General features: G+C 41.0%; 3 protein-coding genes across 3 annotated transcripts in view; 1 reads left to right on the top strand and 2 right to left on the bottom strand.

Moving 5' to 3' along the window:
• Nucleotides 1-1,496: 1,496 nt before the first annotated feature.
• On the bottom strand, nt 1,497-34,893 carry EPDR1 (ependymin related 1). The gene is made up of 3 exons (XM_065831571.2): nt 34,593-34,893; nt 6,549-6,757; nt 1,497-3,670 (listed from the first exon to the last, which is right to left on the bottom strand). Exons 1-3 carry the CDS (start codon nt 34,856-34,858, stop codon nt 3,480-3,482), a joined length of 666 nt encoding a protein of 221 aa, XP_065687643.1. The 5' UTR covers nt 34,859-34,893; the 3' UTR covers nt 1,497-3,479.
• A 1,541-nt stretch (nt 34,894-36,434) lies between these two features.
• On the top strand, nt 36,435-46,674 carry SFRP4 (secreted frizzled related protein 4). The gene is made up of 6 exons (XM_071804819.1): nt 36,435-37,026; nt 37,181-37,261; nt 37,351-37,416; nt 40,006-40,204; nt 43,265-43,328; nt 45,803-46,674. The coding sequence occupies exons 1-6, from the start codon at nt 36,585-36,587 to the stop codon at nt 45,989-45,991; spliced, it is 1,041 nt and encodes a 346-aa protein (XP_071660920.1). The 5' UTR covers nt 36,435-36,584; the 3' UTR covers nt 45,992-46,674.
• An 8,907-nt stretch (nt 46,675-55,581) lies between these two features.
• Nucleotides 55,582-66,303, bottom strand: part of NME8 (NME/NM23 family member 8) — a 21,507-nt gene continuing 10,785 nt past the window's right edge. Inside the window, exons 9-15 of the mRNA XM_065832166.2 lie at nt 65,607-65,752; nt 64,460-64,638; nt 63,248-63,392; nt 60,257-60,361; nt 59,185-59,336; nt 58,012-58,156; nt 55,582-57,399 (exon numbers count right to left, since the gene is read on the bottom strand). Of these exons, the coding sequence (XP_065688238.1) occupies nt 57,177-57,399; nt 58,012-58,156; nt 59,185-59,336; nt 60,257-60,361; nt 63,248-63,392; nt 64,460-64,638; nt 65,607-65,752 (1,095 nt within the window). The 3' untranslated portion in view covers nt 55,582-57,176. The remainder of the gene's footprint in view (nt 57,400-58,011; nt 58,157-59,184; nt 59,337-60,256; nt 60,362-63,247; nt 63,393-64,459; nt 64,639-65,606; nt 65,753-66,303) is intronic.

The following is a 66,303-nucleotide window of genomic DNA, read 5'->3' on the forward strand; positions in this document are numbered from 1 at the left end:
CATGTTTGTGGCCAAGGATATAGGAGATGCAGGATGTGATGCAGGAGCCACAAGACCTCTCATCAACTGGGCTTTTGGGGAACTCGCAATTGCACTTGAGCCAACACTGATCTCACCACTGGTCACCTATTTGTAGTTCAGTACACGTTCATATTTGGCTATGGCTCACACTGGTCTTGCACTTGAGATAAGATGGCTGGCAAAATTAAAGAGGTTTGGTCCGGATCAGATCCATCATGTATTTACATGCTGAATTCCTACTGAAATAAATGCAAGTGAGGGTTGTAAACACCTTTTGGAAGTGGACACCACCAACATTAAGAAGTAAAGGGTGGCAGGAAAAGGCAAGGTTGCAAGGAGTGAGTGTGAGCACTAGAATTAAATGAAATTCAAGGTAGAAAACACACTAATTTCATTAGTGTCCCAAAATACAAATATTGTATTGTTTAGAGATTTTCATGACTGGAATTTACTTTGACTATGGATTATTGTATTTCTTCCTACGTTCTTCATGAAAGTTGGCATGTCCTGGTAAATGGCAGCACTTCCATGGAGTGGAGCATGGTTTGAGGCAGCAAAATCTGGCCCTAATACTAGAGTTAAGCAAACTGTTAAAATAGGAATCAAACCAAATGCCCGATCTCCTCCTCAAACTCAAACTAAACCTGTTTTGAGGTTCAGGAATGTTTGGTTAACTTTAAATAAAACAATGTTGTGTTTCTACACATCCTGCTTTCAGCGAAGCCTCCAAGCAGAAATACAAAAATATGGCAGGCAGATCTATGTTTGCACTATTTCTGGTCCAGCTTAAACCAGGAAGCCCTGTAAATCTCACAAAACCAGCTTTGTCTCACAGGATATCCAGTTCCCAGATTCTGTCACCCAATAGAATACAATGTAACTCATGTACATACTGATTTATTATTAATTTTCCACCCAGACAATTGTGATAAACAAATTCCCCAGACATATGAAAGCCTTATTTTTACTTTACCATGGCAGCATACTATACAGCTACTTTAAAGTCCTTTTGTGCTCATTCGTATTGTCATTGGCATAGTCACAGAAAGACAAAAATGCGTCTTGTGATACATGGTAACAAACCCCAGCGAATGATAACAAAGATAACAAATCAGGAAGATGCCATTTTGTGCTTCATATTTGGTTAGTGGCTAATTTAAAACACGTAATCCAAAAGTGTGTTGTTTGACATCTCTTTGACAACTCTCTTTATTGAATTTGCAGAGCATAAATATGAAGACAACAGTATTGTTTTAGAGGTACATATTTAGCCATATAAAACTGCCCTGTATGCCATGGCAACATTTTGAAAGCACTCCTGTGTACGAGACTTTTGCAAATTCATATTTAAAGGAACATTTAATGTTATTGCTAGAAATAAAATCGCTGTCAGCAAAACATAATATAAACACCCTGATTACTCAGCTACGTGCTCTACCACAACAAAATCATCCCAAATGATACAGTACCACAGCTTCATGTTTGCTAGCCAGATTTATTATATCTTCCAGATTCTAACAAGACACATATTAAGAAAGGCATGTTAATCATTGCCCTAATGAGAACAATATGCAGTTAGCATTTAGGTTGTCACAAAAAATACAGAAGGTGAGTACAGACTAAATGCACTTGAAGTGAAAGGAAACCAAATCCTTCTTTCCACTAGCATGTTTCAGTGAAATGGTCATGTCTGTGATAATTTTTTTTAATGAGCTACCTAAATTTTAGCAGGTATGCTTTCATCAGGCACAAGGCAAAGTAAAATGGCCTTTTGACCACAACTGTAAAAGCAAAATAATCACTGTACAACTTGCTTACATACAAAAGGCTATGAGCATATAAAGCTCCAAAAGCCTGCCCAGCATCACAGAATCACAGAATGTTAGGAACTGGAAGCATCTCTCCTCTAGAGACACTAAACTTCCCACTGTTGCACTGTTTTCAGCCAGACAGCTTCTGGAGCAAACAACTACCCAACACACGTAAGAGGACAAGAATCTGGCTTGAAACTTATTTGCAAATAATAAACAAAATGTATACCTAGACTTACAGAATAAGACAATTAATTTCATTTGGTAAAAGCACAAAGCCCATCACCATTCCATATTTCTGAGGGCCTGAAGGTGCATGAAGATTTGGTTTGATCTTTTCTAAGCAAAACATGTGCACTTCCCATGCTTTTTTGGGTTAGTTATTTATCTCCCTGAAGGAAACTTTCACACTGCTCATCAGAAAAAGGACGTGGAAACGATAAGGTTTGAAATGCTGGCTAAACAGCAAATGTGGCAGGCATCAGTGGAGTGAGTACCAAAGAAAGCACTTCTGCTTAGATTGCAGCGCAGTCCCACCAGACAGAAGACACCTAAAACCTCTAACGCTCCTCCTGATCCCACCTGCCCACACCACTCACACAGCTCTGTCACACCATCCACATCGCCAGCCACTGTGTAAATGCTGATTTAGCCTTTACTAATTCTGCACTAAGAACAGCTTTTTTTTTTTTTTTAAACTTCTATGTGGAATTGCAAAGGTGTTTTCATACCTCTTGAGTGGGAAAAGACCTTTGAAAATAGTTACGAAGTATTAAAACTGTTTAAAGTGAAGCAGATCTTAATCTCTTTGCATAGGTTAAAACTAGTATTGCCTTGAAAAGTGGGTGCTTAAAGTAAAATATGATTCAAAAATGTCTCATCTCACCCTATTGGAACACTTCAAAGTGTAGTAAAAGAAAGAAAACTTTGGCTTGCTTTTATTTGGGATGTCCCTCTCCTTCTTTCCCTTCCTTTCGCACCATTTTCTTGAGAAACAGAAAAGGATTTTTTGCATGTCAACTGGCATTACATTAATAGAGCTACTCCAGTTTCTTTTCAGAAGGAAAAAAATCAGCTCAAACATTGGACTACCATCTTCCTGAAGAGCAGAAAGGAAACAAAACAAACCACACAAAGAAAAACAAAACTAAGAGAATTAATTTCCATACTTCTGATGTACATTGTTTAAAATGGGGTATTTTTTGGTGAGGGATGAGGTCTTACCAAGGACATATTTCACCTTCCCTGAAGTCCCCAGAAGTAACAATGACAAAATCTAGCTTTTTCTTCTTGCTGTTGCCATTATTGCAGCCTGCTTACGCTCTGTCTTCTTGAAAAAATAAATAAGGAACCCTTTACAAAAGGAAAATCAGCCACAGTTCAAATAAATAGTATCTATAAATATTATCTTAGTGGTAACTATATAATACTGCAAGTGCATCACTGAACAGATTAACGTGATGAAAGAGATCTTTTGTGTTACACATTTTCCCCATTTAAATGTTTATGTTCTCTTCCAAGTGAAAACTTAAAATTCCCAAAAGAGCAACAATAAGCTTGAAAAATCAGGTTAGACGTCAGCAGCTGACTATTAATAACCATTCTCTTGGCTAATATTTGTTTGCCCGGGGCATCCAGTGTCCATAATCAGCATTTATCCTTCATCATCCTCAGCTGGGCTGTCTGGCAGGTGCTGGGCGGGGTGAACACCGAGGGGTCAGCAATACCCAGCTGTAGATCAAAAAAGCGAGTGGAACTTGTCACGCTGTAGTTCTTCGTATAGGTTTCCTGTACTGGGTAACAGTCTTTAACTGTGTAAACACCAACCCAGGATTCCACTGTAACCAAGCAGAAATAGCACTGCTTTAGAAGACAAGAATGAACGAATGTGTCACAGTGATGTTAGTCAAACAAATCGCCCATTCCTCAAGCAAAGCCTATAAGTCGGACCTGCCCTTAGTTCTGTCCATATGCATGGCAACACCTCAAGAAATGCCACAAAACTAGTATAATTCAGACACTGCAATGATCTTAAAGCTGAACATGTTGGTGCCAAGCCCATTTCAAATCATAATACCATCATAGCATCAGTATGTCACCTTTCAAGTACACTTCTACGAAGGGACTGTCACTTCTGCTTAGCCCCAAATTACTTGTGTTCTGCACAAGTCTGATTTCCCTCATCTCTCATACCATTTTCACGTCAGCACTTATTTCACCTGCAAAGCAATGAAATGCCCTCTTTTCCCAGAAGGTAAATTTTGGTGCCATCAGCTTGGGTAGCACAGAGACACCTTACCTTCTGCTGTGTTCTTGACAAGCTGAAAGGTGTGATTACTGAAAGCCTGTGGTCCATCTCACAATGTTAGCCCTCAACACAGCCTTTGACACTCTAAAACACAATCCCCCCAACTACGTGGCACATCTGATTCCTGTCTGTGCCCCGAAAGTTCTGCACTCACCTACTCAAGGAAGCACTTGTCCTCTGCTGTGCTGGGGACTCCTCTGAACCAGAACCAACAGCTATAGCATCTTGCTTCCATAGCTCTTGCTCCTTTATAATCTTAACTGTCATTTTTACACTTATCATACTTACCACATCTTTAATCCAAATAAACATGACCTTGCTTCATCTTTTTCTATCTTACTGTCTCAAGCATAGAGGGTTCATCTTGTTTGAAGAAGAACATTCCCAAATACTACTCCTGTATCTCCATCTCCTCTTTTAAATTATTCCTTCTGTTTACAACCATCAATTCCTATGATCATTATCATGTTCATTTTTCTAATTCCTATTCCTTTCAGACATTTCTACCAGTGCATTCATTATTTCAAGACTACACTCAATGCTGATCTCCATGTATATGATGTAACAAGTCTGTCCCTTTTCTAAACTTCAGTTTAATTCCACTGTGTGGTTATCTCAGAGGTGTTCTCTCACTCTCTTCCCCCCTTGTCCTCTGCCATCACCTCTACTTTTGCCATGAAACATTTCTGCAGTCAATATCATCGAGCTGGTTTCCTTTGAATACTCTTCACTTTTAAAACCTCACTTATAAATCTCTTTCTTTATCTCATGCATCTCTTCTGTGATCTTTCTTTACCCCTTCCATCATACATCACTTCATCCAGTCGGTTCACGTATTTCAGGTCTCTTGACAGTAGAAACTCATGAGGTTAAAATACGAAATCACCTAATGTGGTCATAAATCAGTTCCTTTGAGTGATGCCTGTACGAATTTTTCCCAGTCCCAGGGAGGCTTATTTTCTCTCACTCGGCAGCTATCAAACATACTTTCTGTCCTTCTAGTACTGTGTGATACGTTGCACCACAATCATATTATTTGAAATAGATAAGCTGTGACATAAATACACATACAGTATCTAAAAAAAAAGGGCGGCAAGCTGAGCAATATCTGAAAATATCTCTCCAGGGCATCCTAATATGCCAAAAACACCCTGACCTCAATGAGTTTGGTTTTTAACATCCAGAAATAAAGGTCTCTTTTCCTCAATAAGACTTTTATTATAATTTTTGAATTAAAAAATTAAAGTAAAATATAACGCTACCAAGGTAGCCTCTATCTCCACTGAAAGTTTAATTTTAACAGAAATATAATTTCTAGAATTCAAGCCATTATTAGCTGAAAGGTGGATAGGTAGGTAACTTTAAGACATTAATTTTCTAAATGATCATACAGAAAAGCACTGGTGATACAAAATCTTACAGGATAAAAATCACACATCATTAACTGAATGTATCTGGATATTAAGTTCCATAAAAGTTCCAAAAATAATGGATGTGAAAAACAAAATTCTTGAAGTTAAATGATAATTTTTCTCTTGTAGAATACCAGAGGATATACTGATCTACTTAGAGAGGTCTAATGATCTTATCTTTCTTTTTCTACTTCATTCTTTCTACTTTTATCCAAGAAAAAAAAAATATTCTCCTGTCTAAATGCTCAGGTTCATAACCAGTCTATATATTAGGTGTCTATAACCGTAAGTATTGCATTAGCTAAATAATGCCATAAATTTCATGGGGGTTTTAAAATTATTTTTATAGTTGTCCAGGTCATTAGTAAACCACAGATGAAACTGAAGCCAACATGCTAATAAACTGCTATGCATCCAAAACTTAACATACTGTACCTTGGAAACTTCAGCGTATTTTCTTTTATGATGCCGGTGTTCAGCTGCCAAATGCAGAGCTAAGCCTTGAGAGCAGATGTTTCTTACTAGTTCAGTGAATAACAAAACTTGGGTGCATATTAACAACGTCTATTGCTGCAGCACCATGTATTGGATGTTTTCTATGACATTATTCAATACTTGTGTGTAGACACACACTGACACCTGCTTTGTTTCTATAATTCACACTCTAGTTTGAGTGTGCACCTAATTTTATTACCAGTTCTTCTCTAAACCAATTTTGGATACATGCTTCAGATGCAAAATGATGCTGTTCCATGCCAAAATCTGTATGATATGACCTAAAATACAATCAAGTCCCTTGAACATATTTGATCCTGCTGAGATATGAAACATTTTCTTAATAAAATGCATTGATAATAAAATTATGTGCTGTGCTTATTTCTTCCAGCAAAATTTATAGAAATATGGAAATCTGGAGTGAAACATGAATAATTTGATTTTTCCCTGGGTAGCAGAGACAATGATTATTATTAAGATTAAACAAAAGCATGCACATACATTTCCTGGCTGGTTTTCTGTCAGACCATTCCTGTACCATAATTTCATCTCCAGGTCCCCCGATGTAATACTGATCTTCATAAGTTGAATTGGCAGGAATATCATATGGATCCCATGGCTCTGTCAAAGCAATCTTCGAGCAAAGCTTTGTAACTTGCTCAATCTGAAACATCACTGCATCTTTGTAGAGCAATATATACTCAAAGAATCTGAAACATTAAAAAAGGCAGTTAATATATATAGTTTTTTTTCTGTAATAAACAAGGAGCATTGCTGATAAGTAAGCTTGCCTTTGACTTCTCAGTATAAGACCTTTTTCACTAGCATTAAACTTTGCCAAACCTTGAGAAAGGCTAACCAGTTGGGCTGAAATTTCCCATGCTGAAAGCTTGTCTCAGCTGACTCCAAAATAAATAAATCAGGCTGAATTGGTTCAGCCATTTCTGAGAACAACAGAACAACTTTTCTGAGAACAACTGAGAGAAAAACATGTTATTATTTCTAGTTTTGATCTGTTTTTTAATAACTGTTTCATTAAAAAGCTCTAATGCCTCCACGTTTTGGAAGAAGGATTTGAAATTTGGCAGGGCAAAAGTTTTTATTAAAAGATGCCCAGGTTTGGCTAAGTTATAAGCCTTTGAAAAAAATCTGCTTGCATATGCTGCACAGATTCAATTCCCCATGAATGTGGTAGAGCCCTTCTCTGTGCTGGTTAGATGTGGTATCTGCCATCCTCACAGATGCTCCTCCACAGCAACCCATGTAGCTTACTGGGACATGCTGGTGAAAGGGGAAGTACATGGTCTCAAGTGCAGAACCGAGAGGTTCTCTCTCCTAATGGAAGTTCCTCTCTGGAAGCCACCAGACTCAAGAAGTAGTGGAAGGAGAGAACAGAGGAGCAAAACAGTAAATCAGAGATAAGGAGAGGCATGTAGATCAATGAGCTTGAGAGGCCAGAAGTCAACAAAAAGGATAGTTAATAAGAATTCACAGAATCACAGAATGTTAGGGATTGGAAGGGACCTCAAAAGATCATCTAGTCCAATCCCCCTGTCAGAGCAGGAACACTTAGATGAGGCTACACAGGAAGGTGTCCAGGTGGGTTTTGAATGTCTCCAGAGAGAAGACTCCACAACCCCCCTGTCAGCCTGTTCCAGTGTTGTTACCCTTACTGAGAAGAAGTCTTTTCTCAAATTTAAGTGTTCCAGTTTGAACCCATTACTTCTTGTCCTACCATTGGTTGTCACCGAGAAGAGCCTGGCTCCATCCTTGTGACACTCACCCTTTATGTATTTGTAAACATCATTAAAGTCACCCCTCAGTCTCCTCTGCTCCAAGCTAAAGAGACCCAGCTCCCTCAGCCTTTCCTCATAAGGGAGATGCTCCACTCCCTTAATTATCTTCGTTGCCCTGCACTGGACTCTCTCCAGCAGTTCCCTGTCCTTCTTGAACTGGAGGGCCCAGAACTGGACACAATATTCCAGATGCGGTCTCACCAGGGCAGAGTAGAGGGGAAGGAGAATCTCTCTGGATCTACTAACCACCCCCTTCTAATACACCGCAAGATGCCATTGGCCTTCCTGGCCACAAGGGCACAGTGCTGGCTCATGGTCATCCTGCTGTCCACCAGGACCCCCAGGCCCCTTTCCCCTACACTGCTCTCTAACAGGTCATTCCCCAACTTATAGCGAAACACACGGTTGTTCCTACCCAGATGCCATACTCTACATTTTCCCTTGTTATATTTCATTACATTTTTCCCCGCCCAACTCTCCAACCTGTCCAGGTCCCACTGGATGGCAGCACAGCCTTCTGGCGTGTCAGCCACTCCTCCCAGCTTGGTGTCATCAGCAGACTTGCTGATAGTACACTCTAGTCCCTCATCCAAATCACTGATGAATATATTGAATAATACCAGCCCCAGCACTGACCCCTGAGGCACTCCACTAGATACAGGCCTCCAACTGGACTCCGCCCCATTGACCGCGACTCTCTGGCTTCTTCCCTTCAGCCAGTTCACAGTCCACCTCACTACCCGATCATCCAGACCACACTTCCTCAGTTTAGCAAAACCGATCTTCTATAAAGTGACCAAGCCCTGCTCTGAAGAGAGATGATAAACATGGATATTTTCATCTAGCTACTAGTTACAGTAGTTGGGTCTACCACAAACACTGTGGCTTTGCTTCCATACCTATAAACAAGAGATGGTATGATCCTTACCTTATAACTCGGGACAGAAACAAGAGAGAAACCAAAATCAAAATTATCAGAAGTACCAGCTGATTTTGAATACACAACCACAAACACCACACGCCTAACTTCTCCAGGGTACTTAGAATTACCAATCAGATGATGAGTTGTTCAAAGCACAACTCAAAGCATCTCCATGCATGCTCTGCACCTTTTGCAAAGGAGAGCCAGAAGTCACTCTCTAAATGCCCCAAAACTGTGCACTCATTATTAGAGGTTTCCTGTGAATATCTTGTCTCAAGTATTTGGCTACAGTTTACTGTTACACAGTGACTCTAGTGAAAAGGAAGGGGTGGTATTAATTCCCTTGAACAGCTTCATCTTGCCTATCTGTAATAGTGTCTCTTTCCCTCTGTAATTCCTTGCTTCATTCATGAGGCTGCCTCCATTTCCTGAAGAAAAAACAAAAGGCTTGGGTGTCCTTTGGCATCTTCCACTTTACAACCCTGATGCTAGCCCCTAACAGTATTCATCCTGTGCCCTCAGCAAGACCGGGAGCTGGTGGAAAACAGCACATAACCCACGTGATTGAAAAGATGAAGCACAAAAGCAAGAGGGGACCTTCTCTGTGGTATTTTCCAACTCCTGCATGTTTCTCTTTGCAGTCTTCACATTCTTTTGGGGAGGATGTAAAGTTTACATAAAATAGGGTTGACAACAAAACAATTTACAGTTTTAATTGTTGCACTATACAGTTGCATCAGACAGGAATCCCTTCACCCACCACTGACACAGAGACATTTAAAGGTTGCACGATGAGTAGTGCCTAAGCACAGTTAAAAGCATCTGAGCAATTTTCCCATTGCTTCTTGGAAGGATCGTTTATCTGGGATGTGTGGAAACACAGGCAGACTAAATAGCATTATCCAAACTGAAGAGTGACAAAGAATGTAACAGTGGACAAGAAGGCAGGTTGGGGCGTACCTCTCACACACAACCTTGCACAACACAGAGGTGGCTTGTCCTGCTTTTCGTGAGGGAGTCAGTCACCAGGAACTTCCCACAGGTTGACAAGACTCACACAGAGAGGTTGACAAGCTGCAAGACTTAGCTTTCCAGTGGTAAATAATTCTCCTGCCCGTACCTTAAAATATTCCTGCTTCTGTGATAACTTGTAGCACCCTAACCTCACCTGCCATTTTTTTAGTCAATGTCTCCACAGTCGTGATACGCCACTGAAGAATTCAGTTTATATAAACTGGTTCCTTAAATAAACCCAAGCCTGTGACCATGTAAAGACATACGTAATTCTCATATCATGCCCAGTCCAGAGAACATACTCACAAGAACACTAAAATACATTTATTTACATGCTTGCAACCAGGCTTAAATGACTCAACTACTGTTCAGCTGGCTGCCCAGCAGCTACCATAAAAACGGCATGAGGAATACCATATAGATGAGTCTATCAATGTGTTTGAAATATCTGAGTGATAAACCAGCCATTTTGTGAAAGAACATAAAAGGAATATATTAGCAAAGCATTACAAACTACTGGGATAAAATCTAAGCAATTACATATCTTTTTCATTTTCAGTCTTTACTTAAAACTTATTTCATGCAGAAATTTCACTTGCATTTTTAATAACAACTTTTTCACATTTTCTTTTTCCTTATGCTTTCCATTACAAATTATTTAATGGGATAAATATCTTTTGTTCTAAATTTTGTAACCTGTGAATTAATGTCACTGGATGAGTGACATGTGCCATGTACTCAAGTGAAACAGTGGGTCAAACTTAAACCTGATATATGCATGCATTTGATTTCCAGCATATGGATAGCCACTGTGACTTCAACAGATGGTCTGAATACTTGCAGAAGGAGGGCCACAACCCAAAAAAGCTTACTTTCTTGACTTTACCGTCTTCCATGCAGACAGCAAAATGTGTGTTTTGAAACAATAATGAAAAGAAGAACTAGAAAAATCCAAACTAACCAAACACATCACCAAGCATCTCTCTAGCACCCATTCTGCAGAGCAAGAGGCTCCACCACCTACATTTTTGGTTCTGGGAGAGGCAGAGCAAACATATGTGGAACAGACACCAGTCATATGCCTTGATGAGTTGCTGCAATGAACTCAGCAGCTTTTACACTGTCATTATTCAACCCAGGTGTACCTCACATCCAAGTTTTAAAGAGAATTGCTACTGTGCGCACCCCGGAAATAACAAGCACAAAACCCTAAGACTACACAGGATCTGAGTTTAACTGCATATGAAAGGTGAATGGTTAAGTTGTTTTATAAAGAGAACTATTTACCAGCCAAAATTAATAACAAAATGTGCACGAATATAAAAATTACAATCTAGGATACTTTAAAGCAAAATATTTTTTTTTTTCTGGTCAACTCTTAAGTGTACTGCCTCTATTTGTTTTAGGTGCCTGAGATTTCATTGGCTGCTTGAGGGGAAGCACAGAGCCCTGAAAATAGGTCTTGGCAAAGAAACAGAAGAGGAAATTATTTTTAATTTGCTTATTTTTTCAGAAAAAGTAACATATTTGCATCCTGTGCCCACCTCTCATAATATTTTTAAAATAATTTCACTCCTTAAACTGTAACTTCAAGAAAGCCCGAACCTGTTCACTGGGCACCTTCAAACAGATTTGGAGAAGTTCCTTGGACAAGCTACCCTGAGATTATTTCCCTTTCTTTCCTATCCTATTCCATCCTGCCCTGTGCTATGCCTCACACTCTTTGTACACTACACCCTTGATGGGACTCTCTCATGGCCCTTAATACTCCCTTTGTCTGTGCCTGAAAATGGAGACATTCCAGCATATAAAGACATGCACATGTTTTTCTTCCTATGCTTTAAAGAATTTCTTAACACTGGACCATATCCTGGGCAAATAATTCCATTGACTTTGCTGGAATTAATCATGTCAGACAGGTGGGATACATGCTGAGTTCAGTACTCTCTTCTCCCGACCCAAGAGAAGTATTTTTACTGAATAAGAGACCAACTGAATTCAATGCAAGGGCAGAATACCGTGCCCACGCAATCATAAGGCAAAGCACTTGCATTGAGGACATACTGTGATGAGTGGGTGTGCATTCAAATGCCATCCTGCCTCTGAGATTCCTCCTAAAATTTGGGGACATTGTTAGAGATGACTACCAGGAGACAGGCCAGATGACTTAGAGACACACTCTCAGACCCTCATAAATGACTGAAACCAATAAACTTATCTAATGACTTGTCTTTTGAATGGGTTATTGTTCTGCATGTTATTAATGCAATTGAAAACAATTAATTATTTTTAAATGTTCGTCAGAAAAAAAAAGTCATTAGACTCGAGACCATCCTACCAGCTCTGTTTCAGGCACTCAGTCTGCACTGATTCCTGCTGAAAAGTGACTTACACTGAGGTCCTTCCCAGCTGTCAGTGCTAAAGTGTGCTAGCCTGCCCATCACCTAACACATCTGTGTGACCCCCAAGGTTTACTTCTGCACTTCCAAAGGTTTCCTTGTCAGTGTGAAACCTAGAAGGAAAGAGACACTTGTCCAGTTGCCTTCATAGTGACTCAGAGGAACACGGGTGCTGCCAGCAGCAAGCCAAGACTCAAGTGATGTACCAAAGCACATTAGACAAGGTCATTTTGCTAGAGTGAAGCAAAATAATGGTGGGAGGCTGAGGCCAGGTAAAAGAAATTCCTTATGTGAGAAATCAGGCTCTGCATCATTTCGTTCTGTGGCTTTGGACAAGTAACTTAAAATACTGGAGTCTTAAAATGCTATTTTCTTTATTTATTTTTTGATTGCTGTAGCATTAAAGACACTCTAACCAGAGATCAAGAACCAGTTGTGTTGGGCATTGTATTAACAAAGAACAAAAACACAATTCCTGCCCCAAACAATAATGAAACAATGGTTCTTGTAAAACGGATGTTCCTTTCCTGAAAAGACATAAGGGATTTCAAGTATCCAGGACTTTAACCTGTTGATTCAGCTTTCCCAGGTGCAGCTATTCTATCTTTAAAACTTGCACTCATGTTAACCATGACTTATATTACTTAGTAATTATTAAAAAGAAATTGAAAAATGAAAGAAAATTTTATGTATAATTTGTATCAGAGATATTGTGTGGATCAGCAGGGAATAGTATTTGATATTTAAGATATAAAGTCAAGGTTGCTGCAATTATTCCAAAGCTAACTTTGCGTTCTCTTTTGAGACCAATGAAAGCTTGAAGCACCTGTCTGCCTTTGTGGCATTATATAACTTTTTGCTGGCTCTGTTTCTAAAAAGGTATTTTTAAACACTGTGAAAGAAGTTAGAAACACTTCTAACTAGAAGAACTTTCACACAAAATATTCCAAACGAATTCTCTGTTCTTGTGTGCACTGACAGGTACATCCAAATATGCAATTCTTCGGTTAACTTGTATCCTCTTGATAATATATCCCACAAAATTTTCATAACAATAACACTATTTTTCACACATTTTTTATTGAAGAAAGATGTACTGTGAGAATGGGAACCTTTACTAGACGGATGACTACAAAACCTCATCTTCTCAGCTCTTCATATTAAGAACACTTTCAAGGGAGTAAAGCTGCCGAGCAGACATGCAGACAGTTGATAAACACTCATCAGGTCAAGAACATTCATCTGCTTTTGGAAAGCTCTGGTGAGCTCATTTCAAAACTCAGAAGCATTAGTTTTTCAGTATATTTCTGGGAACTCCTCTCCTCTTTCCCATGAAGTTTTCGGTAATTTCAGACTTGTGTTTTTCTTCTGGTGTATCAGACCTCAACAACAACAGTAATTTACCATATTTGATCTCACATGTTTGGCAGTAGTGCTGGATGATGGTATATTGTACAAATACAGTATTGTGCAAATACACATGACAGCAAATGTAATCTGATCTGTGTAAAAGCAGTATTCTTTAATCTTACTTAAATCACTCGCAGATTGTAAAGGCCTTACATTATTTTCAAGGCGACCAAGCCCTCTGTATCAGGTATCTAATTAGCAAGGTACATGAGGAACCTTGTTAACACTACTTGTTTCCAAAGCAAAGTGAATTAGGCAGTTTGAATGCTGTTAATCATGAAGTTCATGTAGAAAGAAAACCTTAAATATAGGAATCAAAAGATGGAAAGTCAAAGCTACATCAACTAAAGGATGATACATTTTTGTGACTTTATTTACAAAACTCAATAAAAAATGATGCAATGTCTTATTCCTTTATTTGTTTTGTCATAAATTAGAGGAGTTATTTTGGCAAATGCTAAGGCAAATTAAGTTCTTCAGCAAGAACGCAGTCCCCCTGTTGTCCCTTTTTCGCTATTTGACACTCCATAATAAACAGCTTGGTCCACCAAGTTGTAGCCCTGAGGACAATGCATTCCAATTGAAGTTGAAATTCAAGAAAACAATAAAGTATTGTGTTTAAGGGAGTCCTGTTTTGCAAGGGGCCAAAAGATGCATTACCCTTAATAGAGAGCATCTGTGTGTTTCCCTGAGTAATGGTATATTTGTGAATCGGAGCCCTCAAAGGACAAAAAAGAAAGGAATGGAAGATACAGCCAGAACGCTATAATGCTTTCCAATGAATCCATGGACTCGCCTCCTAGGGACTATGGTATATACTAGTGGAGTCACATCATATCAAAATAGACTTGAGGTCAGAGATTATTTTCCTGTTCTGGGTTTGTAAAAAAACCTAGTACAGTGAGGTCTTGTTGCCCTGAGTAGGTTAATAATAATAAAGGTAACCGGAAAATTACAGCAGGGCTTAGCGGAGACCAAAAAGAATGAGGAAGGCCAGGATTTGCTTCTCAATGTATACTAAAGACCTAAGGAAAGACCGAACAATATGGAGGGAAATTACAGAGGTACATTATAATTTATTTATTACATTTCTCATCCTCTTTGTGTTACATAGAGAAGGAAAGTAAATAAAACAATTGAAAGAGTGGATGTTCAAAACTAAGATGCGGAAATGCTCTTCTGAGCACAGTTATATTAGGGCACTCTACAAACTTTGAAAAATGTAAGAAAAAGGAAGTGGAAATTTAACACGTAGAGATAGCTAGGAAAATTATGGTTACAATGACTGAGAGTATCTCCAGAAGGAAAACAACAAAAGCAAAACCCAATCAATCAATGAACCAACCAAAAAAACCAAAACAAACCAGCAAAAAAAACACAAACAAAAAAAAACCCAAACCAGAACAAAATAAAATAAAAGACATACCTGTGTTCCCATTTTTGATTTTACTTGTAACTGTCAGATATCTCTGGAGTTTTCAGACATTTGTCGGAATCAGGCTCAGAGACAGGATATTAAATTGGACCTTAGCTCTGTTCCAATATGATAATACTTATTTTACACATTAGAAAGGCACAGCGGAATGAGATTCCCTAATAACAGATAACAAAACTTAAACAATCTCTCTTTTCCAGAAATCTAGGAATAAAATAATAATTTTAAAAACCCACCAATTTTTCAGCTATCCTTGAGCACTGCAGTTTCTTACACATCTTAACGTGTATGTATAAACAGAGATGGATGTTCAGGTGCCATGAACTTGAGGAGATCTATATTGGTCTTGATTGAGACTGCAAATCCCATCACACATCTACTTGGCCAGTTAGTTGCTTTCCAGTATGCATTCGGGTATAAAAAGTAATCATGAAGAAGTCTGTGGAACAGATTGCCCTTTGGAACAGATGGGGAGTAGATCTCTGTTCTGACAGAGTAAATTTTTCTTTCACAGTGGAATATTCCCTGGAAAAATTTGTGAGGATATGCACTTGTATCAGATTACTGCCCCAAGATGTAATGATTTCCACCTTCCATCTGCAATGATTTCCTTAAGAGGGATGATTCAGGTCTTTCAGTTATCTGTCCAATGTAAAAAAACATGAGGTCTGTTTTCAAGGGAGTTTAGAAGTCAGGCCAGCTAGGATAATCAGACAACACAGTTTGAAAGCTAAGTACACTTACCCAAAGATCTGAGTATAGCTTATTTTTAAATAAACGTGAAAGACGGAGATTCACTTCACTGGAAATAAATACAACCTGAAGTCCTGGCACTGTGCTTCATTCTCCCTCCCCACCTCCAATGTAAAAATAACATCTTCATTTCATCCAGAGGGCTTTGTGTAGGTCTTTTTCTTCTTCCTTCAGCAGCTATGAGTCCAAAGTAATATTGTTTGCTGAGTGCGTAAGATAGTGACTGGATTCAAACACAAAGAGTTGCTGTGTAAAAAGTCCAGGTGGACCTGACTGAAAGTATGCAAAATAAAATAATTACGTGAAAGAACAGAATGTTTGTGTGAGTGATAATGTACCATTATGGACAAATGTTAATTTTTCCATGGTTATAAAGCAAATGGCTTTTTGAATACATTGATTTGTGGTACAGTACATAAGAATGATTTAGAAAGGCAGCTTTACAGTTTTGGGTCAATTAGGGAGGTCATCTATTCCGTTCTGCATAGCCCCGGTGAGGTCAGAGTGGTAATGCTGTTCCTGGTTTTGGATGCCACCCTTAAGAGATCAAATAAACAGATTGGATACAGTCCAGAGAACAGCAAGAATACTGTGATGTTTAAGAAGCAGGATCTATGAAGAAACTGGGCATGTTTATTCTACAAGAGGAAGACTGAGGTAGGAAGCATCACTTCCTCCAAGCTCAAGACCAACGCATCCCTATGAGGAAGAAATCAAGTAAAGGGAATAAGAGGCCAGCATGGATGAATAAGGAACTCAAGTCAAAACTCAGGTGGAAGAAGGATGTTTGTACAATGTGGAAAAAGGGACGGACCACCTGGGAGGAATACAAGGAGGCTGTTAGGGTACACAGGGATGAGGTGATGAGGGCCAAGCTCCCCTTGGAAGCAAATCTGGCCAGGGATGTCAAAGACAACAAGAAAGGCTTCTTCAAGTATATCAGCAGCAAAAGAAAGGTTAGGGAAAATGTAGATCCACTGCTGAATGAGAAGGGTGCCCTGGTGAAGGATGATAGAAAGCAGAGTTACTGAATGCCTTCTTTGCTTCCATCTTTACTGCTAAAACTGGCCCTCAGGTATCCCAGACCCTAAAGATAGAAGAGAAAGTCTGGCAAAAGGAAGACTTTCCCTTGGTTGAGGACGATCAGGTTAGAGATTGTTTACACAAACTGGACACCCACAAATCCATGGGCCCCAATGGGATGCACTCACAAGTGCTGAGAGAGTTGGCAGATGTTATTGCCAAGCCACTCTCCATCATCTTGGAAAGGTCTTGGAGAACAAGAGAGGTGTCTGAGAACTGCAGGAAAGCCAGTGTTACTCCAGTCTTCAAAAAGGGCAAGAAGGACCACCCAGGAAACTACAGGCCAGTCAGCCTCACCTCCATCTCTCGAAAGGTGATGAAACAGCTCATTCTGGATGTCATCTCCAAGCATGTGGAGGAAAAGAAGGCTATCAGCATGGGTTCACCAAAGGGAAATCATGTTTGACCAGCCTGATGGTCTTCTATCATGGTATAACTGGCTGGGTAGGTGAGGGAAGAGCAGAGGATGTTGTCTACCTTGACTTCAGCAAGGCTTTTATACTGTCTCACAACCTCCACATAGGTAAGCTCAGGAAAGGCAGGCTGGACGAATGCATAGTGAGATGGATCATGAACTGGTTGGATGGTGGAGCTCAGAGGGCTGTGATCAGTGGTGCAGAGTCTCTTTGAAGGCCTGTAGTTAGTGGGGTTCCTCAAGGGTCAGTATTAGGTCCAGTCCTGTTCAACCTTTTCATCAATGACCTGTATGAAGCGACTGAGTGCATCCTCAGCAAGTTTGCTGATCATACCAAACTGGGAGAAAGGGCTGACACACCAGAAGGCTGTGCTGCCATTCAGTGAGACCTGGACAGGCTGGAGGACTGGGCAGAGAAGAACCTAGTGAAGTTTAACAAGGGCAAGTGTAGGGTTCTGCACCTGGGGAGGAATCAATACAGGTTAGGGGCAGACATGCTGGAAAGCAGCACTGTAGAGAAGGACTTGGGAGTTCTGGTTGACAACAGGTTGACCATGAGTCAATAATGTGCCCTTGTGGCCAAAAAGTCCAATGGTATCCTGGGTGCATAAGAAGAGTGTGTCCAGCAGGTTGAGGGAGGTTGTCCTCCCCCTCTACTCTGCCCTGATGAGGCCCCATCTGGAGTACTGTGTCCAGTTCTGGACTCCCCAGTTACTGGAGAGAGTCCAGCAGCGAGCTAAGATGATGACAGGGGTCTGGAGCCTCTTTCTTATGAGGAGAGACTGAGAATGGGGTGTGTTCAGCCTGGAGAAGAGAAGGCTGAGAGGGGATCTTATTTATGCTTATAAATTTCTCAAGGAAGGATGTCAAGAGGAAAGGACCAGACTCCTTTCAGTGGTGCCCAATGACAGGATGAGGGGCAACGGGCACAGACTGAAGCACAGGAGGTTCCATCTGAATATGAGGAAAAACTTCTTTACTTTGAGGGTGCCAGAGTACTGGAACAGAGAGGTGGTGGAGTCTCCTCTGGAAACATTCAAAACCCTCCTGGACACATTCCTGTGCAATCTGCTGGGTGAACCTGCTTTAGCAGGTGGGTTGGACTAGATGATCTTCAGAGGTCCCTTCCAACCCCAATCATTCTGCAATTCTGTAATAAGCCATGCAGATATAAAAAGCTAAGAAATAATAACAATTGTTCTCTATGTTAGCTGAAGGTAGCATTGGAAGAAAACAGCATCACTTTCAGCAAGGAGAGTTTAAGTGATATCCTCTGAAAATGACTGTGTAAGTGCTACAGGTTTCCATGGAATCTTGTTAAGCTCCAGTTTTTACAAGAACAGGCAAGAAAACAAAGGGTCAGAGACATCCCAAATACAGCTTTGCTTTTCTGGGATGGAGGAATGAGTTATACGGCAGCTCAGAGACCTTCCCAGTCTTACACACAGGCGATTAGAGAATATTGATGGCTGCTCATCTCTTCTGCTAACAGAAAGCTTAACCAACTAGCCCTGACATTATCAGTTCTGTAACTTGGATCCTTGACACCTCTACCTGCCTGAAGGTGCTGAACAAGCTTTGGGGATCACTTTCTGAGACTACCCAAAAGCAATGGTGGCAACTGTGCATCCTCTCCGAGGAGTGTCAGCATAAGGCTGAACCTCCATCTTATTTCACTCAGGGAGCCTCGGGATTTGAGAGACAGTGCCATGTCCTGCACACTGATGATCCTCAGCTCTGCTCACTTTTACAGCTTACCCTAATTACACCATCTCATTGTGTCCAGTGTCTGAACATGTTAAAAGCCAAATACCATGTAAAATCAGGACTGGGGAGATAGAATTCAAATGACACAGGCTCAGCATTTAAATGGAATAATTAAAAGCTTAAGCCATCTGTTAAAACTGCTCTTCACAAAACTGGTGTGTGTGTGTGTCTGTGTGTGTGTGTATGATCTATTGAGTTATTGTGATTTTCATTATTACAACTGACAGGAACCTTCAACTTCTTTGGCTTTTGTGGGGGACTTTCAGCAGTCATCACACACAGATACTGCTTGTAGGATCCCTTCGTAAGCAATATCCAGGATGCATCACAAGAAACTGTCAGACCTCAGTGTGTTTGTAAAACTCAGTTAGAATGCAAATATGTAAGCAATTAAAAGATTAACATGAATTTCAAACCCTTTATTTTCAAACTACTGAGTACTTACTTTAGAGCACAAATCGGTGTATTTGATGCAGAACCATTTCACAGATTATCTGTTGGTCCATCACTGAAATAACAGTTGCTGAAGACATAGTAATCAGCTAAAGTAAGCATGGCTAAGAATACATTTCTATTTTTAATAACATTTATAGCCATTTTAATTGTATTAAAAACCTGACACATTTATTTTTAATTCAAGGACAGTTCTAACAAGCAGTAGCAAGGAGGGCAAGACCTGTAAATAATATTGATATAAATATACTGCACTGGCACAGCTGAAAGTTTTCCATTACTCAGGAAAAGGTCACTAGACATATTGAACATGTTTAGACTACCCATGCTGCTTAAAACATGACCGAAATAGCTTTACCATTTAGCATCTGACACAAATACAAAATTAAGTCTTTGGCAAACAGGTATGCCTACCTAATTTGGGGGTGTTTTCCTGACAAAGAGCCCAGTGTCACACATACATTGCCAGGGAGCCACAGTTTTCTTTGAGCTTTTCTTAATTAATATGAGCTCAAAACTTTTGTACATGCCAAAATTACTTTCCTTCACCATTCCTATAACCATAACAAAGATGAAAATAATTTGGTTTTAAAGTACAGATTACTTTATAATTATTTAAAATTTATACAGTGTCTCATATTTGCATATTGACATTTTCTATTGTTTCTAATTGTGTTATTTTATACATTTAATGGGCAAGATTTTCAAAACTGACATGTGGTTTTGCACAGCTCCCTATTTTAGATGTTCAACGTGAACACACTTGAAAAGCACAAATTTTCAGAGGGTCAGTATCCAATCTTTTCTAAAATTCGGTGTGCGAGTGTAACCATTGCAAACTTGAGGTGCCCAACATTACTAGACATTTTTTCTATTCAAAGACTGCACAAGAAACTCCTGAATTCTCTCTCCAGAGAAGTGCATCAGTAGAAATCACTTTTCTCCCCATCAGATTTTTCCTCCCATTTCTCATGTGTCCCCTGGCTGTCAAGACAATTGTTCTTCCCACAGCGTAACAGCAGATCCTCATGTAACTGCTGCTGTTTACAATTTCCACCTACCAGCTGTGTAATTAGAGATAAATCTGCCTGTATAACTCCTTCTCCAAAATTATACATTAACCTGATCCAAAGCCCTGTGAAAGCAGCCTGAGGAGTTGCACTGATTTTTACAGATGTTGGATCAGGCGTTTATTGGCTGTTCCATTTAGAAGAAAAAAGAAGCTGAAAAAAACGTTTAAAGCCGAACACAACCATCGACTTTTCTCAAATAGGCAATCTGAGGAGATGCTGGAAGGCAAACATAACATGTTTTACACACTCTCAACTCCCCAAAATGTATTTCAACAAGTTAAAGCTGATTTATAATATTTTGACTTGTATGATATTTCTTATTCTTTTCCTTATGGTGTTCTGTGCTTTGTTTTTAGGCAAAGTAATTATTAATAATATTTTTCTATCCTTAACTACAAACACATAAAATATTTGAAGCATCTTTTTGTCAGAAAAACCCCTCTTTGGGGCCTTTTTTGCGTAGTAATTTGCTATAGTTAACTTCACAAAAATCCTACAACTCTGAGAGTATGGAAACTCAGAAAAATGAATTCACTTATGGGAAACCTTTGCAGCATTTTTATGTATCCATTTGTTTTCTGGTGTGCTGTGTCTCTTGGGGTACTTGCTCTTCCAAGTTCTCTACATTGTGTTAACCCTGTAGTTGGACTCATTCAGGGAACAGGAGAGTGATTTCTGAGGGAGGGAGCTGGTAAGGAGCAAAAATCATAGAGGAAACTCACTCTGGCCAAGATGGTGATTTGGTTGCTATGCACCTCTTCTTACAAAAAGCATCTGGGTAGAGGTTCATATAAATTCTAAGAGGAGACCAAGCACCCCTGTTGTCACCACTTGTCCCAGCTCTTTATACAGCAGGTGTATTACAAGGGCATTGTAGCTAGAGGCTGCTATGGTCAGCTCTCACAAAGCTTCATTTCTACATACGCTGCTTCAGTATAAACTTTTTGTTCTCCCTCTTTTCATAATATTTTGAGTGACATTTTAAAAAATACAAAAATGTTCTCTGCTTTTTTTACATCCTGAAACTGCATTCAAATATTTGAGGGAGGTGAGTTACGAAGACCAGAATGATTACAAATGGAGTTGAAATTGCGAACAGCAGATAATTGATTAGGTCAACATGGAAGATAATGCTGAACGTTTAAAGAACACTTCCATGGTTAAAAAAAAATCATCCAAAGGACATTTTACACATTGAACAATGTTTATAGTTACTATTGCTACAGTATTTAAGCATCTCATTTACAATACATATCCTGTAGAGACATGATACAAACTTTGTAAGCGAGTTTTTCCATTCTTTCAGAGTAAGGAAATCCAGAGAACCAAACTGTGTTTCAGACATGTGCTAGACTTCCAAAACACCGTAAGAGAGGAGAACCCACTTGACCCATCATGGATCCCTTTGCTGGGCCCCAACTAAGCAGTTGTGGTACCTACAGCTGGTGGTGCCTCAAACACCAGCTCGTACCTACGTGTCAGACTGTACATCACTGTCACCTGGCTTTGACTATAATAGCACAACCGATATGACAGACTGAGTATCTTGAATGTATCAAAATTATACTCAATTCTGCCTCCATCTCTGATGGCCAACTGTTTCGTACTTCAGAAGACTAGATTAATTACATTCAGGATTTAGGAAATTAAAATAACCTGCCTAAGAGGTATGCATGTTATGAAATCACTGACTCCTAAAGTCAATGTAACTAACAAAAAATTAAGATAAATATGCCACTAATCAAAGAATACACATAAATGTACTGAGAATCAATATCCACATGCTTACATTTTGTCTTGGAGACAAGCAAATCAGAAGATAAATTAAAAAAACAGCAACTCTTTCATCAGTCTGACTTTGCAAATCCATGTGTGGTTTTGTGCACAGGTATTTAAAGTGATACAGGGAGGCATCCAAGTCCCCAGATGCCACCACAGATAAGAAAAAAAAAAGATATATTTCTTGGGCAAAAGATGTAGGCAAACAAATCTGGATCTAATTAAGCAGTGATACATTAATTTGGGAACTAATTGTAGTAAGAATTCCTCATGCTGTATGGAATTATGCTTTCCAAATAATAAACATCCTCTGAGAATTACCATAACTGCATAGCATGAGTAAACTTTCCAGTGCTGGCTGCCTAAAAGTATGGCAGAATCATAAGTTTCCTGGCACAAGAAGTATCTGAACATGATAAAATCACAGTTGCAAATGGTATTAGGAGATACTGAAAGAATGAAAAATGAGATCTTTCTTTACTGTGTTCACTGCATTGACTCTGTGCTCCATATTTGTGTTTAAAAGCCTTCAGCACTGCCATGTACAAAACTGTCCTTGGAAAACTTTGCAGAAAATCTGGTCATTCCCTTTCAGAAACATTAATTTCTGAAACAACAGGCATCCATACAAACAGCAGGTTTCAAAACAGACAGACTTCTTAAGGGGAAAATCTTAGGTGTTTAGGGGCTGAACAAGTTTCACACCAGCTTCCTTGTGTAGGGTTTCATCAAAATAACTGTCAAATGCCAAAACCACCACATTTTAAGGAACCCTCTTATCTACTGAGCCATCTGATTTTCAGATGAAGCAGCAACCTCACCATGAATTCCCACAGAGAACTGACAGGAGGACAGCAGGTAAGGCTTGCTAAGTGCAAAGGTACCAAAACTAATAGAGAAACAGATGGACAACATCAAAGACTGAAAGAAACCTCACTGCAAACTCTCATAAGCTGTTGTCTTCATTGCTACTTTACAATATTTTTCTCTCTTCAACTGGTCCCAAGCTCAGAGGAAGAACAGAGCAGAAAAAAGATAGGGATTTTTGTTCTTTATCCTAGTGGTAAGTGATACCATTCTGTGGAAGTATTTCAGGGGGCTTTTTTTTCTTGTCCCATTAAAGCCATAAGAAAAATTAAGTCAGTTCTTAAAAAAAAAAAAAAAAAAAAAGAGAGAGAAAACAGTTTGCTCCCAAGAGACAACCTGGGATATTAGTTACAGATGTCATAAAACTTTTCCTGCTTTGCTGCTAACTCCAGTAAAGCAGTTGGCAATGTGTTTTGAACATACACTTGAAAATATGAAATAATATTTACCAATAGCTATTAAGGAACAGATTCTGAAGAGCATGTTACTGCACAAGAAGTCAATCAACAAGGATCAGGGAAGCCATTTTTGGAAGGAATTACTTGTGACTATTCAACTGACCGAAAGGTAAATATGCAGGGCGTTATTACAATGTTATTTTTTAAATGGAGTAAAGAAGCAAGGTTCATCGTAAGTAACGTTAATATGGGATGTTGCAATACTTGTGGTAATTTTGGTTTCTACATTGTTTTGCTATCAGTCACAATATCACATTTCATTATGAACTGTCCTCAGGATAAATAATACATTTTGAAAATAAGACATCCAGTAAGTATGCGATATCACCTTCCATTTGAAAAAGGCAAATGAGTTTAATGAACTTAAGGATAAGCCCCTGCTTGGATATTTCATTTTAAAAGACAATTTCAACTGCAATGAAGAGGTTGCTTTTGTTTATCATTTAGGGAAGAGCTAGAGTAAAACAGTTTAAGCCTTCTAAGATCCAAAAGAAGACAGCAATCAAGATTTTTACTACTTTTCCAGATTTCTAGAAACCTTATGTGCTTTTATGCCTGTAGATTTCAGACAGCTCTCTGGGGGCATTTGAGTTGAATTTGACACTTATGCAGTTCTACACATACTTCTATTTATTTCTATTAAGTTTTGATTTTTTTTTTTTTTAAATGCAGACAGAGCTCCAGATTTAGAATAATTTGGTATCTATCAATGATACCTGATAATCCAAATCTTCTTAACTGCCCAAATCTTACAGTTTTGTTTTGTTTTGGTTTTTTTTGTCAGACAAGAAATTAATAATGTCCCAAGATCACTCAACCCTGAGTTGTTTTATATGCAAAATAAATTAGCAATACACACACAGTGTGGCATCCGCACATATTACCAATGACTTTTCCATTACTCTTCCAATACAGCACTGCACACCACTGACCCTCATCCACAGGAGTAACTGGGGTAATTTCCAACCTACGCATCCAGCCCTTTTCGCTTCTCCAACATGGACACAGAGGGACCCAACAGCCAGACAATTATTAAAGCAACAAGGAGCTTATTCAGCAGTGAAGGGCAGAAGCCTGGATGGAAGTTTCCTTCAGGCCGAATTTGGCCGACAAAATATAGTCTGGATGATGCCAGAATGAAAAAGTAAATTTCATAAGGAACGAAAGGGATAAAAAATAGGTTTTCATGGAATGAACAGCTATGTAGCTCCTGAGACATACGAAATCTTAGTAGCCAAAGACTGAAAAATTGTAATAACTACAGTGTGAGCACTGTACAAGAAGAAAATGTCTGCCAAATTCATGTTCTGATGCCAGAAATTCTGAAAATCGTGAAAACCTGAAAACAAAATCTGAAAAAGCAAAAATATGGTCATTGCTAAGTTTTGGGAACAGCACTACTGACTGTAGGAAATGTTGCTAATAAAATTATCAGATCAAAAGAAATAACTGCAAAAATTACTCTTACCTTACTCACTTTTTGTGGCACAAGGGAAGTATATTTTAATAATCAAGGGGGACATAAAGCCAAATGTGTGCACATAACCTTCAAAATAATTATTAAACTTATTCTCAAATAAATGTTTGTCAAGGATCAATAGTTACAAAATATGGAAAAAAAAAAAAGTACAAGTTCAGATGAAAACAAATTATTCTTTTTCTTTTTTACTACCATCTGTCATAAATTATGTTTTGGACAAGGATAGTTATGCTGCTGTTGGAAACCACTAATTTACTCCTAGGTGTCAAAGTTTAAAAGGTATCAACTCCAGAAATTAACACACTACTGAAAACAAGGACTGTCTCACACGTTGAGCCTTCTGTACTTTCATGCACGGGAACAAACGCTTGGCAGAAAATCCTGTCCTTGACCTGTGACTCTCAGGTATCAGAGAGTGATAGAGGCAACCAGTTGTCCTCTGAAGCCTTGGGAGGACATGCAGTTTCCCTGTGGAATCTAAGATCTCTTGTCAACATACATGCATTTCCCCAAGGGCCATAAAAGTGAGGCAGTAAACAAAAACAGCTGAAAGAAACAGGTCTGCTTGGCAGAGATGAGGAGAAGTTTCACTGGCCGGTGCTACCTTCAAGTTATGCAATGCCATGCTGGGCATAATGCTCCTTATTTTTGGAGAGCCAAAATATTGCACAAGGTGGCCCTGTTCTACCCAGACATCACTCCCTCCCCAGCACACCAGACACTATACCATGCCTTAAAAACACTTTGGAGGAGAAAATAATTTCCTCTTTGAATTAAGAAGAGCAACAGGTAAAAATACTTTGAGAGAGTAAACTCAGCAAGTTGTTGAACATGCAATTCCTGGCAAATCTACAAGGCAGGCCACACTGAAGGTCACCTGAAGATAGCAATGAAGTTGACCAACATGAAGGTCAGGAGTTGGATTGCTGCTGCTGCAGCTACACAGATCTACAGCCCGAACACCACTGGCCTGATGGCCACATGGCCACTTCTCCAGGAAGCAGCCCCAGCATGACAGGCAGGGGAAAATACATCCTCCTCCAGTTCTTGCACAGATCCAATGCCTAAAAATCAAGCTTGAGAAGAAAACTCTGTTGTATTTTCTACTATGTTCATCCCTGAATTGTCAAAAGTCCACTTCTAAAACTGCATCAGTTCCTAATCTTTCAATTTAGTTGCATTCCTCTTATTCCTATTCTTATCTCTTCATGACACCTGGCCACTCTGGCAAGCATTCTTCTTCCCAAAACTCCTTTACATTTAACCTTCTCCTGTGTTATATGACAGATTAGTGTATTTATTCTTTTTCTGAATAACTCAGTATTATTTGTGATGCCACTGTCCCTTCCTGAATTGAAGCATCTGATCACGTGAAATTTAGCCTTCAGCTCACAGCGAAATGAAGAGGATGGAAGAATATTTGAACCCTACCTTTCAATTTTGCAGCAGCTAATGACCTGGCACACAGATAAAGGCATAAATGACTACCACTTCACTGCCTTCTCTTGTCTAAGAAAATACCATCCAGCTGAAAACCTGTCCCATGAAAGGGAAAAGCCTGTTGATATGTGAAACAAATCAGTTGTCTACCTGGAGAAGAAAACCTTCAGAGTAGGATGACTTCTGACAGGAAAAAGTACACAAAGATCTACAAAATAATAAACTTATCCATAAATTCTCTTGTCACATGAACAAATCAATAGCAGTACTAATGAACAACAACAGCATGAAAATTAGGTCCGCTAGTGAACAAATGGACTGCCAAACAAAATGCAGGAAGGCTAAAAAAATATAGTCTTATGTTCTTAAAATTTAAACATCCTGCCTTCTTCCCTGAACACTTCCTCTCCTCTAACTGGCAATTGCCTACCAAAATTCATCCCTGGAAATGCTGGCAGAGGCAGGGTGTGGACCGGATTCGGAGGCACAGGTTTTATCACCACCTCTTCCAATTCCACTCAGATGACACAATATTGAAAGCTGTCCACCACAGTTATATCGTTGCTGTCATCAATAAGGCTAAAGACTGAAAGACGGTTTCAGTTTTGGCAGCATGGACCAACCTCAGAATTGAGGTTGAGTTTGAACTGGAAACAGAGAAATGTATTTCTTGTACATACCTCCCACATATGTTACAAATGTGCATCTAACATTAAGTCCTGTGATGAGATTCTTATGCCAAAGAAAAAATTCTCATAGACTTCAGTAAGTTTTCAGCCCTGAGTTACAAAAGTAAGCAAAAAGTAATTAAAAAATCTTTTGCTTCTTAACCCAAACTCTCCGGCTTTTCAGTACACTGTCAGCTGTAACATAGGCAGCTGTTGCATCCAAAACCCTTCTCTTTCTGGCATATCAAGGAAAATACAGTTCAACTGCATATGAAAAACAAACAGTGGGACTGAATAAATCAGTGTGTCCTCTGGTCTTAGCTCTCTCCAAATTGCAGGATGTAGTACTACCTCCTAAATGCTGCTCCTGGGAACAGGCCACAGCTGCTCTCCAGCCGGTAGGACGATATTGGAGGACATCGCCTCACCCTGCAGCAAAAGGAACCCCAGCACAAACCCACCACTCAGCCCAGGGATGGCTACAGCCACAACAGGAAACTGATGGAGACACATCACAGGGAAGAGACTGCGCCCTAAACCACCCTGTTGTGTCATGCACTGGAATTGAGATGAACCAGACTGGAGCGCGAAGAAATGGAGAGCATACAGAAAGATTATAGGGAGCTACAGTGCACAAATGGACAAATTTCTGGAGGCATTTCAGTAAATGCTCTCTTGAATACCCGAAACTGCTTAACTTACTGGTCTTTTTATATTAAGGAGACATGTATCCTTAAACAGATTATAGTTGAAGGAGTAACATAGCAGTTGGTAAAGTGTCCTTTGGATGCTTTTATCCCTCAGATTTCTCTGAAAGCAATGTGCAGTCAGTTTTTTCCTCAGCTCACTGCAGTGCAAGATCAGTCCTAAATTAGAAGATTATGGTTCATCCTTCAGAGGAGATACTTTTTCAGACAAATAGCATTTGGTCCTGTGAGAATAGGTATGATGTTGCCAGTTGTGCTGCCTAAATTACATCAGGCCTCAAGCTGAATAGAGCCCTAATTAAGATCACTAATATAAAGATTTCTTTCATCGTGTTTGTTTAGCTGTGCAGTCACGTCACCACTGACTGTCTGCGTGCTGTCTGCAAGCACAGAACAAATTATGAACTTGAATCTCTCTCTCTCCATTCATCGCCAGTCTAAGCCTCCAACAAAGAAAATTTTTAAAAAATCCCTGATTAAAAATAGCAGTGACTTATCTTGAGAAAACACTGGTCCTCTGGTCTGAGTTATAGGTATGTAGGCATACTATATCTTCAGTGCAGTCCTGGTGTTGCTTTAAGTTTTCACTGCAATGTCTAATAGTATAATATGAGCTGTAAGTTTCAGTGCAAACATACGTTATGCCAAAGAGTTCAAACAGACAAGGAAGAGAGAATAAGAGGAAGTATTTCCCCAGCTTTAAAGGGTTCAGAAAGATAAAAGGCTTAAGCCAGCATCCAACAGTATCAATAGCAACATGGTACCAGTGGCTATCCTTTAACAGTGTTTTTTAGAAAAACAAAACTTCTTGATTAGAACTTCTATTTTTCTAAGAACATCCAGTCCGCAATATTTATAACTGATGTGATAATTATGGCCCCACTGAAGTCTGACAGCAGTTTTTAAGCATATCAACCAGTACTCCAGCAATTTATCAATTTGGGGTCACTGGACATTGTTTATCTACATATTCTCTACACTTTTAAAGGGTTCTGTGGACCTTGCTCTTTCAGACTTAAGAACGAGTTTACTTTTTGCAGTTTGGGTGGGTGCTGTGTTTTGGTAGCGTATGAAACGTCTCCAGGGTACTTAGCATAAACAAGGCTTTTGAGAACACTACACTAAATAGAATACAGCATCTCAAAGCAATGGATCTGCTTTATTCATACTCCGTTATCTTTTTTCTTTTTTTTTTTTTTTTTCTCTCCCACAGTACTGACAAAGATGCTTCTGTCTAAGGAAGTTATCAACAACATAAAATGCAAGACAGCAAAAGCCTGGCTAAGCCAACAGTTCCCAGCTTCCTCTGATAGAGTCCACTTGCTTGTTAGTGCTGCGGCTTGATGGCTGAAGCCTTTCAGCCACCTCCCCGAGTGATGTTTTCATCTCTTTCCCCCCAGCCCACCTGCAACAACGAAGGCAATTAGCTTCACTACCTCCCTGATCTGTACAGCCTGGCCGATCTCCAACAAGAGCAAGAACTTGGAAACAACTGATGCCTCTCGTAGGCAGAAATAAACAGAATGAACAGTCTGACTAAGATGCTCCTCCACACAGCCCTCATGAACCACGGCTCCCTCCTTGTACAGCGCTCTTCTCCAAGGAACTGGTTGCCTCACTGGGGAGCATCACTAAGGGACTCAGTAAACCAACTCATCAATTGGCTTATGATGGAAATGCAAAAGTTGAGGCTTCTAGAGCCAACCCTTCGTACCTCAACAGCACACAGCTCTCACTAGGAGAACTGCTGCATGCTTGAGGCTATTGCCTAGCATCTGCCTGCCAGCCCGCGTCCATCACAGCAGCTTTCCAGGGTTGCCTTCTCCAAACTCAGAGTCTTTACCAGCAGCCAGCACCTGAAAGAACTTGGCACCTATGGGAGGAAAGTAAATGCAGGAGGTTTAAGTACCTTCCCTTAGTTCTTGTTCTCAAAAGTGACTTATATGCACAGCACCTTATGAAGCAATTGAGATCCCAGGAACTTGCATTAGATTTAGAGAAACTGCTGAAAATTCAATTCTATGTTTCACTGCAAATTAAGGGTCTCGGAAGTCTGCACACTTTACATAATCTTAAAAAATGGGGCTTGGGTTCCCAAGTAACTTGGCCAATTCTGAAAATTTTACCCATGACCATCATTCATTCCCCTAAACATTAAGCTGCAGAAACCACTCCCAAAACCAAGTCTGGGAAACAAATTTGCAGTCGCTCAGGGTAGCTCAATACTTAGCCTGTTGAGTCACCATAATGACCACAGAACGGATGGATTATATGATTTTAATAGGTCAGGCACCACTGTTTTTTCCTTTACAATCACACATCCTAAAACAACTAAGAAGTAGTTGAGATAAGTCAGTCAGACACGTGTGACCACATTCTGTTTATTTTGAAAAGTCATCACTGCTTCTCCAGATGCATGCTGTTATATTTGCACCTGACCATACACTGCTTCTCTTCAGTCAGGGACAGGGATTTACACATGCCTGCAAAAAGCCTTCTGGAATAACAGATGTATTCCTCTAAACACAGCTTTGTTGCTCCCTTTATTGTACTAGCAGTTTTTCTTGTCAAGCGAAGGAGTTAATCCTGCCCATAACTGTGCATGTCTTTTGCAAATACAATTGAAACTAAGGAAATCACCAACATGCAATTCTGTTTTTAAATAAAGATTGAAATGGTATCTCCAGGTTGTTTTTCTGCTCTGCAGTTATGGTTGTTAGAACAATAACCCTAGTACTCTCAAACACGTAAGCACCTCAATGTGCTGCACACTGTACAATGGCCCATGGAACTTACTTTTTAAATACAGTCATAGAAGAGAGAAATTAATTTTCTTCCTCCTACTGACTTTCCTGACGATGTGGAAATTTTTTTCTCCCCACCATCACATTTCTCATAGGAGAAAATGTTACTAGGCCTGCTCTTAAAATCACTCTGTGAAAAAGAGTATGGAAAATAAGGGTGAAACTGTATGAATATGGCATGTGTTAAGTAACACCCAGGCCCTCAAACACCACCTGTGTGATTTCTGCTCTGCTTCCCACTTCTTGCTTTTCTTAATGAATTCTTAACTGATGCCTAATGCCTTTTGAGTGGCTTCAGCAGTGCCAGGCTGTACACTTCTTGCCCTGCTTCTCCAAGAAAATGCAAGGCGATGCAGGACACGTGAAGTTCTGGCCACAATATTATTCAGTAGGATTTTTGGTTTAGACCTTTGTAGTGCCGGGATTTCTCACCAGTTCAAAGTAAGAACTGAACCAGTAGATGTTACCTTAAAATGAAACACTTTTGCCCCAAAAGCAAAACGATGCTGATGACTGTTACCTCTTGTATGAAGTGTCCTGAGAAGGTGGCCAACAGAGGGTTGAACGAGACCAAGGAAGGATTAATATACAGAGAGTACAAAAGGAAGCAACACCATGTAGTAGGCAATAAAGGATTAAAAAACATGTCCAGTGTTTAACAGGTAATGTGACACAGCTCTGCCTGAAGAGCTCTAGGGAACTGTTCACTTCATATAATAACCTTACTGGCATGACCTCTTCCAAACTGGAAATGGTACAATCTACTCAATAAAAATCTGTTTGTTTTATTTCCTCGTCTCTGGTATCAGCTAAGCACTACACAGAACCAAAAGAGAAGATTGTCCCTGCCCTCCTTGTCTATTCCCAAAATCTTGATCCCAAAGGGGAAAAAAGCAGTGTGGCAAGGCACATCGGAGCAAACATAAGATGTGGAGTGTAGCTAAGGCTGGGGCTGTAAAAGAGTGAAAAATAAAATTTAGTAATTAATCCAACTGGAATAAGTTCTCCGCTGAAAAGCTCAGTCTAGGATCATCATTGGTAGTTTTTATACTCTAAGCAGGAGAACAGGCAGTCAACAGCATGACCCACAGAAACACACACCCAACAAGTCGTCTGAAACAACTGTCAGCAACTGCTTGAACCCATCAGCTTCACTTGGTTGTACAGTGAGTGAGGGGTGTGCTCAGGTGGCAGGTGACAACGATGGGGACCGGGCAGTCTTCCCCATCGCAGTCACTCCATCTCGGGTGCTCCTGCAATGACTGACAAGCAAAGGAGCGATATTAACAAAGCAGCTATGAGGTAGTTACTTCATGGTTACTTTTCAGGAGCTTACTTAAAATACTGGGTCGATGTAGATATGAAAATGCCACATAGCAAATTACATTAATTTGAAACATATATCTATAATAAAAAGGGAAAGTTTCAGGTTTTCCTGTGGTTATGAGCCTGCAAGCCATTCCACACAGGCAGATCTTTGTGTCCCTGATTAACCTCAGTCAACTAACTTAAACAGGGTTGTGTCTGATTAAGGTCCACATTTGCAAGCTTCAGAAAACACTTAGTATAAAAACCTGGTTGTTGGCCAACGGTGATTGCTGTATGTACATCACATCTGATAGGAGCAAAATATGTCCATTCGTGAGAATTTAGACTGAAATTTCCTTAGAGACCAGGACAGCACTGTTTTCCTTGTTGCTTTTCTAGTCACGGCCTCAGCATAATTATCCTTTTCTTGCCAACATCAAAGTGGAGTGGGGGAGAAGTTATTATTCAAAAGTCAGGATAAATCCCCTTGTCTCTAACTTCTGAAGAATTCAGCTTATGACTCACTGTGTCCACAGTGAAATGAAGTTGTGATCACAACTCCTGATCTGATCCAACACACATTGAAATCAATGAGAGTCTTCCCGTTGACTTCAATGGAAGCTGGGTCACGCCCTTAGCAGACACTAGCTGTGCACATAACAAAATCACCCTCCAGTTTTGGATAGCAGAAAACATGGCCAGCCTGGAAACAGCAGGTATCCCTTGACTTCAGAGATTGTCTACAACAAAAAAAAACTAAAACAGGAAAAACCAACAGAGAGATGCTTCAAGTGCACCTGTCTGCCTCTTCTTAGCATTATCAGCCTAGACGAAGCTGCATCCAGAGCAAATATTTATTAAAAATGTGAAAAGAGTAGATCTTGGCAAAAGCCAAAATCTGGTCCAGAGTGGAAAATGTAGAATAATTATTCAATTTTAAAACAAAGGTTTCAAATAAAATAAACATAAGCTTGAAGAAATTAGGTCAGTGCGACTTAGAAGCTAGAAAAGGCTTGCACCAGACCTAGTAGCGCAGTTTTATGCTTGTCAAACATGTAGGTCAACCTAGGACTTCTAAGAGAAGGGGACTGTGGGCACAGCCAGTGTCGGACTCTATGATGCATGTTAGCAGATCACCAGCAAATAGCTGTATGTTGCTTTTAAAATTCTTCATATGGCTCTTAGATTAAAACAGTAATAAAGAAAAAAAAATCTCACAATGAGAGAAAGCTGAGCTTTTAAATGAGACACATAAACCAGTTTTAAGAGTGTTTTGGGACTGTCACAGAAAGACAGAGGAGAGTATGCACTTTGGAAAGATTAAAAAATGACTGTGTCATGTTGGTAAGAAATCGATTGTTGTCACCCCCCAAAAAAAAAAAAAAAAAAAAGCCAGAAATATTAATCTTTCAAATCAGGGACCGTTTAGTCTGGATGATACAGCATTTGTAGCCTGGTCTTCACCTTGGCTTACACATCCCCAGGACTGATGCAGTACTATTTGCACAATTTTTAGGTGGGAGAGGTGGAGGTATGGGCAGACTGGCTACCCTCACAGCAGCAGGTATGTCTTGACAGAGTATAAGAGAATTATTGACATTTGGTAACCAGAAACATCTCACTCAAGAAGGCCTCTCTGGGATGATAATTTATTCCATCTAGTCTGTCAGGGCCTGAGCTTGGCAGGCTGAGGAGAAAAAAACAGGTCCTTCTTCAGACAGCTTTTTTCTGCACTTATTTTTCAGCAAATCAAGAAACGCACAATGACGCAGGATTTTGTTGAGTTAGTGATGGGTTTAACAGACACATGCTGTATAAATTAAGAAGAGGGAGGTCCTCTGGGGCTGGGCAGCCTGTGCAATGTAAGCACGTTGTACCACAGGTAACAGGTGCAACCTGACACCCTGCACTGACTTAGCACTTGCAGGAACCAAGAATGAGCAGAGAGCTTGCAAAACATGACTCAAACTTGTCAGCAAATTACTGGCCTAGAACCCCCTCTCCCGTGACATTATTCCCACGTTTGAGTGCAATATCTTAATTATACCTCATTTTACCTGCTACAGCTCACAATTTGGGCTGCATTTTTGGTCTGCTTCTCATTTCATTAAAAAACAGAAACAAAAACAACGCAAAAACCAACAACAGTTGGGAGAGAGCAATATCTCTGAAGGCAAAAAGCTGACACTGTTGATCATAAATTTCTTGAGAGAGATATATATAGGGAGCATGGATACAAATCATGTCTGCGACAGGTTTTCTATCGCGGGTTACTCCCAGCAGCTGCCTGCCTGCCCGCAGCCATGCCCAGCCGCTCCGCCGCTGCCGCCCCCCGCGCTCCCCCGTCTCCCGCATGGGAGGTGGCGCCCCGCAACCCCGGGGGCCGAGGGAGACCCCCCCCTCCCCGCTCCGCATCGCCCCACACCCCCCTGGGAAACCACTCCGGGCTCTGTGCCGACCATCGCCGCCCCGCCCGGCCCGTCCTGGCCGCGGGTTCCCGCCGCGGACACCTACTTCTTGCAGGGGATGAGCGCTTTCCTCTCCTCCAGGATGCGGAGGCGCTGGTTGGGACCGTCGTAGGAGACGGCGGCCCGTGTGTTGCGGCCCGTGCCGTGTTCGTAGGTCACGGTGCGCCCTTCCCACTGCCGCGGCGCCTGGCACGGCTCGGCCCCCCGCGCCGCCGCCCCGCCGACCCGCAGGAGGAGGCCGCTCAGCAGCAGCAGCCGCAGCAGCAGCCTCAGCCCCGGATCCAGCCGCATGCCGCCCGCCGCCTGCGCCATGCTCCGCGCTCCGCGCACGGCCACCCCGCACGGTGCGCAGGCGGGCGGGCAGGCCTGCGCCAAGGCAGGGCGGGGGCGGTCCGCCTCCAAACCCGCATCACCTCAGCGGGGAGAGGCGGTTTCTGCTCCAGCTGTTCCGCACGAGCGGGATGGGAGAGTAGGAGGCAGCGGCGGAACGGGGACCCTCGTGTCCCTGTGCAGCCGGAGTGCCCGTGAGGGTTTGCTTGCCGGGGCTGTGCCCGCGAAGGATGATGACAGAGGGGCAACTGCAAGATCCGAGTGTTGGGGTACTTCTGAGCACTCTGTGTCGGCTTTGGGAGGAAGGGGATACGAACAAGAGGGGGACCGCCTGGGTGAAGCTGCTGTAGAGGGAGGAATTAACTATTTCGTTGCCGGTGGCTCCTAACAGACAATGTCATCGAGCACATCAATACCTTAATCTCCCACTGACCTCTTTCTCAGCCCTTGTGTACTGACTGCTCTGGTTGAGCTTTCCTTTCACACAAAGGGAGAGAGGAACCTCTGCCCCCGCAGATACTCTGCTGCACGCAGGCCAGAGCCCCACTGGATCCACGAGGGGAAACACCGATGGCATCACGGAACCTGGCCAGGGCAGGCCCAGGAGCTGCTAACTCTGAGCCATGCCGGAGCTTTCCCAGGCCACTGCAATAATCTGACATCGAGTTATTACTGTTTTCTCATCCAGTCTCTCAAAAGACCGGTAGGCAGCATTTCTTCCCAGTGATGGAACGGTCTTTTCCGTGCTGGGGTGGGAGGAAGCTGGAAGGGAGTCGCTTCGTCCTGATATAGGAGAAAACCTGAAATCCCTTATCGCACCCATTTGCAGATGCGGCTGTGGGAGGACAAGGGTGGGGGAAGCGCAGTGGCGGACTGACTGCCCGCAGAGCAGCCCCGCACCGGCCCCGGTCCCACACCGGCCTCACACTGCCCCGGTCGCGCCTCAGGTCTGCTGCCACCGCTTCCCTCGTCCCGAGCAAACCGGGCAAAAAGCAACTTCCCCGGCCGTCTGCCGGTCCGCCTTGCGGGTTTCCCTGGTCGTGCTGAGCTCAAGGAGGTAACTGTGCAACCATCCGGGAGGCGACGGGAACAACCGCCGGAGCTCCCCTAAATCTGCAAAAAGTTTCTGCTCCGTTTCCCTCAATACAATGCAGCGTAAAGTTCAGCCCCGCAGGAGGGGGGCTCCGGTCACAGCTCCCGCGTTCCTCCCGCCTCCTCCTCCCCTCTCCCCGCGTCGGAGCGCGCAGCCCCGCGGCAGGCGCGTGTAGTTTGGGTTTGTTCCCCACCCCCGCTCCGGCCACCTGAAGGAATTTATGACACAGTTGAAAACTCAAACGGAACTGGAGCCGCGGACGAGAGACGCAGTGATGTCGCCGGGGGATTAAACGGGGTGGAGGTGATGTCACCGTGCCTGCACAGCAAAACACACACACGCGCGCATACACACACGCGCACACACCCCCCCCCCCGACCCCTCCGGAGGAGCGGTGCTGCCAAGGGAGCGCGATCGGCCCCACGTCACTCGTGCCACGGGTATAAATGCGGTCCCGCGATGTCCATGGCTGTCGGCGCGGCGGCTCCCACCACTTGACTGCAGCCGGACGCCGGGAGGCAGCGCCGCTCCGCACCCTTCGGCCGCCGCGACCCGCGGGGCGGCAGCGGGTGGCGGCGGAGAAGGAGGAGGAGGAGGAAGAAGAGGAGGAGGAGAATGCTGCGCGCCTTGGTGGCGGTGTCCCTGTGGCTGCGGGTGAGCCCGCGGGCGCAGGGCGCGCCGTGCGAGGCGGTGCGCATCCCCATGTGCCGCCCCATGCCCTGGAACATCACCCGCATGCCCAACCACCTCCACCACAGCACCCAGGAAAACGCCATCCTCGCTATCGAGCAGTACGAGGAGCTGGTGGCCACCGGCTGCAGCCCGGTCCTCTCCTTCTTCCTTTGCGCCATGTACGCCCCCATCTGCACCCTGGAGTTCCTCTACGACCCCATCAAGCCGTGCCGCTCCGTCTGCCAGCGCGCCCGCGACGGCTGCGAGCCCATCATGCGCCGCTACAACCACAGCTGGCCCGAGAGCCTCGCCTGCGACGACCTCCCCGTCTACGATCGCGGCGTCTGCATCTCCCCCGAGGCCATTGTCACCGACCTGCCGGAGGGTGAGCGCCCCGGGGGTGGCGGGGCGGGAAGGGGAGGCGGTAGGACGGACCCCCTCCACACCCACGGGTCGCCCCGGGTGAGGGAACTCCCCCGCCCTGGTCCCGGGAACCTCTTCCTGACTGCTTTCCTTCCCTGCCGCGCCTCTGCTTGCAGATGTGAAGTGGACGGACTTCACGCAGGGTGTGATGGTGCCGGAGAGACCCCCGGACCCTGACTGCAGGAGCCGCGGACAAGGTGAGAGCCTCGTGCGCCCCTCCGCTTCCCTCCCCCTGCCAGACCCCCTCTGACACCCCTCAACCGTTTTCTCTTTCCTTCCTTTGAAGAGCGATGCAGGTGCAAAAAGACAAAGCCTACGCTGTCGACATACCTGGCCAAGAACTACAGCTATAGTAAGTGCATGAGGGAAAACGCTTCACTTTGCCCATCCCACACCCCCTCTGGGTCCCCTGCAAGTTAGGCAGCTCCATGTGGGTACTGCACCCACACCAGAGCCTGTCCAGCAAGTGCAATGTGAGGACGTGGCTCCACCACAGCCTTTTTTTTGCCCAAGAGCACCCAGTTGTCTTCTTCTGAAATCCTCCACTTGCATGCAGTGTGTGCAGGCAGTAGTAGCCATTGGGCAGCTGACGGTGTGATAAAACCAGTGAAATGTCAGTAACATGCACTGGGATCAACAGGCTGCTGTGCAGAAATGGTGCTTTGCTTCTGTAAAGGTCACTCTACTTAAAGTGCAATAACATCTTATGTGAGCATGACGATGTGCTGCTCTGCCAGCTCCTGTTTTCATCCAGGATGTGGACTATACAAAGGTTTATCATCTAAATAAAACTTCTAAATGTGAATTAAGCTAAAGCAAGGTTAAAGCTTCACAGAAATTCACATATTCTTTTACTCACTAGCCAGAGTTTCATCTGGTACAGAACTGTCAGAGATTAATTGAATTTGTTGAAAGTTTGCACCAGCCAGGGAAGGAGTCATCTATAGTTTTCTGATATGTTACATGACATATTGGTAATATAAGTAAGTATTCATCTCTCTCCCCCTGGGTCCCCCTTGCTCTGGTTTTCTGGTGCTGGGAGTCAGGAAGAACTATAATTAATATTAGATAAATACCAGTTTGAATGTCTGTAATATCAATAGAACCCCCCCCCATTAACTAGGAATTTAACATGCAGTATCATGATTTTTTGCACTTTACAGGCTTTTTCTCAGATGAAAGTTGTGTCTTCAAGAAGTGTATTCAGTTCTTATGCAATAGAGTTATTATATCCAGTCTATTCCTATTTGTTTGATATAAAATGAAAGTAAGTGTGTAGTTATTTGCTTCTTTGTTAGTATAGGAAAAAAAATCCAAATCCCAGTTTTGTGGGAATAATAAAGCTGAACATCTAATTCGTGTAATTGAATACTTTTTCTTTCTTGTCATGGCATTTTGATGCATTTATATAATATATTCTTTTTATATAATTCCTTAATCTATCTCAGTACAACATAGTGTTATGTTCAGATGGGACAATTAATTTCCACGGTTGTAAAAACTATATGAAAAAGCAGTGATATAAAATGACTATTCTGAAATGAAGTACAGATGTTAGTTATACAAATTCTGATTCCAGTGACTTCAGTGGCAGTTTGAGTAAAAAGTGTAGGTTGGGTTCCAAAATTTAATTCAATTGAATTTTTAATATTAGGATTATTTTTTTTGAGAGGTAGATTTTTTTTCATCATCCTTTAAAATCAATCAGAATGTTCACATGGAAAATGAATTAAGAAACACGACAGGGCAGAACAAGTTGCAAATAAAATCAAAATTTTTCTAAAATCCTTTAAAATAATATATACAGCCAAATTCTTGTTCCACTTGGTTAGAACTTGATTTCAATCAAACTGGAAAATGGATTGTTAATCTCCAAAACTGAAATCCCTCATGTGTTTTGTGGCTGTTACATGTGTCCTGATAAAGCTGGCACAGAAAACCCAGACTATGCTGATCTCATGTTTCCTACAAGTAAAGTTTATCCCAAACATTTGGAGGTCCTTTTGAAGGCTTTTGACCTGGTGACTACTGGGGCAGTGTCGATGCAGGCTGATCGCGCTCTGGTACACATGCTACTCCTGCTTCTTTTACAGAAGAATTTTGTGAACAGTTTGATAATTTAACCCTTCTTATTTTGCCATTTCCTAGAGACAAAGCACTTCATGTAGAAATTATGCCTCTTTTCTCTGATTTGGTGCTCTCACAAGAGAGAGTGGGTAAAGTGCTGCGGTAGTTTGCAAGTACAAAGTTAGGGATCATCCCCAGAGCAATCTGCACAGTTTCACCTTCTTGCAAAAAAAAAGGTGTATTCAGACTCTGTGTATTCAGAGTCAGAACACTTTTCAGAGTCTGTTTTAGATGAGAATCTGACCACTGATGCATAATTCAAAGGCAAAAGTGAAAAAAGTATAAACCAGGTAAATAATGAAGCCCCTAAACCTCTTAGTTTTTGACTACTTGTTTCAAACCCTGTTTCTTACATTTGAGACAAGACTTTAGTTCTTGGATGCAACCCACAGGGAAATGGCTTTATTATTGAAAAGACTGGATTCATGCTGTCTGTGAGGTAAATTATTCATTACTTAATTGTATATAGCCAGATGTGTCTACAAGAACGGGTCTGATTTATGCAAGGGGTTGTTCAAGTCTGAGTCAAAGGAGCTGTTTGTGTGTATGATTCCAGGAGAGATCTCTCAGCCTGATCTGGCAAAGATTTAGGCACATGTTTAATTTCACAGTTGTCAACAGTCCTACTGAAAACCAAACTGGGATGGGGCCCCTGTTATTCTAAGCCACTGTACGTGCCCACACATGAAGAAATAGTTCTAGTTTCACAGCCAAAACAACAGTTTTCAGTTTAATATGTTTTATTAAATTTTAAGATGTGTTTAAGTTTCTAATACTATTTGTTATTCTCACACCTCTCTTTTTCTAATTGCAGTAATTCATGCTAAAGTAAAAAGCGTAGAAAGAGGGAACTGCAATGAGATAACAACTGTGGTTGAAGTCAAAGACATATTGAAGTCTTCAACGCCAATTCCTCTGTCTCAAGTGCCTCTTCTTACAAACTCCTCCTGCCAGTGTCCACCTCTTCAGCCAAAGCAGGATGTTCTCATCATGTGCTATGAATGGCGTTCAAGGTGAGCCCCGGCAATGTGGTGCAGAAGGGTGTTCTAGGTAGCTGTGACAGGTGGGAAGGAGGACCAGCAAAGCTCTCCTGGTCATGAGCATGTTTTGTGAGTTACAGTTAATATTACACCGCTGAGAGTTTTTCTTGAGATAACTCACCTGTACACCTTAATGTTTCAATTACCTTCGCAATTAACTTTTTCCACTTAAGCAGCTTCAGGTCTGTGCCAAGATGCAGTGCTTACAAAACCTGGCTCACACATGGAGCATAAACTTTTGGTGGCATTAGGTGCTAACAGCATATTGCTTAATGCATCATGTGGCAGTTCAGGCATCTCCAGCTGTTCGTGAGTGTTTTTCTAGGACCACTTTCTGGAGGTATGAGCTACTTAATGTGCTACATTAGATGGTGGTCCATGTTGGCAGGACCAGGTGGAAGCATAATTCTGTCTCACCGACCCCAGGAGAGGCAACAGGAGACACATCTCCTGTCTGCGGAGCTGTTAGAAACAGAGAGCCAGGCCTTCCCCAGTGGCCTATCCATACTTTGGAACGATGCCATCAGTGAGATGTTTCTGATCCCACAGCTGTACCAGGACTAGCCAAAGCTGCAGCCATTGGAGCTCCAGCTCCCGGATGACAGATGAAAAGTAAATACTCTCAAAGCAGCTTGCCAGTCCTGCTGTATGATTAAAAGAGAAAACAAAACAAACTTTACCAGACCTTTCATCTGGCAGTCAGCCTAGCCCCAGGCATAGGAGGAAATGCAGCGTGCTGGTCAGGAGGAGAAGGGGTGATGAATCACAGCTCCCTTTTCTTTCTAAGTCCTTGAGGCAGAAGTGGACATCCCATCCTGCTTAGCACCCCAAGTGTGCCAGTAGCAACAGATGCCAACAGAACAGGTTTTGTTGTGGTGGGTACGTGTGGCTCTGTGCTGTGGGTCAGAGGTGAGGCTGTTCGCAAAATGTGCAGGCTGGTTTTGCGTACAGTGATGTGACTGTTAATTGAACATGCACACTTTGTAAGGACCGTAGAACTTCTGCTTGTGGAACTTGATGGACCATACCCATGTTTCCAATGAATTTTACATTGGTAAACTATGCCTGTTCTATAGGTGTTTCTAAAATTTGCCATCTGATACCTTATTAACTTTTTTTTGTGAGCTACCAGGCACAGTATTTTACTTTTACACAGCATGTTGCCCCTTCAGGTCTGGAAGTATTTCACAAAGATTAATTTTAAGGCCCTCTAGTTACCCATTTTAGGGGTACGTACTCTGAGTCATGCGACCAAGATTGTGATCAAGGAGCTCTGAGCTGCAGGCTTTGTTGGAGAGGACCCTCAGGAGGCAGTGAGGGAGAGGAGATTTCAAAAGGGAAAGATCACAATCTGCTTCTCCGTTACTGTAGAAAAACACACCATTCACTAAATATTTTGCGATGGTTTTTAAAGGTCACTGAGGTTTTTAATTTCATATAGTGTACTAAAACAAATTTGAAAAAGAAACATAAACTATTATATGTGTTTCCTGTCAAATTCTGTGGCATGCAAACAGAAGGTTTTGAGTTACAGTAGCTTTTAAAAGTGCCAGAAACAAAACGGGTGGAAGCTGTACCTCCGCAAAACACCCATTGCCTGTCAACAGAGTTAGGGTTTCACTCAATATTTTCACCTGAACAGAAGCTGTGTCACATGTACACCGCTTTATGATTTCACTCATCACAATGTGGCTTTAGCATCAATCCTGTATGTTAATTCTCTGATCTCTCCTTGGAAAGAAAATGATACGTGTGTCATGTTGGTCTTGATTTTCCAGGGCTTGCACTTGCTGTAATACTTTCATGTTTTAGGCAAAGTGGATGCACAGTGGCTAACACCTGCAAGTGGCAGCATTTTATACTCTTTTGAACTGCTATGAGCAGCAACACTCTTCATGGAAACTGGAAAGTCAGGCCCTACTATGCTGTGTAAACCTCACCTGCCAGCAAAGTGCTGTATGAAATTATGTTAATTTCTAGTGATTTTTGGTGTCTTCAGCCAATACTGATGTTTAAATAAAGCCTTCCAGAAATAGAGAAATTATATCAGGGCATATAAAGTCCCAGTATCTCAAAAAGAAAAAAAAACAGAAGTTAAATGGTTAGCAGTAGAGGAGATACAGAAATTCCAGTGTCCTTGTGCTGTAAAATAGTTGTTTCTAGGGTGGGACTTAGAAGGCGTGACGTAAGACTGCTTTAGAGTAAGCTATTTTAGAAGCTGCTTAAGGCCTATACGTTAAATACTTACAGTCTTGTTTTGTTCATTTCATAAAACCTAGACTCAGTATTTTCCTACAGGAGCCAGCCGTATTTCACTGGTAGGAAAATATCACTGTCAATAGATATTCTGAATGTACTTTAAAGCAGTCATTTAGTAGCCTCATGTAGGAAATACATAATACTGTCCTAATGTGTATAGGTAGCAAGGGAGACAATTTTAAGTGGTCAAATAAAGTTACCATTAATCCACTGAGCTTTATTAACTGGTGCATGTAAAACCCTAGCTTTTCTTCTCAATTCAGGAGTAAAATACATTAATTTAAACTGCTCTTCTGTGTGCACACACACAAACATATGGTGGACATAAGTAAAATATGTGTGATTCAGACATTTAAACAGTTTCATGGGATGTTACCCAATCCACCACTTTTTGTTAACAGTGATCAAAACAGGACAATTTTCCCCTGCAGAACAGCTGCAGGTGAGAACAAAGAGCTCTAAATGTTTTCTCCATACTGGCCATGTGCTGCAGTTTTGGCTGTAAAATCTGATTTATTTTGAAAAATATTTTCTGTTTTTACAGAGCTTATAATAGAATTTCAGAAGGATCTGTATAAGTATTTAGAAATCCATTAGAAAGCATTTAGGGACAGAGAAAAATGTTTCTCTGCTTATTGTCCCATGCACAGAAACTGTCAGTACCAGTACCTGCTGGTTCATTTCAACCTCAGCTTGTGTTAAACCATCTGGAATGACATCTCAGGAATCAAAATCAGAAATTTCTATAACTTGTGTTTATTTCTTATTTTTCAGGTTAATGCTTCTTGATGGATGTCTAGTTGAAAAGTGGAAGGATCAACTAAACAAAAGATTTAAGGTAAATACCACTTAAAGAATGCTGACGTTCTTGATAAAAAGTAATACACCTTTGCGCTTCTTCAGCATTGAATTACTTGCTTGACTTTCAGATATTCATAATACCTCTGGGTATCATTCTTTTCACACGTCATAATTACATGTAAATGAAAATTTGAAAATTTTAATCTTACATTTTAGAATCTCTAAGATTGTATTTCTATTTTATCTGCAAACTGTCCCTGAATAGGATGGATGGATGGATGGATGGATGGATGGATGGATGGATGGATGAATGACCTCTGTGTGAACTCTGTCTCATTACAATAGTGACTCTAGGAATTTATTTCATATCACTGCTAAGGCAAGTAACTGTCAGGTGATATGCAGATCAGTATATAGTACACATTAGGTAAGAAATGAAGTTAAAATCCACTGTACTGGATAAATGGACTTTGCTGCATGAAAGATTGCAGGCTGGAGGCACAGACTTCTCACCAGCTACTTCCCACTAAAGGCCCACCGAAAATATTGGGCATCCTCTCACTGGTTTCAGGGAGCACTGGGAGGAAAATTATATCTTATAGAGATCTGTGATGCAGGAGCAGCAGATGCCCCTGCTTTTTGGGGCTTCACGATAGCACTTGCTATCACTCCTTTCTTGTAAACTCCTCTTTATAATGGAAAGACAGATTGGATCAAGGCAGTGTCTGACTTTACACTTATAAAGATGGAAGAAAGTTATTTCTAGAATTCATAAAACTTTTCAGAGCATTAAGGACATACATGTATATATATTTTAATTACGAGCTGATTGGCAGTTGATAGAGTGGAGCAATAAAGATGCATGTATCTATCAGTAGAAGCTTTTGGATTACAGACGAATTTATTTCAGGAAAATCCTATTTGATGCTTTTATCGTTCCATTTTCTCCTCACTTGCTCCTGTAAAACCTATGTGTGAAAAAGAAAATATGCTTTAAATCTTTAAAAAATAAACACGCTGCAACTGCAGATGATACCATGTAGGATTTAGGAGAATATTGACATATGACTTGGACTCTTGAAATCCCCTAGCTGTCAACTTAATGGCCTGTTACTGGCACACGGTGTGTTTTAGTGACATCCTCATACTGTTTTGCCATTTCTAATAGTGTCTTGAAGCCTGTTTGGACATTCACTTCCAGACTGACAAATAGATGCATGACTGCCAAACAAAATATTTCTCAAATAATGTGTCTTCCCTCTGATATTAATAGTTTCATAAATTAAATACTCAGTTAAACATGTTTGAGTGGGACACACCTAAATACCTGTTAATTGTTTTTGTTTTATGAAGATGCATATAATGATCCTGACTACACCAGAATAGCCAGTATGGAGCTAGGTATCACAGTGGCTTCATTTTAATGCACATCATTCATCACTGAAGACTTGCATCCAACTTTTATCTTGAGTTACCACTTAAAATGAATGTTTTGAACTGTCTGTGCACCACAGAAGACAGCTGTTAACATAACCACAGCATGGCTGGTCCCTTCTCCAGCCAGGACAAGAGCCTGTGTTGCAACAGGGTCAGGGCAGAGACAGAAAACTGGAGAGGACTTCTCTTGCTCTAATCACTGGCAAAGCTTCTGCCTTTGGGAGTTTCAGAAGTTCAGTAAGAGGGGAGAGTTGAGGTACTTTCCAGGTTCTACTATTTGCTTCACTTTTCTTAAAGTAAGTGTTTCTGTTCCTAGAAGTGAAAGACTGCAGTCTCTGCTGCAGTGTTGTGTATCTCTCCATATTTTGGACCACCTAACCACTTGAGCTCACTGTAAAAACCTGTTTTCTGACCACTACACTTTTGGGTTTGGAAATCTGCTGAGCTCTTTGATCTGACTGCTTTTCAAAATTGCTCAGGGATGCTGGTGAATAAATCTGTAGGTGCATTATTCATAACCATCCCATTTCAGTGGTCATCTCTGCTGTCTGTCTGTGAGATCATGACTTTCATACCCCATCTTCTGTACTCAGGAGAAAAACAGAACCAGAAAGTAAACACCACCTTCTCTTGTAATTGAGTGTTTAAATATATAGTCTGCTTTGTGTAGACTTTTCTGAGGAAAAATTCTAGTAGCACGTTCAGCAAGACAGCAAAGAAGGGGTTTGCAAAGGAGTCCCAGTGTGCAGATCGTATCTTTTTGATGGAGTGGTGCCAGCTTCCCCGGATTTCTGAAAAGACATGAGATGTGCACTCACATGCAGCATGCACACAAGGTGTGCAGTCGTCATTTTCATCATCTAGCACAAATTCCCCCACCCCAGAACCTGTGGCAGATTCCCCCCCCGCATACACCCACAACATACTGACATCTACAGCCCTGCAGGGCACAGCACAAAACTGTTAAAAAGTAGCACTAGTATCAGTACTTCAGGATAACTTTGATTAAGACAAAATTATTTAAGATTATACCCTTCCCTAACTCAGCCTCTCGGTTTTCTGCATTTTCCACAGAGGTGGGAACAGAGACTGCAAGAACAAAAGCTACGAACGGCCCGCAGTAAGAGCCAGAATGCAGGCCGCAGTGGTCGGAGTGGAGCCCCAAAACCATCAACCAAGAACACCAACCCGCTGGTCGGTGGCCCAAAAAAGGCCATTAAAGTAAGAAATGGCCAGAAAGAAATCAACCCTAAAAAGGCATGAACGTGAAATTTCCAAAGGGAAAGACTTATCCTGCATGATGAGGGGCACAATCTGGCTTGGTTGGCACATTTTATTAATCCAGAACTCATTGACTTAAAAACTCATGGCAGTTTTTACATAGCCATTTTTGCTGCACTTTACTTTTAAAAGGTTTGCTTTTCCTTTCAAGCCACTGCAAGCCATAGAGTGTAGGTTTGCACTAATATGTGGTAGGCATATTCAAGTTGACTGAATTTGCTCAGAGCATTGAGAAGCATAGTTTACCAATAAGCATCTGGATATGCATTATGTGATTATTTTTATGTGTGTGCCAGAAATATGCTTACAGTGTTAGTATTTGATCTTGTGGGTTTGTGTAGCAAAAATGTGTTGAAAGCAGACGTTTAATTTTTTTATTGTACTTCAGGCTGGCTTCTGTTGTTATAATTTCAAATATATTTAAGCATCTAATTGAAAAATCAGTATTTTTTAAAAGGACAGATTAAAGTGAAGCAGATCTGTAGAATTCTTAAAAGTAACACCTATGTTTGCTGTAATATAGCTTTGTTATGAAAACTGGAATAGAAGCATTATTCTAAACATAACGGACAGCTATTGTACAGTATTAAAGATAGGGCTTCATGTGGCTCAGTGTTCATTTTGATAATTTTTTATCATTTGACACCATATTTCTAAACTTTTCTCTGATACCAAATAAACAAATGAATAAATAAATATGGCTTGTCTGTATTCCTGAACTTCTCAAAACAACTGGGTATTCGCAGTCTTGCTGGTCAGAAGGTAACATTTACTCTGCAAAGGTTCACAGGCAAAACAGATGCTTTAATTTGTTAAAAAATAAAAAAAAAAAAAGCAAAGGTGACATAAATCTAAATAGCATAACTTTAGGATTATATAAATGATGGCCAGCACAATCTGGTTTCTGTTAAAATGTAAAAAGATCACCTGCATTAGCATTCTAAGAGCTCATGACAGACATTTTAAAGCTCTTCAAGAATTCCTACAGCAAAACTAATGACTAGACTTAGCAGTTCTGGTATCTATAAAACAAAATGAGCATTTCAAACATAGACAGAGTTTACATCAGAAAAAGAAAAGTTCTGTGTAGGTCAACGTAAAGCATTACAACTGGTCATATCAGTATATTGATCTATGTTATTGCAAGGATTCACATGAAATTTAAGGCATGGATGAAATTTAAGGCAGAATATGCTAGAGTGATTTTGTTGTAAGTTGCAATATAGCTGGTGATATGCTAACACAAGCTGAAGAGATAGATGACAAGTTAGAATGCTTAAAACAGAGGTATTACAGAAAAACTAAATAGCATATAGGGTAGTTCAAGAAAAAAAGGGGGGAAAAAAAAGCACAAAACAACAAAAAACCAACCCTACATGATCATTGGTTGAGTTTTGAGCAGTTGGTTAAAATATGCAAAAGTCAGCATTTGAATGTAGCTAGTCCTGCTAATTCTGGGTAGCTGCAGAACTTTATCTCCATGGAACATCTGCAAATTAGATCTAAAATGCAATCCAGGTGCCAAGAATGCTGAGCATATATATTGTATCTATTGAGTTTAGTGGAAATTATATGTGTTCAACATGTGCGAAAAAACACAAACCGCAAGCTTAAGATGCCTAAATACAGACTAAAGGTGAAATCTTAATCCTGTACAAGCAAATGAAAAAACTGAAACCAAAATCAAAGAAGACACAATTTCACTGCTGGTGACTAAATTAGGTGAATTTGAAAAAGTTGACTTAAGTAAGCATGATCTAAAACACCAATGATTGGAAAGCTCCTAAAACGGTTACTGTTACTGTGTAACAGTTCTTAAGCTTTCATTACCTATGGATCCTATGTCATAGAGACACCCCTGAAATCAGTTTAGGCAGACAATAAGCTCCCAACAAAATTTATTCCGAACCAGAACTATTTAGCGGAGAAGCAACTAAATACAGGGTTTGTCCAAAAACAGTCAGCACTCCAGCAACATTTAATAAACTGCAGGCAGGTTCGATATGCTAATTCAGGTTATTATTTCCATACGACCACTCAAATATAATAATCCACAGTGTGCAGACACTCACTCACAGAAAGAAGAGGCCTCTTTCACTCAGGGGTACCCAGAAGAAATAACTGCTTTCCCAGAGTGGGCAAGGGTTCATTCGATAATACCTTCAGAAGAAACTCACTTACCAAGGAGAAGGTGAGAGCATTTAATCCCACCAAGTCTTCTTAGATGGGGTCCCTGATCTGAGGGAGGGCTCTGTTCACAGACCCGCTGCTCCGAGAAGACCACTCAAAGGGGGTCTTCGGCGGGGGCCCTGTTTTATAGCCAGGTTGGATCCAACTGTGGCTGTGGTTGTTATGAGCATGGTCCAGAAGCTTCTCTGGGCCTGAGCACCTCCATGTCTGAGGACCTTGCTTGTTGACCAAGGATGACTGAAGGTCCTGCCCCACCTGTTCCCCCAGCTGAGGGGAGGTGAACATTCACCATGCCCTGGGGTGCGGGGGACATGGCTGTGCGTAGGTGAGCACAGGCACAGTGAGGTATCAACTGCCCTGTTGAAAGCTCCAGATCTCATCTGGGGATGTGCACCTGCCACACATTCTACCCTGTGACCACAGTCATGATCCCACCTGTTCTTTGGAGTGGTGGTGCAGTCACCTCTTGCCTCCAAAGTTAAAAGGGGGCACAGTGTCATGAGTTTTAATGCCCACTGTGGATCATCATACTTCAAATGTATTTTAGGTGTTATACATTATAATTAATCAACCTGTCAATAATCAAACAATAGAACAATGCAAGTTTCAATAATTACAGTAGACATCCTGATAAGAAAAACCAAATGTGTTGACATTTTTTTTACCAATTAGCCCCCAGTACAGCAACAATTGCCCAGAGTCTTTTGTTGATTTGTTCTCGTAGTAGCACTGGGATGTTCAGAACTAGACACAGCAATTTTTTACTGATAAATTCAGCTTCCAGCATATGCCTTCCTCCTTCAATAGGTTTGAGTCCAGTATTGTTTTGTTTTGGATAGTCATTTTGTTGTTTTTGTGTAAGTGATGATTTAGAAAGCCTCTGTGCTGTCATGTGCAGAGTACATTAGTGTTGCCAGTTGCAGGATCACCTCCAGAATGGCCTGCCAGCTTTGCACTGGTGTGACTCTCTTTCCAAAGATTGACTCTAACCACAACCCAATCCCAGCTGCAGCCTTATGCCATCCTGTCCGTAGATACCTCAGTCCATCAGTAGGAGGAGCAGGATTGTCCATCTTTCCATTATCCTGCAAGAGAACACAGACATGGGCCTCGGCCCCTTGGAGCCGGGCTTTTGTGTTAGAAATCCGGGATTATCCACTGGATGCTAATGTGGCAGGGTTTCCTGTTTTAATACAGTGTATGAAATACCCCCTTAACACTTTCACCTCCAGCCCGACCTTAAACCACTGCGGTAGTAAAGTGTGATCCATTATTACCATGAATATTTTCGGGGACGGGTAAAACACAGAACACTCACAACCAACTCACAAAACCCACAACACTCGCACTGTTTGGTTTCTTTGAATGAGGTGGGTTAGAATAACAAAGGCAGTCAATAGCTTCTGCAATGCCTGATCCTGCTGCGCCTGGCAGAGGGCACCGCGGAATACAGATCTCTTTAAACTGCGGCAGCCCAGGAGCGAACTACGAGCAGCTTCTACCCCGTGACATTTCGGCAAATAAATATTCAGTGGGTTGGGGCGGCCCGAGGTCCCAGCCCGCGGCTTTTAGTTTTTGAATTCGTTTTGTTCCCCTCGGAGAAACACGGAAGGGTCAAGTTTCCCATCTTCAAGAAGGATGTGCAGTTGCCAAACCAGTTTTTTCCCCCGAGCAATTCGATCCCTCCTGGATCGTAAACTCGCTCTCGGAAAGGTTCAGGGTCCCGAGGGGGGGCGCTTGCCGGTGCTCCCTTTGTGTGCTCGGGAGCGGGGGGGCCACCTGGGACAAGATTTGCGCCTGGCTGGCCCGAGCCTCCTGCTTTTGTCTGTGCTGCCACCGCCTGGGCCAGGCCATCCCATTTCGCGTCTGTAGGTGACTATATTGTGTAGCGTTTCAGACCAGGTTAATACATGCGCCACTGGATTTTGGGGATTTTGCTGGTTAAGTTCTATAGCCACCTGAATTTTTTCCCTGAGGGACTGGACATATATTTTTAAAGCTTTCGGTAGCCCTCTGATAAGCGGCCGAAGGTGAATGGGATTTACCGGTGCAGCCACCGGGATTCCTTGCTGCCCTTTTTCATACATTGCCTGTATACAAGCAGCTTTTTGAACGCCCTCAGACAACTCCGACAACCCCCTTATTCTAATGATGACGGGCTCCTCTCGTTCCCTGGGATCCACGCCGCCAGCCCAATAAGCCACCCGAGATGTTAGGGACTGATCACCATCCGGACCACCACTTAAAAACACCCCAGGTCCCCAAAATCCCCCAGCTTCATCATTACTCAGTAATATCCGATCACCCCCCGTAAGTGAAACACGCCAAATATATTCAGTTTCCGTTTCGCCCGGCTTGCGAGAGAATTTATCTTGCAAACAGCTGAGCTCGTGTTCCGTCCACCGAATGGTACGAACGGCAGTTGGGGGTTTTCGGCCATGCTGACCTGTATATTTCTCCGTTTTAAGAGGAAGGCTTACATCTTTTGCCTTCTCCACTTCATCAACACTGTTTTCATTAGAATCTCTCCGGATATCCCCGTCCTCGGGGTCCATGCCCGCAATCAATTTTGGAGATTGGGCAACGCCAGCGCAGGTTTTCGCTCGGGTTAACACGACCTCATTATTTTGTTGTAATAAACGCGCCCGCTCGCTCTCTAGCCATAACTCCGCTTTCAAACAACTTGTTTCCAGTTGTTTCTCAGAGTCACTCCTCTCCGACTGTTTGTAGCATTTGTGCTGGTCCTGCGATTGCTTTAGACAGGCGCACAAGGCTGTACATAGCACAGCACAAACAACAGCAGCACAAACAACAACAGCACAAACAACAAGAGCACACACGGCCACGGCCACATTGGGACTGAACCACCTCTCTCCCGCCCAATGTGTGCAGGATGGGGTGGCAGGATTACAACCGTGCGGCCGTAGTAACTCCTCCATTTCTGATATCCTGCTTAGTACGCCAATTAAAATGTCACAGAGGTTCCCTCGAAATCAATTTAGGCAGGCGACAAGCTCACAACAGACTTTATTCCGAACCAGAACTGTTTAGCGGAGAAGCAACTAAATATAGGGTTTGTCCAAAATCAGTCAGCACTCCAGCAACATTTAATAAACTGCAGGCAGGTTCAATATACTAGTTCAGGATATTATTTCCGTACGACCACTCAAAAATGGTAATCCACAGCGTGCAGGCACTCACTCACAGAAAGAAGAGGCCTCTTTCACTCAGGGGTACCCAGAAGAAATAACTGCTTGCCCGGAGTGGGCAAGGGTTCATTCGATAATACCTTCAGAAGAAACTCACTTACCAAGGAGAAGTTGAGGGCTCTCAGTCCCGGGAAGTGTCCTAAAACGGGGTCCCTGATCTGATGGGAGGGCTCTGTTCACAGACCCGCTGCTCAGGGAAGACCACTCCAAGGTGATCCCGTTTTACAGCCAGGTCCGATCTGGTTGTGATAATTACGACGATGGTCCAGAAGCTTCTCCCTTGGCTGAGGACTCTGTTGATGGAAGGTCCTGCCGCTCCTGATTCCCAAAGCCGGGGGGTGGGTGGGAAGCAGGGGGGGTGAGCATGGAGAGTCACCGTGCCCCGAGAAGGGGGACGTGACTGTTGGCACTGGCCAAGGTGAGTCTGTGAGCACAGGCACAGCGGACACAAAAGGTGTTAAAGAGCCATCAGTTATCCTATTGAAAACTCGGTATCTCATCGGGAGGAAATGGAGGGGGGAGAAGAGGGTGGTGTAACTGCCGCATCCCAATTTAAAGTACTCCAATGAATATGTGTAAGGTTAGCTATTAAAAATTAGAGTCATTGTAATGTTGAAGTAAAAATTACCGAAGATGTGATATTTCACTTTAACAAGTTTTATTGTCCACATCATCAAGTGTGGTGTTTATTGAATGAAACCTTTGGAACAGCTAGCTAGACTTTGTAGCAACATTAAGTATTATTTTACAACTGTTAAAATATTTTTTTCATTTTTTGATATCAGAGAAATGTAAAATGTAAAAATTATATTCTACAAAGAATCGTCACCATTCCTTCTGTAAGTTACCGTTATTGGACTGAGGATTTCAGTATCTTGCAGTAACCTTCAGTGCACCAAGCCCAGTGTTTCCAAACTCATTGACATTTTTATGTATGCTTTATGTTGACCAACTTTTATTCTATATGGTAAAAATATGGAAGAAGGAAAGGTAATATAACAAAAAACAGGGGTTATCATAATACAAAAAGCAGATGTGCAGACAAGGGAAACTAATTAGTAAGGTTTCCCTTACTGTTCCCTTTTGTTTTCCCAAATGTTATTTGTTCTATATTTTAAGATGGCATGGGCCAACACAATTCAACACTAACATAACTCACTCAATTTTAAAAATGGCTTACAATTATTAACTCACTGCAAAATGCTGAATGCAGATCCAGAACATTCCCACCCTCCAGCTTGCTGCCCTTCCCTTGTGAAGGCGCGAAACAGATATTGACACAGCAAGGGTTGTTTGAGCAGGGAGGTGTATCATCCTGTGTCCCTACATGGCCTCACTCCCCAGTTCTGCTCCCTAACATCTGGCAAAAAGTCAGAGTCACCTCTCCTCAGGCACATCCACAGCCAGATGTAGTCATTGCCATGCTAGTGCACCCCAGCACCACAGTCATGAAACCTTTGTTTAGCAGAGTGGGCAAATAGTCCACTGGTGGATGAAAGTAATTACTGTACCTATTCACAGCTGAAAAAATTTACAGACCAAAACATGAACTGTCATTTTTTTTCCTCAGTGCTACAGGTGAGGGCCTTGACATTTTTTTCATATAAAATAAAAATTGCCTGGAACACTGAACAGATGTTTCTAGTGTGTTTCTTACTACCTCCCACACAGAGGTACTCAGTTTAGTAAGAGCTGCCACTGAAAATTTTGACTGAATGTTCTAACCTCAATTCCGAAAGAATTAAACCTGAAAAAATATTTACTCTAATTGTGAATAATTGACACTGTTTTAGAAGCTCACTGTAGATGCAAATCAAAACTTCTTTATGAACCACATTTAAAAAAAGTCGTAACCTCCCCTCCAACAGGACCTGAATGACCCGGTCACATTAATTCAACCCAGTGTTTCAGCTTTGTTATTTTTGTTCAGTCATTGCATATAACTAAGAAATACTTCCTGTACAAATAAAAAGAAGATTTTCCAGTCCAAAATACTCAAACAGCTCTTAAATTATTTGATCCAGCATTGCAACCTAGATTCCAAATGAATGAAACCTGAAAAAATATTTACTCCAGTTATGCACAACCGACACACACTTTTTGGTTGTGCTTAGTAGTTGAATGTAAATGAACTTATGAAAACTTTTCCTCAACTAGATTTTTCTGGTAGACCACATCAGCTCCAATTAATTTTGTAAATAAATATAAATCCATCAATATAGGTCAACAAAGATTCAAAATTATGTTTCCATTTGTGGTAGAAAGCAATAACTTGCAAGGACCTACAAATAAATATTGGATTTCTACAGAGGTACACTACTTCTAATTAGACCTAGTGAAGACTCTACATTTAATTTCAACTGCTGACACTATGTTTTTTGTAACATCTCCAAAACTGAACAACAGCCTTATTGGAAGGTGAAAGAGATTTCAAGCTTGCTTCCTAGAGATGCAGTAAATTCAGGGCATTCCAGATAATCTATTAATATCAGACTGGCTCCTGTTGTTGTTGCCAAGAGGCTTATGGATAAATCAGTATGGCAATAAGCATAAAGGAAAGCAGCTGGAAGGGAGGACACAGTCCTTTTCTCTAGATGAGAATACTAAGATCAAAAGCCAAATGTACCTTAAAGATGCCAGACAGTGCATGTTACAAGTAGAAGGTTAATGGATGCATCAGAGTGATCAAGACATGCCCCAAGCAGAACACCACCCTAAGCATTTTTGTTACAGTATGATGAAACTGCAGTTAGTAGATACTCAGAGCACATCAGCGTTTATCATCTGATCGAGGTAATCACAAAGCTAATCCATTGCTCACAAAGAACAGCAGATAAAGTGAACAGATCCTTGCGAGGTGTGACCTGTCAGTGTAGCTTGTTCAGCAGTCAGAGCAAAGGAAAAACAGCAGCAGTACATAACCACAAGCTGATTGGCTCCATCTCCTTGGTGGGGAAAAAAGGCTTCTCTTATATGATTGTGCAGTAATTCAGTACAAATACTTGCTACAATGACACATACTAATTCTTCTTAAACAGTATTTTGAGATTTAGAACCAGCTTGTTTATCATTCTAAACTGAAACAGAGCTTTAATATAGTCTTAGTGTCAGATTATGATTTCATTAAAGTTCCTAAACTAGGAACTCTGTGGTCTGTTTTACAAATAAACATGTCTTGTGGTTCCATGTCTCTCCTGTTGGGACAAAACTCAGAAGAATAACTATGTTCTCTTTTGTTAGTGTTGGAGGAATTTTCATCACATCTCTGCACTACCTAATTCTATGCTGAACCACAAGATATTTTCTAAATAAATGATCATGAAGGTCACATCCTCTTTTGGTCTGGCATTTAGATATGAGATGAAAGGACAGAGTCAGACTTTCTATAAGATTTGTAGGTAAAGGAGCTGTGTAAACTTAATTGCAGGAAGATTTTCATCTGTGAGACTCGATTGAGCTGCTGAAACACATTAAGATCAAGACCATGTTTAGGAGAAGCAAATAAGCATTGATAAATTAAATGTTCCCACATTTCAGTTTAGCTTTGCATACTTATGCAATAAGATGAAAAACTGTCATAGACCTATGTGTCATATTGCAATGGAATCTACTGAATCATTCTAACCAAGCACTTGTGTTCCCCCAAGGTCATAAATGACACACATGAATATATGAACCCAAATATATGCAGTCCTTCGACAGCTAACAGTTGAACTAAAGAGAAAAGCATGTTATATTACTTGCAAATGATGTAATGGAGGATGAAGAATGGTGGTTAAACAAGCAATAACTCAGTATATAAAATGATATCATACTTAACCAGGCAGAGCTTGTGTATCATGACAGCTAACTGAGACTTAAGGTCAGTGCAACAGATAATCCACAGTATTCAAAACCTGTGTGTGATACCTATCAAACATTCCCTATTTGGTTGTGAACTACCATCAGAAGATTAAAGACCTCTTAAGACATAAACATATTTTGCTATTTCTCATTTCTGTTCCCATAAAAATATAATCCCATCTAAAACTTCGAAATTGTATTTGTCCTGTTGGTAGGAAAGCCATTAACTCTAGCAAGGATCTTGGGAAATGAACTGAATTTGTGTATCTGAAATTGTCCTACTCAGACCTTTTCTGAGACTGCTTTTTGGTTTAAAGTACAACCTGCCAACACCCAAAAGACACAAAGTGCTGAAATAATGCCTGAAAGAACGGTTTTAATGGATTTTTGAAGGAAAAATAAGCCAAAAACCATACAGTAATTCTGAAGTACATTTCTCGGAACTCACCTCATGATGTGACATATAAATTCCGCACTAATCGTAGCTTCCTACAGGCTAGCTAGCCTCAACTCGAGTTTATGGCAGTGAAGCAGCTGTAGGTGAAAATGGGCCACCAGGAGAACACTCAGTCCAACTTCTACTGGAGGAATGTCTATAATAACAAATTCCCCATCACAACAGAAATATTTGTCAGGAAGTTCTTTAAAACAGCTAGTTTTATTAAATACAATAGGAACCATGAAGGAAGTGTGAGAAAGATTCTTTCTGGACTTTGCACTTCTAATCAATGCCGTAGGTAAGGTGCTTTAGCTGAATGCCATTCTTTAGTATCTCAACCTTCAATAGACTCAGACAGCAGAAGTGACAATGTATCAGCTACAACGAATATTTGTGTTCTTCATGAAGGCCAGCCAAGTTAGACTGGGACAGGATACAAATCGAGTAGTTTGGCAAGGAGTGATATGTCAAGAATAGCTGTTATGTGAGAGCTGACTTTATATTTTACTTCATCTGATACATTTGAATTGAGTAAATGGACTGGAATGGACCTTCTAGTTTATTATCCTATCTGTGACAGTAATTGTTGGAAGATGTTTAGGGAAAGGATAAATAAACAATGCAAAGGGTTTTTTTTTCAGGGCCCTGAGGGTACCAATAGGCCTTAATAGCCGTGCACAGCCTCACCTGGGATGCGCACTCATAGCTTGGGCAATTGGGCTCAGGAGCCCAATTTAAACCTCACACTTGGCCTTAATCCTTGCCTGAGCTGTGTTGCAGGAGTGCTTATCTCTGACTCTCATGTCTATTTTTCCTGGCTGGACCCTTGAATGGGTCCTGGACATGGTTCATTACTTCTTTTGTCTGGAATTGTTGATGGACGTGGCTCCCTAGTTCTGCTTGGGTGTGGTGAGGCCTCACACTTGGTTCCTGGCTCCTTCTCCCTTGGAGAGCATTCCCACACTTGCTGCTGGTCCCTGCCCATGTTGTAGCAATGTCTCCACTACCTTCAAGCGTTTCTCCTTTGTAGGTGCCTGAACTGGAGGACTCAATCTACATCACAATGGACGTGTCATTAACAGTGTTTACAGTGTTTCTACGACCTTCTTCAACCCTGTGGTGTGGGTTTTTTTGTGTTGTGTTTGTTGTGGTGTTTGTTTGTTTGTTTGTTTGTTTTTAAGGCAGTTATATACAAAGCACCTTAGAATCCTGGAACTGTTGGAAAGGCATAAACCTGTTAAAGTGCTAAAAGAAAAACTATCTAGTAAGCATATATAAAGAAATAACTACTAACATCTAACTTCTGGCAGGTGTTGCTTGTTACATTGTTATGTTTTGCAAAGGTCACAACAAAAACTGGCTAATGAAAAAATGCGTGGAGCATGAAGGAAAATGTGTATGTATATACTCTCAAGTATAAGTGGCTGGGTAAACAAAGTCATCTAATTACATGAATATCAATCTTCAGAGATTGCATCTTAATTGTTCAATCTATATCAATCTCTCCAAATATGTACTGAATGTTTTCCAGTGCTTGTTGTTTAGTAGATGATCCATGGACAGCATTAGACAAAATATCTTGTGCAAACTGAGCTCGAATTGATTCAGGAGAGATATTTTTTGCCTCTTCTGGATCGGTTGGACCCATTAGTTGCCTCCACTCTTCCACAGCGTTTTCCTTTGATAACACCATTATCACCGATGGGCCCCTGTAAAATCAATATAAGGAAACTCTTACACCTTTCTGAGATGCAGATCTAGCTTTCAGTTCAGAGGTACCATGAAGGATTATGGTAAGCATTACACCATCAGAATTTTGAGAAATGGTTTAAATGTTAGCTCTTTTTTTTTTTTTTTTTTTTTTTTCTGAGTGTTCTGTTTAAGACAATATCCTGTTTTTGACAGTCAAAAAGATTACAATGGTCATCTATTTGGATTTGGACTTTTTGTCCCAAAAATATTCTCACCCAATAATTTCTGAAGCAAAACAATACATACTGTTTTATCAACAGCTAGACTAACAATATTATGAGGAAGACATTTGTGTCCTCCACAGGAAGAACAAGGATTCCATCAGAAATTTGTTATTTTTTTGAGAAATAAATAAAAAATAACAGTCACTGTCCATAAGTTTGGAAAGAATTTTAAATCTTCCTTTTAAAGGAAGAGCAGTCAACGCTAGAAGCCACTAAACTTGCTAAAAAGTGTGACAGAATGCAAAATTCTTTGCTCACTTTAGGTGTAGCATGTTTTGTTGGTACTGTAAATTCAAAGTTTGATGTACACTGACATACCTCAGTATTGCATAATGAGACACTTACTCAGTCATAGAAGACAATAAGTCACCAAAAAATGATTTTCCTTCGTGATCCTTATAAAAGTGTGCAACCATATCACGAGTTAAAGCCTCTTCTTTAATCTTTGAGATGGTAAATCCAGCATCTTTAACTTTTTGCATAATGTCATCTAGGAGAATAACAACAAAACTCATGCTTGATTGAAATAATAAAATAATAAAAATTAATAAAATAAATAAAAGTTTAGATGCAAACATCCAAACTTTAAAAATTTCATAAAATACCAGATACTTCAAAAAAAATACACCAATACCTATTAAAATTCTGCTTACAGTACCAAATAATCGTGGACAATGTGACAAACTTCATCAGTCCTCTAAAATGTACAGAAACCATCGTCATTGCACTAATCCATCTCTACGTAGGTGACAAACCCATACTGTTATAAACTATACCAGTACCATTCACTGCTGTTTCTCACATTAGGCAGAATGTGGACTGTAGTTGTAGTGCTACATCATACACCAGCTGACCCGCTAAAATCAATCTGGATTGTTACAAGAGGGGAAGGAAAACTCACAAAAGCTGATGATAAGTTAACATTAGAAAGAATACTAAAATTTGTTAGGACAGAAAAGAAGAATGTCAAGAAGAGGCTCTGGATAGAGGGTTTAAAGAAAATGGCAACAAAAATCTTTAAGGTGATAGTTCAAATTGTACATAGTGTACTTTTTAGTTTGACCTTCCCTCCTCATTCTGTTTGCCTAATAGCAAGATAAAACAAGGGTGGGAATGCATCTAATTGAGCAGTAACCTCTTTTGAGTCAGTAGAGATACTCGTATGAAATAAGTAATATGAATTTGGAAAGTCTCCCTCTCCTTTGACTTAGAAGGATGCTGGATGGATTGTTTACACAAGTACCTGGCTTTTAAACTGTTTAAGCTAGCTAAAAACTCTCTCACTTAAATTCACCACCATTCTTGTGAAGAAAGAGCTATAAGCAGCTTAAACAAAGAAATCGTGACATTTGAGACCTTAATATGAATTATGCAAGCTCTGTAAAAGCATTTCTCTGCATGGAAAATACATTTCAGAGAATAAAGAGTGCATATGACATGATTTACTGCAGTGTGCATTGCTAACATTTTTTAGAAATTACATCTGTAGCTGTAGCCCATACTTTCTAGTTCACTTACCTTTGTGCTCCTTAGCAGCAGCAGGTTTGATTACTGCTAGTGTGTGCTCCTGAGGAAAGAAGAACTCCAGTTCCTTCTGAGCATCATCGGTTGTAGAACTACCATGCAGCTGATTAATAGGACTGCTGTCCACTGCATACAGTGCACGTAAACTAAGAGTCATTAAAAGAGTAAGTTACTTAAAAGAACAGCCATTTTGAGCTTCAACAATGATTAGCCTTAACACGGTGAATATAAATTAATGTTGATCTGGTGACTTAGGTGCTTGATGATCTCTGTGTAAGAGTAAGAAGCCTTTGTTGTCTAAGGAAAGAAAATAAACTTTTAATTGACTACTTGAAATATGAACATCTTCCCTCCTGTAATCTTGTTATATTTCCAAGATAATAACAATTCTTGCTTAATGCAACATAATAGATGAGATGATACCACAGCAGTTTCTTAGAACAACAAAATGAGCAGTAAAAATGAAGATGTTGATTTATAAACTGTGCAGAAGAAACTTAGTGACAAATAAAATATGCTACTGATGGAGAGTTTTCATTAAGCTAAGAAAATAAGCATCTGTTCTAAGTAAGAAAAACCCAATAAACATGAGATATTGCCAGATTTTTTTTAATGTCGAGAGTTAATAGCAACAGTTCTGTAGATCCTGAAGCTTAAAAATTGCCATTTAAGGTCACAAAGATTCAACTGAAGAGCCGAGTAATCTGTTCATATGACCATCAGAGCAGGATTACAAAAAATATTATTACAGGTGTATTCTTCCTGTGGTATGTGCATCTAACAGTCAAGGGTTTTTCTCCAACTCAAGAGACCTTCTTTTGCCTCAATACTCTTTTTTAAACTCAGCTTTTGATTATATTTAGTAACCATTATTTCACAAAAAGTACTATAGTCACTACGTATAATACACTTCTTCCAAGACAAGCTTAACAAACTGCAGAAATATATATTAGTTTCCAGATGATGGCACTGTAGTTACGCCAGTTGGAATGTGATATCCACTGAGATGAGGGATGTGAAAGTAAATTGGAAGCTGTGAATAATATTTTATTATTCCAAGGATTACCTGTTTGGATCTTCCTTAGCCTCCTCAAGAGCTGTTGGGCCTAATAAACCTCTCCAGTGTGCTACTGCGTTTTCTCGTGTTAAAGCAAGTATAAGAGTTGGACCACTGTAAAAAGGGAAAACTGGCATTAAAAACATCAAATATTAAACATCGTAATTTGTAAAGGGAACTTGATTATATATAGTCCAGGCCAGGAAATGAACCCTAATAATATTGGAGGATTCAAAAAATCTATGTCTTTTTAAAACAGTTGCAGCCCGATAAAACCTGATGTGCCTTAAGTGCAGATTTCAAAGTTTCATTTCATTCAGTAATGTCAACGCGACAACAAGAATATTGTAGAATTGGGCTATGTCTTTATTGAACAATATCCAAACCTTTTTCTAACAAACCAAGAGGAACTGGTTGGAGACATCATGGTTGGGGCAGCCTTGGCTGCAGCAACCATGAGATGGTAGAGTTAGGGATCCTGGGTGGAGGAAGCAGGACAATGAGTAGTACTAAAACCACAGACTTCAGTAGGCCAAACTTTGACCTCTTCCAGGTCCTGCTTGGAAGAATTCCATGGAATAGGGCTCTAGAAGGTATTGGGGTCCAAGAGAGCTGGCTAATATTCAAACATTACTTCCTTCGAGCCCACGACTGATACATCCCTATGAGGAAGAAATCAAGTAAAGGGAATAAGAGGCCAGCATGGATGAGTAAGGAACTCCAGTCAAACCACAGGTGGAAGAACAGTGTTTATGTAATGTGGAAAAAGGGACGGACCACCTGGGAGGAATACAAGGATGAAGTGATGAAGGCCAAGCTCCCCTTGGAAGCAAATCTGGCCAGGGGTGTCAAAGACAGGAAGAAGGGCTTCTTCATGTGTATCAGCAGCAAAAGGAAGGTTAGGGAAAACGTAGATCCACTGCTGAATGAGGAGGGTGTCCTGGTGAAGGATGACAGAGAGAATGCGGAGTTACTGAATGCCTTCTTTGCTTCCACCTTTACTGCTAAAACTGGCCCTCAGGTATCCCAGACCCTAAAGATAGAAGAGAAAGTCTGGCAAAAGGAAGACTTTCCCTTGGTTGAGGAAGATCAGGTTAGAGATTGTTTACACAAACTGGACACCCACAAATCCATGGGCCCCAATGGAATGCACTCACAAGTGCTGAGAGAGTTGGCAGATGTTATTGCCAAGCCACTCTCCATCATCTTGGAAAGGTCTTGGAGAACAAGAGAGGTGCCTGAGAACTGCAGGAAAGCCAGTGTCACTCCAGTCTTCAAAAAGGGCAAGAAGGACCACCCAGGAAACTACAGGCCAGTCAGCCTCACCTCCATCTCTCGAAAGGTGATGAAACAACTCATTCTGGATGTCATCTCTAAGCATATGGAGGAAAAGAAGGCTATCAGCATGGGATCACCAAAGGGAAATCATGTTTGACCGACCTGATGGCCTTCTATCATGGTATAACTGGCTGGGTAGATGAAGTAAGAGCAGCGGATGTTGTTTACCTTGACTTCAGCAAGGCTTTCGACACCGCCCCTCACAACCTCCTCATAGGCAAGCTCAGGAAGTGCAGGCTGAATGAATGCATAGTGAGATGGATCATGAACTGGCTGGATGGCAGAGTTCAGAGGGTTGTGATCGATGGTGCAGAGTCTGTTCGGAGGCCTGTAGTTAGTGGGGTTCCTCAAGGGTCAGTGTTGGGTACAGTCCTGTTCAACCTGTTTATCAGTGGCCTGGATGAAGGGACTGAGTGCATCCTCAGCAAGTTTGCTGATCATACCAAACTGGGAGGAAGGGCTGACACACCAGAAGGCTGTGCTGCCATTCAGTGAGACCTGGACAGGCTGGAGGACTGGGCAGAGAAGAACCTAGTGAAGTTTAACAAGGGCAAGTACAGGATCCTGCAACTGGGGAGGAATAACCCCAGGCACCAGTACAAGTTAGGGGTGGACCTGCTGGATAGCAGCACTGCAGAGAAGAACTGGGGAGTTCTGGTTGACGACATGTTGACCATGAATCAGTAATGTGCCCTTGTAGGCAAGAAGCCCAGCGGTATCCTGGGGTGCATTAGAGTGTGACTGACAGGTCCTCCCCTCTACTCTGCCCTGGTGAGACCACATCTGGAGTACTGCGTCTAGTTCCAGGATCCCCAGTTTAAGAAGGACAAGGAACTACTGGAGGGAGTCCAGTTATGGGCTACAAAGATGATTAGGGGCCTAGAGCATCTTTCTTATGAGAAGAGAGGGAGAGAGTTGGGTTTGTTCAGCCTGGAGAAGAGAAGGCTGAGAGGGGATCTCATCGATATTTATAAATATCTCAAGGGTGGATGTCAAGAGGAAAGGACCAGACTCCTTTCAGTGGTGCCCAACAATAGGATGAGGTGCAACAGATACAGGCTGAAGCACAGGAGGTTCCATCTAAACATGAGGAAAAACTTCTTGTATTTGAGAGTGCCAGAGCGCTGGAACAGACTGCCCAGAGAGGTTGTGGAGTCTCCTCTGGAGACATTCAAAACCTGCCTGGACACATTCCTGTGCAATCTGCTCTGGGTGAACCTGGTTTAGCAAGTGGGTTGGACTAGATGATCTCCACAGGATAATGCTAACCATTCTGTGATTCTGTTATTTTGTTATTTACGTTTTCTCTCCAAGGAATTCAGCACACAGCCTGGATGAAGATTTCTGAACTCTTCTACAGACAACCTAAGTGCAGCCTTCCAGAGCAGAACTCAACTGTTTTCACCCAGATCAATGGAACTGACCACTGACTTCAACATCTGTCATACAGACATGTGAAGTAATTTTTCAAACCCTGATTTATTTATCTACTGTATTTGGGAATTATCTCGTTATCTGCAGTTATCTGGTTCTGGTTTTGAGTTTTACTAAACTCTCAGAAACATGGGTATCTTGTAGACATGTATTATTCATTATAATTATTAATTTTGAAAGTTTCAGTCTTATTTATAGATCCACATACTAATTTCTCATTCAACATACCTGGTCATTTGCTCTAGAAGGGCTGGGAAGTAGTCTTCATTTTTGTGCTCTTTGTAAAATTCACATACTTGTTTTTCAGATAGGATTATTTCTTTCTGCATTGCTATTTCAAAGCCATCATCCCTTATTCTTTGCATGATAGAATCTGTTTGAAATATTGAAATAATGCTAAATTGCCATCCATTCACTAATTCGGACAATTGTGAAGAAATGACATGGACTTTCCAATCATACTGTAATTTTTTCACAGGTGAATTAGTTTCTCAACTGAAGAACGAAAAACTAATTTAAAGAAACTGCTAGAGGGCTTCAGTAGTTGCCTGGATGCTTAGAAAGCTGATGCTCACCTTCTTAAGGTTTTCTCTTACTTCAGAAAACTCAGTAGTAATCCTGACTGAGAAACATGATATGCGTTACTGTCACCAAAAGAAGGCGTAAGGATTTTGAATAGGTGAATATTCATTTGACTAAGTCTTACAAGACCACATGGATAAGTAAGCATGTTTAATGCAAGTCAAAATTACTATAATTGCCTGTATATGGACTGTAAAACTAGTGCTCTGAGCAACATACTTGATAACAATCAAGAAAATAAAAATACAAGGAGAGGTCAAAATTGCAGTCCTTCAGATCTTTGTGTATAGGTTATTTTCACTACAGAGATTTTCCAGAAAAAATGAAAATATATGCCTGAGAAGAAAAGGCAGCTTGTTCAAATGGGGAGTTTCATGCTACTGGGGTAGATTTTCTGATTTAATCTGTAAAAGCATTGTCTGTACAGATCTGTCTTTGTGCAGCACTGCCTTATGCAACACAGAACATAACCTGGGTCAGATCATTTCACCTTGCCGTTGAGCTACCTTTGACCTGTCATTTAAAGATAATATCATCTGCTTGATGATTCCCTACACTACACTTCGAAATTGCTAGTTTCTCTGAGAGGTATTCTAGAAACATTCCATCCAAGTATACGATCTAAAGACGTTCTTGAAAAATCAGGCAAATTAACAAAATAGTGTTGACATTTACACTCTCAATATAGCAAAAATGTTAGGCATGTAGCATTTTTTCCTGACAAAGATTACTGCCAGGTTGATGCTGCGGAGACAACATAACATAAGAACCTTTCATTAATAGAATTAGAATTTTTAAAGTTCAAAATATAAGACTTTTTATACACCCTAGATGGAAAATGTAGTTATTAACACTTACCTCGTCTTTCCTTTAAGAGAGAAGGTCTAATTAAAGCCAAAGTCCTTTCAGCTTTTTGGTCTGTCTTATTTTTATCAAAATTTGGGAAAAAGAAGGCAAGTTGCCTGCTGGCCTCTTCCACACTGTCTTGCACATCACATAGGTTTGATAAACTCTCAGTTTCCATGGTTCCTTCCAAGCTAAGGAGACACAAAGTAATAGATCTATGTTTAAGTCACTGCATGCACTGCGTTAACAGTTGACTTCCTGAAAATGAACTTTCCTAAGGTTTAGTAAAGCATAAAAATGGAATGCTAAACTAAGTTTTTATTAAATTCAGATTCCTGACTGAAGTAATGTTTCTGAGAGGAGAATTATTACTCTTCTCAAAAAGTGCCTTGTCATGTGCTATGAAAGAGAATTCTCAGCCATGCAGCTTTTCTAATGCCCCTCTAGCTTATTCAAAATAGTATCTCTGTTTCACTTGACAGAATTATCAGTGACAAGTGTACAGTGTATAATGAATTGTCAATAAAAGGATTATGATAATTAATGTAGAGCATCATCATAAAAAGATAGCACCACAGAATTGTCTTCAAGAGAGGTACATCTCATTGTTACGTGCTTGTATTTCTAATGTTTATTTAGCTATATAAAACAAGTAACTTTTGGCCACTTACGGAAAGTGCAATATCCCCCAGTTGTACCAATCTAATGCAGAGAAGGATACAACAGACAACAACAAAAATATCAGCTATTATGACAAGTTCTTTTTTGGAACAATGTATTTAATATCATGTTGCTTGAAGTAAATCTCGTGTCTAAATCTGAAACTTGATTCAATATTTCAGTTTTTGAGAACACTCTCTTTATTGTTTGATGCTTTGTATAAAACCATTGTCCTCTTTAAAATTCTCTACAAATATTTGTCATAGGAGAAAACCAGACATGGTTGTGAACAGCTAATCCTTACAATGTTTCTGTGCATCTTGGAGTCAGGGGAGAACAAAACCCAAAAGCCTCCCAGTTGTTTTCTGGCTTTTACAGAGTGGTCCCAGGGAGCATGGCATGCCTTGGGTGTCCTTTAGTCTCCCTTGGGCCACATATACAGTTTCCCATCATATATAGGAGTAAACATATGCAAGAGTGCATTTTCACTGTTAGTTACCTGCCTGACTCCTCAGTGTCATCATCCCCACTCAATTTACGTAGTTCTTTCCAGTGAGGAATATCAGCAGATGCTCCTTTTTTAGTGATTACCAAAACGTGGCATGGTCCACTCATCATGTATTGAACAAATTCTTCAAAATCAGGCTAAAAAACATAATTTTTCCCCTATGAATTGTAGGAACTATGAGTTTATCATCAGAAAGGATGATATAATTTCCAAAGTAACTCATAATTCCTGTTCTAAAATGACATTCACACACGTTACTCAAAATCCTGCCAAATTGTCTGGGAAGTTTTTGATCAATCATTTGAGACAACAACACTGTAAAATGTCTAAAACATTATTAATCAAGGTAAATAAAGTAATAAAGTTCCATTAAGCAAGTACCACATGTTCTTCCAGGTTAAAACGCAAATGACAGAAGTGGAGAAAATCTAGAAGCTCGATGTGATCAAATGCTATGCTTGCAGTAACACATGTAGTGTGACATAACAAACTGCAATACAGTTCCAGGTGTAATTTTTGAAACTAAAAGTCGTGTAGCTGACTGCAAGTATAGAACACTGAGATATTTTCAAGACATTTGTAGTCTTTTACTTCATTCTCTTTGTTATGTTCCTTCCACTCCTTCAGTTTCAATCTTCAATCCAATAAATAAACATTTTATTCAGAAAATACATTTTGAAGCTGCTGT

Source organism: Patagioenas fasciata, chromosome 2, assembly GCF_037038585.1.
Source record: "Patagioenas fasciata isolate bPatFas1 chromosome 2, bPatFas1.hap1, whole genome shotgun sequence".
Taxonomy (NCBI): Eukaryota; Metazoa; Chordata; class Aves; order Columbiformes; family Columbidae; genus Patagioenas; species Patagioenas fasciata.

Coding starts and splice junctions, on each gene's coding strand:
- EPDR1 (XM_065831571.2), bottom strand. CDS start 34,858: ATGGCGCAGGCGGCGGGCGGCATGCGGCTGGATCCGGGGCTGAGGCTG. Junction 6,758..34,592: donor GCGCTCATCCCCTGCAAGAA/GTAGGTGTCCGC, acceptor TTAATGTTTCAG/ATTCTTTGAGTATATATTGC. Junction 3,671..6,548: donor CAGAAAACCAGCCAGGAAAT/GTATGTGCATGC, acceptor GCTTGGTTACAG/TGGAATCCTGGGTTGGTGTT.
- SFRP4 (XM_071804819.1), top strand. CDS start 36,585: ATGCTGCGCGCCTTGGTGGCGGTGTCCCTGTGGCTGCGGGTGAGCCCG. Junction 37,027..37,180: donor TGTCACCGACCTGCCGGAGG/GTGAGCGCCCCG, acceptor CTCTGCTTGCAG/ATGTGAAGTGGACGGACTTC. Junction 43,329..45,802: donor AACTAAACAAAAGATTTAAG/GTAAATACCACT, acceptor CATTTTCCACAG/AGGTGGGAACAGAGACTGCA.